At 41.6% G+C, this 72,089-nt stretch overlaps 1 protein-coding gene across 1 annotated transcript; it reads right to left on the bottom strand.

Annotated features, from left to right (window-relative positions):
- Positions 1-12,582: 12,582 nt before the first annotated feature.
- Positions 12,583-29,643, bottom strand: LOC133242057 (ARL14 effector protein-like). Its single transcript, XM_061408000.1, has 3 exons — positions 28,504-29,643; positions 19,885-19,953; positions 12,583-14,489 (listed from the first exon to the last, which is right to left on the bottom strand). The coding sequence occupies exon 3, from the start codon at positions 14,477-14,479 to the stop codon at positions 14,024-14,026; it is 456 nt and encodes a 151-aa protein (XP_061263984.1). The 5' UTR covers positions 14,480-14,489; positions 19,885-19,953; positions 28,504-29,643; the 3' UTR covers positions 12,583-14,023.
- Between the last annotated feature and the right edge of the window lie 42,446 nt (positions 29,644-72,089).

Here is a 72,089-nt window from a genome sequence, read left to right as displayed (position 1 = left end):
CACGAAAGTGGGTGAAAGGATTCAAAATACTACATTTAAAAGAAATTTACAATAAATTGAAATAGTAAATGGAAACTCTTGCGTGCAGTGCGTTCTGGTTATGCAAATGAACACCGAGTCCCCGCCCCTGAGATTCACGCTTCTCCCTGCCCCAGTTCCCATGAAGCCAGCTTCCCGTCCCTTGTTCCCAGGCCCCTGACTCCATGTTTTCTCCTCCTTGACACTCTGGGTCTGATTTCTTTTGAATAAGGCTTTTCTTGATGGCTAAAGATAATGATATATGGGTGCTGCGTTTCACACAGAGAAGGTTCACTCTACTGTCGAGTGAAATAGAGTCCCGAACCCACTCAGTCGTGCTCAGAGTATTTGCGACGCCATGGACTGTAGCCCTCCAGGCACCTCTGTCTGTGGAATTCTCCAGGCAAGAATACTGCAGTGGGTAGCCATTCCCTTCTCCGGGAGATGCTTCCCCAGGAGAGAATCTGGCTGTCTCACTTTGTAAACGGACTCTTTACTGTCTAGGCCTTGAGGGGTACTCTAATCCCTGTTTAAGAAAAAAAAAAAAAAACAAAAAAACAATGGGGATTTGCTGTATGGCTCAGGAAACTCAAACAGGGGCTCTGTATCAACCTAGAGGGTTGGGATGCAGAGAGAGATGGGAGGGAGGTTCAAAACGGAGGGGATATATGTATACCTATGGCTGATTCATGTTGAGGTTTGACAGAAAACAGCAAAATTCTGTAAAGCAGTTATCCTTCAATAAAAAATAATTTATTTTAAAGTGGGCAAAAGACAGCATGTGGGAAATATTACTTAACAGAAAATTCAAGACACACTTTCTGAAATGAATGTTTATTAAAAATTGGGATGAGGGAAGACTTTACAAGCTTAAAACAGTGAAAAACTCAAAGATATTTTCATAAGGAAAATGTTTCCTGGACTTAACTGTATAAAATGTAAATGGTTGAATGGCTAAAGTCATCATAATCAGCTGAAAAGGTAAACAATGAAACAGGAACATGTTTTCAGAAATGAAACAGGTTAATAGTTATAATAAAGAGTTCATATAAATCCTTGAGAAAAATATTAGCACAAAGATAGATAATTCAGAAGGAAGGAAACTGAATCAATCCAAATCAAAGAAAGAAGAAATGAAATAGCTGGCTTCTGTCACATTAACCATTAAAAAAAAAAAATCCCATGAAGAGCACTGGGGGAAATATAAATTTGTACCTTATTTTCTGGACATGATTCTGGCACAAGCTCTCTGGAGCTTTTAAAATGTTCATTCCTTTTGAAACAATAACTCCACTTCTGGGAATCAAGCCTGAAGACAGAATCAGAACTGCCAGGCCAAGATTTATGAAAGAAGTTGCTCCCGAAATTATTTTTTATGATAACAGTTTTGAGAGAGAGAGACAATGTTAAATGATGGTGGAAAAATTTTAGAAATGTATGTTATATCCATAAGACAACATTCTGACTCATTAAAATTGTATTTGAGAAGTTGTTATTGAAATAAAGAAATGATGTATGTTAACTTTTGAAAAAGAAATATGCCATATTCCATAAACTATATACTAAATTGCATACATGGTACCATCTCAACTAAATCAATAGTATTTGCCTTTGAGCAATGGGATTATAAGGTGTTTGTTCCCCTTCTTCAGAATACTTTCTCAACTTTCCACATTAAACACGGGTTATGAGAAAAAAAAAATCTGAGTAGTTCTTCAATAAATGTGAAAACTGGACATTGACATGCCAAAAAATGAAACTGTACCCATATTTTATACCGCTTACAAAAATTAACTTAAAATGGATTAAAAACTTAAATATAAGACTTGAAAAAAAAAAAAAAAAGACTTGCAACTGTTGCAGAAACCAGTACTCGAGAAACCAAGCACCACACTCAGAGAGTTGGAGAACTCAGGTTTGTTATGCCGGCGGGCCCAGAGGAGTTAACACCCCGAACAAAGAGGTTACAGAGTTTTTATAGACAGACTGTAGTGGGCAACACTAGCTGTTAATAGGCTGGTTTGAACTAAGGGGTTTCACTCTCAGGAATAGCAGTCACGATGGGGAGGGGGATGCCTGGCCTGGACAGGCATGATTAAGCGGGTTTCCAGGGGCTGAGCAATTGCAAAAAGCAGGACAAGGGTGAGTAGGATAAACTCTAGTTCCTAGTATTTCAAGTCCCCACTTTCTGAGACTACGTGACCTACATGATCTAGACTTTGCAAGGGGTAAGCCAAGTTACAGAAGCAGAAGCAGAAGGAGGTTATGTAAAAGTTTAACTTTTCCTCTTCAAAACCATAAAACTCCTAGAAGAAAACAGGGGAAATCTCCTTGACATGTGTCTTGGTAATAACTTTTTGGATATAACACTAAAAGCATAAGCAACAAAAGCAAAAAGAAACATCAAATTTAAAAAAAAAATACATCGAAGTACAAAGCTTCTCTATAGCAGAGGAAACAATCAACAAAAGGAAAAGGCAAACTGTGGGATGGAGAGAACATTTGCAAGCCATATATCTCATAAAAGGTTAATATGCAAAATATGTAAGGACCTCATACAATTCAATAGCATAAAACCAAAATAATCTAATTTTAAAATGGGCCAAGGTTCTGAATAGACTTTATTCCAAAGAGTATATACAAATGGCCTCTCAGGTACACGAAAAGTATGTACTAAACATCATGGAAATGCAAATCAAAACCACAATGTGGTATCATCTCACACAGGATTGTTATTATCAAAAAGACATGAGAAAACAGTGTTGGGAAGGATGTAGAGAGAACGTAACCTTTGTGCACTGTTGGTAGAGATATAAATTGGTTCAGTCACTATGGGAAACAATATGCAGGTTCCTCAAAAAAATTAAAAATAGAACTACCCTATGAGATCAAACCAGTCAATCCTAAAGGAAATCAGTCCTGAATATCATTGGAAGGACTGATGCTGAAGCTGAAACTCCAATACTTTGGCCACCTGATGCAAAGAACTAATTCATTGGAAAAGACCCTGATTCTGGGAAAGATCGAAGGCAGGAGAAGAAGGGGACGACAGAGGATGAGATGGTTGGATGGCATCACTGACTCGATGGACATGAGTTTGAGTAAACTCTGGGAGTTGGTGATGGACAGGGAAGCCTGGCATGCTGCAGTCCATGGGGTCACAAAGAGTTGGATACAACTGAGTGACTAACCTGAATGATCCAGCAATCCCACTTCTGGATTTATACATCCAAAGGAAATTAAATCACTCTCTTGAAGATATATGTTCACCCCCATGTTCACTGCAGCATTGTAATTCACAACAAACAGAGATGGAAATAACCTAAGTGTCCATCCACAGATAAGTGGAGACAGAAGATGTGGTATACACAATGCTGCTAAGTCACTTCAGTCGTGTCCAACTCTGTGTGACCCCGTAGATGGCAGCCCACTAGGCTCCTCTGTCCCTGGGAAGTGAAAGTGAAGTCGCTTAGTCGTGTCCGACTCTTAGCGACCCCATGGACTGCAGCCCACCAGGCTCCTCCATCCATGGGATTTTCCAGGCAAGAGTACTGGAGTGGGTTGCCATTGCCATCTCCAGGTATATGCAATACATAGCCATAAAAGAGTAGGAAATCCTGCCATTTGTGACAACCTTGACAGCACTACGCTAAGTGAAATAAGTCAGATAAAGACAAATACTGTGTCATCTTACATTAGAATCTAACAAAAAAGCTGACTGCAGAGAAACAGAGAGCAGAATGGTGGTTGCCAGGAGCTTTTAGGAGAGGGGTGGCAGGAGGAGAAATAGGGAGACATACAGCATGCTGACTGTAGTTAACAATACTATATTCTATACTAGAAAGTTGCTAGAAGAGTAAAGCTTAAATGTTTCTCACCACAAACAAACATACGCACACAAAAGTTAACTATGTAAGGGGATAGGTGTGTTAACTAACCTTACTGTGGTAATCATTTTACAATATCTACATGTACAAAATCACATTGTACACCTTAATCCGGGGTCCCCAATCTGCAGCATCTAATGCCTGAAGGTATGAGGTGGAACTGATGTAATAATAATAGAAATAAAGTGCACAATAAATGTATGTATTTGAATCATCCTGAAACCATCCCCCCAGCCCCACTCTGGTCCATGGAAAATTTTTTTTCCATGGAACCAGTCCCTGGTGCCAAAAAGGTTGGGGACTGCTGCCCTAAACACATACAAGGTTACAGGTCAATTATAGCTCAATAAAACTGGGGTGGGGGAGGGAAAGATGCAAAAAGTGCAATAAAACAAGCTTTAGATTATTAAAGAGATTTTTCAGAAAAGCAAAGTTTCTGAGTAGAAACAAAGCACTCTCATTCTGTGAAATCCTTTGTTCTAGCCATTTTTTATTAATCAGGATTCTTGGCACAGAAACTGCCACTGGCAACCTGGAGCAAAGGTTAATTTGTTGCAAGGTTTTTTGAAACAAAAATGTTTGGAATATTCTGTTTAGCAGCAGAGTGCTGTGATAAATGACCTTTCACCAGTCTTCATATTCTTATATCACTCAGGATTCAAACACTTGGGAGAGGGCGTCCCATGGTCTAGCCTAGGTAACCTGCCCACATCAGGTGAGGGAGCAGACCCATTAACTTCCACCAGAGGCAATACCACATTTCTCCAAGACAGGGCATCGTGGGAGAGGAATTAAATCCTATTGACCCGAAATGTGAGGTCACCATTCTGTCTCCTCAGTTGGTAACTTGGCTTTTTTTTTTAATTTTTGGCCACACTCTGCAGTATTTAGGACCTTAGTTACCCAGACAGGAATTGAACCAAAGCCTCCCTGCATTGGAAGGCAGAGTCTTAACCACTGGACCACCGGGTAAGTCCTGATAACTTTGCTTCTGAAGTATCTTCTCCATCATTCCTCTCTTACTCATTTATCTCCCTGAAATGAAGCCTCTCTCCTTCCATTCCCAACTTTCTCACTCAAGTCACCAACTGAGCTAGCTATCAGAAACCCATTCCCATGGATGTTTCCCAGGCCTTATCTTTCTAGATAATCTGAGTTCCCCTAAAAGTAGAACCTGAGGCAAGAATTCGAGTGCACGTGGTTTGTTTGCAAGGAGATCCCAGGAAATACTGGGAGTGAAGTAAAGGACTGAAGAAGTGAGAAGGCAAGGGAAGAAAGTCAACACAGAGTGTGTTATTAAACAAGTCAGTGTGGTGTGCAACCAGAACTGAATCCTGTTCCAGGGAACTCTGGGAAGTGGTGTAGAATCTGAATCTCAGAGTTACATTGCTCAAGGGGCAAGGTAGCTGCAATAGTTGTACACCAGCTTCCAGCAACCATCAGCTGATGGCTATTTGAGGGGAAGTGGTATGCCTTAATTCCCTGGTATTTCCAGCCCTCCATGTCGATGGACGGATCAGGTTCTGGAAACCAGAGGAAGTCCAGAATCAAAGAGATGCAGGTTCTGGCAGTTGGAAATCTGGCTGTATACACTGGTAAGAGCTGAGGAAATGCAGGCTCGGCACTGACAGCATTTATTAGACATTTCTCTCTGTTGTTTCACATTGCTGATGACCCCTCTTGAAACTCCTCCTTCACTTGGATACTGGAATACACCACCCCACTCCTTTTCTGCCCTCTTCTCTTGCCACTTCCTCTCATTCTTCTTCATAGGCTGCTTGGCCTTTTTTCCCTATGTTTAGATGCTGGTAAGAAGCCAACTGTTTCTTCTCATCCCACACCATTTCCTCATTGACCTCAACATATCCTTGACATGAAGCCCAACTGTAGACTGAGTGGTCCAGATGAATATTTCTAGCCCTGCTCTCCTTTGTAAAGTTGGATGTTGAGTCCACATCCAACAGCTTATAAATATCTCCACTTGGATTTCCCATGAGCACCTTAACCCCAATGGGTCCAAAACTCACCTCTCCAAATCTGATCGTCTTTCTAAATCTCTCTCTCCCCTGAGTGCCCTTGCTGAAAATGGCAGCACCATCTATCCAATTTCCCAACCCACAGACCTGGGACCATCTTTCCTTCACTCTTCCCTCTCCTTACCCCTGAGCCTAATTGATCACAAAGTCTTAGCCATCCTAACTTCTAATCTCTTTTCTGTGTTCTCTACGTTTAGGCACCACAGTCTAGGTATAAAAGGGACTTCTAGATTTCTCTCCTACATTCTGTTGGCTCCATTTGGGCTCATTGCAGGCCCTGAATCTTCGTTGACTTCATCCCTGCCTCTTTGGTTTGGAAAGACCTTAGCTTCCCAGGCTCACCTCTAAGTGTTTGCTGTAGCCATTGAGTTGAACTCATCCCCAGGATCTTGCCACTCTTGGTAGGATTCTGGATTGGTTGGGATTAAGTTTGGTTTGGGTGGACTCCGGGTGTTGGTGATGGACAGGGAGGCCTGGCGTGCTGTGGTTCATGGGGTCACAAAGAGTTGGACACGACTGAGCGACTGAACTGAACTGAACTGAAGTTTGGTTTTGAGTTATCAAAATCCAGAATAACTGGGCCTTAAATAAGCTGGAAGTATAATCATTTCTCTTTTTTTTCTAATTTTATTTTATTTTTAAACTTTACATAATTGTATTAGTGTTGCCAAATATCAAAATGAATCCGCCACAGGTATACATGTGTTCCCCATCCCGAAAAATCTCCAAAGGAAATCAGTCCAGGGCTGGTGTGATTCCCACCCCTACTCCCCCAACAACAGTGTTTCAATTTCTGCTTCTGAGGGAACCCAAATGAAAACAAAAGTATAAAAACTCACTTGGAGCATTTGACTGAGATATGCACGTGACACCAACCTTACATCAGAAAGCAAAGAAGAACTGAAGAGCCTCTTGGTGAAAGTGAAAGAGGAGAGTGAAAAAGTTGGCTTAAAACTCAACATTCAGAAAACTAAGATGATGGCATCCAGTCCCATCACTTCATGGCAAATAGATGGGGGAAACAATGGAAACTGTTGAGAGACTTTATTTTGGGGGGCTCCAAATTCACTGCAGATGGTGACTGCCACCATGAAATTAAAAGATGCTTGCTCCTTGGAAGAAAAGCCTAGACCAAAAGCTGTCTAGGTGAGAGCAACCTAAAGAGCAGAGACATTACTTTGCCGACAAAGGTCTGTCTAGTCAAAGCTATGGTTTTACCAGTAGTCATGTTCTTTTCTCCACAAAGAAAGCTGAGTGCCAAAGAATGGATGCTTTTGAACTGTGGTGTTGGAGAAGACTCTTGAGAGTCCCTAAGACAGCGAGGAGTTCCAACCAGTCCATCCTAAGGAGATCAGTCCTGAATATTTATTGGAAGGACTGATGCTGAAGCTCCAAAACTTTGGCCATGTGATGCAATGAACTGACTCATTGGAAAAGCCCCTGATGCTGGGAAAGATTGAAGGTGGGAGGAGAAGGGGACAACAGAGGGTGAGATGGTTGGATGGCATCACCGACTCGATGGACATGAGTTTGAGTGAACTCCGGGAGTTGGTGATGGACACGGAGGCCTGGCGTGCTGTGATTCATGGGGTCGTAAAGAGTCGTACATGACTGAGCAACTGAACTGAACTGACTGATAGCCAGTTAACAATGTTGTGATAGTTTCAAGTGGACAGCAAAGGGTAGTTGCTATTTTCAATGAGTAATGGAAAAGACAAAAACAGGAGCATATGTTAAAAGAAAAAAGAGACATTGTTTCTAGGAAATTCTTTGTGTTTGCTCCAGTCATCTAAGGTTGCTTATCTCAGTCATTTCAAGCAGGTTTTTAATGAGCTATTGACCAACACTCCTAAAAAGCCCCTCAAAAAGCATGTCCTGCTATCAATGACTCATCATTAAACAAACATTCACTGAGCACCTACCGTGTACCAGGTTGTGTGTTAGATGCTGGGGATACAGAGATGTGGAGTCAAAGGCTGCTTTGAAGCATGGTGTAAGTGGGAGAAGGTCAACAGGCAAGAGTTCCAAGGTCTGTCAAGAGGATTCTTGGAAGACCTCTCAGAAGGGCCAGGAGCATGCCAGTTTGCAGCTGGGGTGTTTGAAAGTACCCAATAGATAACTCTGGCCAACCTGAAATGGAATAACTTACAAAGATAAAACAAAGGAAGTTGGCAGGTAGAGAGAAAAATGTTAACTTCACCCTTGATAGAGCTGATACTGGAGAACATAGTGGCTGAGTTGGTAAAGAATCTGCCTGCAATGCAGGAGACCTGGGTTGGATCCCCGGCTTGGGAAGATCCCTGGGAGAAACAAATGGCAACCCACTCCAATACTCTTGCCTGGAGAATTTCATGGATAGACGAGGACAGGCTGCAGTCCATGGAATTGCAAAGAGTCGGGACACAACTGTGTGACTTTCATTTTTTTTCAGTTTCATATGCCAACAAGGGAGCTTCCCAATCAGAATTGGACTGATCCACCCACCCAGCATCCAGGGACAGAGCCTGCCCCTGGAGCACTGGAAGACAAGGACTGGGGCAGCTTGTACTCAGAACGTTAGGGTTTAGACAATCCATGTCCACATATTGTCTGTAAGGTATAAACAGTGTGGTGTAAACGTGTAAACATGTATGAATGAACTTTACTCCTTAAAGCTAATCCTTAGATTAATCAATCCTTAGATTAATCCTTAGAGGTGGTTAGTTAGCATTTGAACCCACATTCCAGAGAAGTTGAAGCACTACAAATGTCATTATCTAAATCTACAGCCAGAGGATGTTAATAAATATGTTAGAGATAATTTTTCATTGCTGAAATGAATGGCATTTGATATGTATATACATATATGGCATGCTAGAAAGATTATACTGGCCTAATGGTCCTCACAGAAGTAAAGGAGCTCTCTTGGGTCTCTTCTATAAGAGACTCATTCCTTAGAGCTTTACCCTAATGACCTAATCACCTCCCAAAGGTCCCACCTTCTACTACCATCACCTTGGGAGTTAGATTTCAATACACAAATTTTCAGGGGACATAGTAGGGACAGAGGTTTGTAGTGTCATCTCTAGTTTCAACATGTGAGCACAATTCACAGAGAAGTATTCAGTCTATAAATATTTGTTGGGCCATTAATATATCAATAGCAAATATACAGTAGTAACCCTAGATGGTAGATGGTATTTCCAAAGATAACCACTACAGTTTTCCAAGGGTAAAATTTTTTTCTGTATGCTATGTATATAGTGCCCAGAAACCAGGGGTCCCTTAAATATGTTTCTTATGTTCAGTAGATGATTAACCTCTGCATACACATTGCGTTTGTGAAGGGAATGGCAACCCGCTCCAAGACTCTTGTCTGGAGAATCCAATAAACACAATGCCTGGCATGTGGAAGTTTCTCAATAAATACCTGCTGAATAAATAAAGGCATAAATCTAGAAGAAGCATAAAACCCTTCTGTGCTAGCTAGCCATTGCTGCATAGCAAATTACCCCAGACGTTAGCATCTTAAAACAATGATCATTTCTTATCTCACAGTTTCTGTGAGGGAAAAGTCAGGAAGCAGCGTGGCTGGGTGGTTCTGGCTCAAGGTCTCTCACAAGGTTGCAATCGAGGTGTCAGCTAGGACTACAGTCATTCAAAGCTTGATGAGGCAAGAAGACCCCCTTCCAAAAATACTCACGAGGTTGTTGGCCAGAGTTGCCAATTCTTTCTCATGTTGGCTTCCTCATAGGGCTGCTCACACAGGGCAGCTGGCCTGCTCTAGAACAGATGATCATGATGCAAAAGAAAGGCCACATTGCCCTTTATGACCAAGTCTCCAGTCACCATCACTTGGGCCTTATTCTGTTCATTAGAACCAAGTCACTAAATTCAGCCATCACTTCAGGGAAAAGGATTACAAAATATCAGAGGATCACTGGGGACCATCCTGGAGGGCTACGTACCACACCTTGGGAATTGTCAACTGGCTGCAAATAGCAGCCTCCAAATGCTCAGACAAATGTGTTCTTTGCTGTGAAAGTGGTTATAAATTGTTTATCAACCTTTCTCTCGTAGTTTTGCGAACATGGTAACACTACTACCTCTTTGCTTTTCAAATGCAAAGGGCATTTCAGCAGGTAAATGGACAGTGATAACAACTACTTTTGCACTGCAAAGATTCCAGGTCGGTTCAGATAAATTGCTTTGAGCAAGTTTTGGTTACCATCCTTTTTTTAATTAAAAAAAAATTTTTTTTTTGGCTGCACAGCATGTGGAATTTTAGTTCCCCGACCAGGGATTGAACCCACATTCCCTGTGCTGGAAGCACAGAGTCTTAACCACTGGACTGCCAGGGAAGTTCCTGGGTTCCTATATTTGAAGTACAAGATTGTTCTTCTGACTAGAATGAAAGTTCAGTTTGTACTTCTCAAGCCCATCTTCACCAATTCAGCAAAGCTAGATACCAGTTTGAGCATTAAAAAGAAAAACTACTAATTCTGATAGCCCATTTTACTTAAACTCTTAGTCTAAGATGACCTGTAAAAGCAAGCAAAGTATTAGCTTGCTGCAAACGTAATTGTGGTTTCAGACCATAAATTTTAAATCATTATAGATTCAAGCATATCTTTATGACTCAAAACAGGAACTATTACAATCAAGAAATTTTTGCCAACAAAAAATGTTTGTTTATTCCTGTAGCATAAAAATCTGTGCTTCACAAAACCAGAAATATAGACCAATGGAACAAGACAGGAGGCAAGAATGTACAATGGGGCAAAGACAACCTCTTCAGTAACCAGTGATGGAAAAACTGGACAGCTACATGTAAAAGAATGAAAGTAGAACACTTCTTAACATCATACACAAAGAGAAACTCAAAATGGAATAAAGATCTAAATGTAAGTCCAGGAACTATAAAACTCTTAGAGGAAATCATAGGCAGAACACTTGATATCATAAATCAAAGCAAGATCCTCTATGACCCACCTCCTAGAGGAATGGAAATAAAAACAAATGTAAACAAGTGGGACCTGATTAAACTTAAAAGCTTTTGCACAGCAAAGGAAACTATAAGAAAGGTGAAAAGACAACCCTCAGAACAGGAGAAAATAATAGCAAATCAAACAACTGACAAAGGATTAGTTTCCAAAATATACAAGCAGCTCATTCATAGAACTCAATACCAGAAAAACCACCCAATTAAAAAATGGGGAAAAGATTTAAACAGACATTTCTCCAAATAAGACATACAGATGGCTAAGAAAGACATGAAAAGATGCTCAATATCACTCATTATTAGAGAAACACAAATCCAAACTACAATGAAGTATCACCTACACCACTCAGAATGGCCCTCATCAAAAAGTGTACAAACAGGAGAGGGTGTGGATAAACACTTGCACTGTTGGTGGGAATGTAAATTGATACAGTCACTACGGAAGACACATGTACCCCAGTGTTCACTACAGCACTATTTACAATAGCTAGGACATGGAAGCAACCTAGATGTCCATCGACAGATGAATGGATAAAGAAGTTGTGGTACATATACACAATGGAATATTACTAAGCCATAAAAATGAACACATCTGAGTCAGTTCCAATGAGGTGGATGAACCTAGAGCCTATTATACAGAGTGAAGTCAGAAAGACAAAGATAAATATTGTATACTAATGCATGTATACAAAATCTAGAAAGATGGTACCAAAGAATTTATTTGCAGGGCAGCAATGGAGAAACAGAGAGAACAGACTCATGGACGTGGGGAGAAGGCACGAGAGAGCGGGCTGTATGGCAAGAGTAACATGATAACTTACATTGCTGCTGCTAAGTCACTTCAGTTGTGTCCGACTCTGTGCGACCCCAGAGACAGCAGCCCACCAGGCTTCCTCATCCCTGGGATTCTCCACGCAAGAACACTGGAGTGGGTTGCCATTTCCTTCTCCAATGCATGAAAGTGAAAAGTGAAAGTGAAGTCGTTCAGTCGTGTCCAACTCCTCTCGACCCCATGGACTGCAGCCTACCAGGCTCCTCCATCCATGGGATTTTCCAGGCAAGAGTACTGGAGTGGGGTGCCATTGCCTTCTCTGGATAACTTACATTACCATATGTAAAACAGACAGCCAAAGGGAATTTGCTGTATATCTCAGGGATCTCAAACAGCATCTCTGTACCAACCTAGAGGGGTGGGATGGGGAAGGAGATGAGAGGGAGGTTCAAGAGGGAGGGGACATATGTATACTTATGGCTGATTCATGTTGAGGTTTGACAGAAAACAACAAATTCTGTAAAGCAATTATTCTTCAATTAAAAAATAAAATTTAAAAATAAATAATTAAAAAAAAAAATCTGTGCTTCAGGATTTGATTAAATTCTTGGAAAGCATTTTCTGCCTCCTGCTGGTTGTGGAAGCCTTTCCCCCACAAAAAGTTGTCAGGATGCTTGAAGAAGTGGTGGGCAGTTGGAAAGAGGTCAGGTGAATATGGCGGATGAGGCAAAATTTTGTACCAACCTAATATCACTATTATCAGGAATTTCTGATGGAAAGTGATTGGTGTTTGCCAAACAACAAAACATGGATTTGCTTCAGGGAAGCGGGGATAAGTTTCTTTTTGCTCTTGGGTCTAAAACACACACACTTTCTCACACAAAAAAATCAAAGTAAGGAAAATTAATTTTTATTAATATCAATTATTAATGAATAATTAATAATTTTTATTAAGGAATTTGCCACACAGAGATTTCGGGTGAGTTAGTCAGAGGCAAAAGTGGTCTCAGGTGAATATTTTCTAGTGGGTAAACATACATAGCCATTTGGTGGGATGGAGATAGGGGCCTTCGGTCTATTTTTAGCCCATTACGTCTGCAGCCTCAGCCAGTGCCTGCACAACTGTGTTCAGTGGAAAGTCTCTTTGTGCCGAATCCAAAGCTTCAGAAGAAGCAATTAAATGTTCATGAGAGGTAAACATGGAAAAGTGGAAAAAGCAATTTTCTCCTTACAGATCATTTGAATAAAACTCAGTATCAAAGATGACTGAAGAGAAACTTTCCCAATGACGCTATGGGTGTGAACATTTTCATAGAGATTTTCCCTAAAAACAGTTTTGCACAATAGCTGCCAAACCTGTCCCAGATGTTTCACAGCAGTCTTCTGAGATGGGATCTTCACTGAGGTCAGCAGAAACTCTAGCTGAATTTCCTTAAATCCTGTACCTCCAAGACCAAATGCAACTTAGGCCTTAGGAATTTTGTACCACCTTGGCCAGTTCTGTGTGGCTGGTAACCTTAGCCACCAAAAAAATGCTTTTAAATCATTTTTATGTGACAATTAGATTAAAATTTGTCCTTTGAAGTCTGCTTCCAGTTGGCATTTTGGATATCACTTAAACTGAATCTCTGCTTTTGTGCTCATATGTTGGGCCATGGGGCCATAGGGCCTATTAAAGGGTTTTTTTTTTTAATAAAAACAAATTTCATTTTAATATTGTTAAAACAGTAACACTAAAAAATGAGACTATGAGTATGCACTGCCAAGGCAATCCAAATAGCAATTCTGATTTAGAATTGATAAACTGTAAGATCCTAACGGTAACTAGCTATTATAAACATAAGTTCTATGTCAAGACAAGCTCTCAGCTACAGAATTCTAAAAATCCTAAAACTCCATCTCCTAAGGTACCAGCAAAGAGGAAAGGGATTTTTAATCTGAGAGCAGAGTAGCAATGGAGTTGCTGGTTACCAGAGGAGGAATTCGAGTCATCACAGCAGGAAGAGTAGAGAAAGTGAAAGTGAAGTGGCTCAGTCGTGTCCGACTCTTTGCGACCCCATGGACTGTAGGCTATCAGGCTCCTCCGTCCATGGGACTTTCCAGGCAAGAGTGCTGGAGTGGATTGCCATTTCCTTCTCCAGGGGATCTTCCCAACCCAGGAATCGAATCCAGGTCTCCTGCATTACAGGCAGACACTTTACCGGCTTCAGAGAACACTAACTAAATTATATTTTTAAAACTTTTTTCCCCCAGTCCTAAAATTCACCCAGGAGAAAGAGGCTGGTTTAACTGCAAAGCAGAGAAAATTGATCAGCCTGGAGGGCTGCACCTAGTCTGAGAGGTCGAATGGCATCTTGCTGATGACCTCCCCATTCTCATCGACTATGGTGTCGTAGGCCCAGCGGCGGTTGCAGCGGCAAGTGGGCCCGCACTTGGTGGACTTACACTTGGGGCACGGGTAGAAGCAACCCAGGCAGCCTTCATCAAGGCAGTCACACAGGTCAGCCTTATTGAAGGTGAGCCTGCCCTTTTCGTCATACTTGTTGACTTCACGTTTTTCAGGAACAAGCTCATTCTTCTTTGCCATTTGCCCTTTCTTTATCTGCTGCCTTACTTCAGGATTAAAGTTGGCTACCTGAGGCCAAGGATTTTGAAATGACAACCGTTTTAACTGCGGATCCAACCATTTCATTTGCTTCAGTTCCTTCTCACTTGGTTTCTCAGGAGAACTTTGACGTGCAGGTCTCTCTCGCACGGAACTGCTCTTTTCTGCTTGTTCACTCATTTCTGCTCACCTGGGGACACAAACAAAGTCAGCAACCATTTGTGGGAGCTCAGTCAACCATGAGGACGCTGGAGCTAGTAAAAGTCATTTCAGAATGGGCCTATTAAGTTTTTACTTCAAACCTGGCTTAAGTGGATAGGAGCAAGTTTATCAACACCAACAAATCTTTGGACAAAAGTGCTTTTATCAGATAGTATTTCCTCCTTTATTTAACCATCTCTTTTGTCTATCAAATGTTTAAATAACCATTCATGTTTGTCTAGACTAGTACTTCTCAAACATTAATGTGCATATGAATCGTTTCATGATTATGATTATGATTAACTAGATTATGATTCAGTTAGGACTGGGGTGGGGCCAGAGAGTCTACCTTTCTAATGTATGCCCAGATTGTACTGATATTGCTAATTCCAAACCTACTTTGAGTCTCAAGGGCCTAGAGCTAAACCAATAGTGATCAGGGGCAAAAATTGCTTGGTCAGGGGCAAAAATTGCTTTGCTTTAATAGAAACCCAGTTATTCTTCTTCGGTGAGTGGCCCTAGGATAGAAAAACAACAGGTTTTTATGTAAAGAATCTCTTTCTCTCCACAATGCCCTACCACCACCCCCACACAAGGCAAACTCTTGACTTTTCCTCCAGCTAAATAGGTTTGAACAAAGAAAATACTGTTTGAATCACTTCAGATCAATAAACATATTCCTTGTTTCTCATGTCTGTTGTAAGTCATGGAAATTGGATGGGCACTTTTAGCGATTGCCTTTTCTCTTTAAAACATCAACACATTAGCTGTGGTTTATTTATTTTGCTTGAAGTGACCTCCAATTCTCCTCAAGAAACACTCTACAAGCTACTTTAAGGTAATTCATCATATTGAATTAGTGATTGGTTTTTAAAAGGCTTTCTAAAGTCAGTACATTCTCAAGGACTTTCAGTGTCGTTTCACCTCTCTCCATGTCTCACTGTCTCCCTGTGTATGTCTCTTCCCTCACCACTCCCCCCATCCCTCTGTTGTTCTCCTAATTGGCCCATGTCCTGCAGACTCCACAAAGCTTCCCAAACTACTGATAATTTAAAGCAGAGAGGCAGAGGACACCCATTTCTTTAAGGATGTTGTGCCTAGCTTCAAGAAGCAAACTGGCCAGAAGGAAGAGAGACAGAGGATGGGGCATCAGCTGTGAGAGGATCACCATACTAGAGAAAAATTCCCTTTGCTTCTCACTGGAGAGTTTCAGGCAATTCCAGAGGACTGGCCACACTCTGTTTGATCCATACTACTAATTTCACACAACAGGTTCCCTTTTAGGTCTTCCTTGTCACTTGAACGATGTAGTGTCTACAGAGAGGGAAAAGCAACTGATTCCCCTGAATCTGTCTCTTGAATTGGATTTATTTGCCAGGATCTTGTTGAGTAAATACGCAGGACAGAAATAATATGGTTTCATAATTTCTATCTGCTGCTACTGCTAAGTTGCTTTAGTCGTGTCCGACTCTGTGCGACCCCATAGATGGCAGCCCACCAGGTTCCCTTGTCCCTGGGATTCTCCAGGCAAGAACACTGGAGTGGGTTGCCATTTCCTTCTCCAATGCAGGAAAGTGAAAAGTGAAAGTGAAGTCACTCAGTCGTGTCCGACTCCTAGCGACCCCATGGACTGCAGCCCACCAGGCCTCCGTCCAGGTAAGAGTACTGGAGTGGGTTGCCATTGCGTAATTTCTATCTAAGTTACTCCAGTGTCTTGGCAGGTCTAGAACATTTAGTTGTTTCGTTACTCTTATTCTTTGAGTTGTAATTTCATAGTTGACTACTTACTTTACTTTTTTGGGGGAAAAAAAGGGTAGCAGCTACCTTTCTGATACATTACCCTAGGCAGAGGAGCCTCAGGCATCACACTGCCAGGGATCAGACACTAGCACTGTCTCCACCACTAACTATCTGACTTTAACTTAAAATGACTTCAGTTGCTTAACCTCAGTTTCCTCATCTGAAAATGGGGATACTAATAGTACCTTCTCTATGGGTATGCCCTAAATTAGGTGCAGTGAGAACTTCAAAGATGATAATAAGACCAGGTTTCTGCCTGCAAAGGTTTGGCAATCTCCACTTGAGAGATCAAGTGTCTGCAGCTCACTGCAAGGACAGGGAAAGGTGCTCCAGTTCAGATTCAGAGAACCCTGTGGGGGGTGGGGGTGGGGTTCGTAATAATCAAATATCAATAGAGGCATCCCTATTTAGAACTAGGCTTTATATCTTTTTTCTGCAACCCCCCCCCCAGTTTAGTCAGGTCCTGTCACTCATTTGTGTCCAACTCTTTGCAACCCCATGGACTATAGCCCTCTAGGCTCCTCGTTCCATTTTCCAGGCAAGAATATTGGAGTGGGTTGCCATCCCCTTTTCCAGAACTAAGCTTTACATCTTAAAAAATTCCAGTTCATCCCCATAATGGTAAAAAAAATCAGTGTGTGTGTGTTTATGTGCAAATTTGCCACCATAATTCAGTCTAAAGCCACTATTTTTTTTCATTCATTCAACAAATATTGATCTGGAGTCTATCATATATGCTAGGAATTGTGCCCTATTTATTGCAGTCACAATTGCACACACAAATCCAGAGTCCTTCAAGCAGTGGCCTTTACAAAAATGAATCCTACTAGTCCTGTCCGACTCTGTGCAACCCCATAGATGGCAGCCCACCAGGCTCCACCATCCCTGGGATTCTCCAGGCAAAAACACTGGAGTGGGTTGCCATTTCCTTCTCCAGTGCAAGAAAGTGAAAAGTGAAAGTGAAGTCGCTCAGTCGTGTCCAACCCTTCGAGACACCATGGACTGCAGCCTACCAGGCTCCTCCATCCATGGGATTTTCCAGGCAAGAGTAGTGGAGTCGGGTGCCATTGCCTTCTCCGAACATGATACTAACAGGATATAAATCAAGTACAGTCCAAAACCAAGTTACTGAAGGACATAAAAGAAAATGTGAAAAAACAATGGAAAGAGCTTGATGGCCTGGTGAAAAGAACATTTTGTGATTATTTTAAGCACTTTACTCATTCACATTACATGACAAATTCCATCTTTATGTGTGTAATGATTTTTATTATTTAATTTTACTAAACAAAAGGATGATCTGAGACATTTTCTACCAAGATACTTATATGATTCACCATCTGCCCTGCTTTTTCATTCCTATGCCCCAAAATTATCCTCAGTATGAATACGTTGAAACCACTTATGCCTTTGGGCATACATACCTGGTCTTCTTACATGGAATGGTCACCCTGATTTTGACACGACTCTCTCTCATACTTCAATAAACCCTTTCCTTACATATTCTCTCATAACAAAGACCTGCTCTAACTAAGTTGTTTACAATGTAACCATGGCCATCATTTACTTTACCTTTGCAATTATTTCTATCATCATGATATAATATATGACAATGTGTTTGTGTATAGGGAGGAAGCAAAGCTTTTATCACATGTGCAACTAGAAATAGTGACTTACAAATATCATGCATCTGAAATACAAAGAATAGAGATGAACTTCATGTATTTGAGATCCTCCTTCAGAGGCCTATCTCCTCTTCTACTCAGTTAATCAAATGCAGATAACTTCATGGACCCAGATACCTAGAGCAATACAGAGGTGGGGATAAAGAAGTGAGGACATCAGAGCAGCTGAGAGTTTCTGGGAAGTCTTGAGTATGCAAATTCAGATTTCACCTTGGCCTGGAAATATGCCAAGCACATTGGCAGAAGTCTGAAGATGTGATATGCCTGAGGATTGTGTGGAGAGATATGGTGTATATTCTCATAAGATCACACGTGTCAGATACATTAAAAAATATAGAAACAAAAATGAATAAATTGGGGTAAAATTCTTTCACTCTTCAATTTAGCAAAATATCTGTGTAGGCCAATTTTAAGGCACAGTATTTGGTTTAGAAACAGGCATCAAGACTCTGGTGGAGAAACTCAAAGTTTAGTTATGAATAGCTGTGAACCAAACACAAAACTGATTCTCAATAAAAGAAAATAGAATCAGGTTACAATGAGACCTTTTACTGCAGGAGCACTATAATAGCTCAATTTGCTGGATACTGCAAGTAAAATCACCAGGCAGCTGAACAGATGTGGCCATTTTATGTTCAGCTATAGCACACTCAAGACTTCTCTGGTAACTCAGATGGTAAAGCGTCTGCCTACAATGCGGGAGACCCGGGTTCAATCCCTGGGTCAGGAAGATCTCCTGGAGAAGGGAATGGCAACCCACTCCAGTATTCTTGCCTCCCCCGCCCCCCACCCAAAAAAGGGGCTCAAAGAAATATTGGGCTTCCCTGGTGGCTCAGAGGTTAAAGCATCTGCCTGCAATGTGGGAGACCTGGGTTCGATCCCTGGGTCGGGAAGATCCCCTGGAGAAGGAAATGGCAACCCACTCCAGTATTCTTGCCTGGAGAGTCCCATGGACAGAGGAGCCTGGTGGGCTACAGTCCATGGGTTTGCAAAGAGTCAGATACAACTCAGCAACTTCACTTTCTATAGCACACTCAACCTTTGACATGAGATATGTTTGTCAACCAGAATTGTTAGCTTAAACCCCAGGGCCTCTTAAACCCTTGACCTCTCTCAAAAATGTTGGGAGGATATGTTGAGGCAAACAATTTAGGGAAATTCAAAATAGAAATAAATGCTCGGTGAATGCATTTGAACCTTTGACATTCCAATCCTGTTGGTCAGGAAAGATCTTGGTATTTTCACAGGGAAATATTTTTTCTTTTGAAATCACTTTGAAGGTAACATTATTTTCTTCTGGTCACTCAACTATTTATTTACTTGTCATAAAATAAAGTGAAAAAACTCTGAGCCCAACCACATAAAAGTCTTATCTTTCTTACCATAGTTCTGTTAGTCCTTAAATTTCATGGTGCTGAAAATATCCTTTTTGTGTTTCTTTTCTGGATTGTTCTCCCTCTGAGCAATGGTTACCAGAATCTTTTAGAATGACATGTATTTGCTAATTGAATTAAAGGTGAAATAATGGAAGACTTTTCTTTTCCCCAACTATCTGGGTGATATTCTTAATCTGGAAAACAGATGTTTCAACATCTTTTTACATCTTTGTGTTCATGATTACAGTAAGGTTTCAGAATATTCCAAATGATTCCAATTCACTTTCCACATAGTTGGAAGCAGGAATCCGTTAAGATGAACCCCTTTACACTTACATGTAATAATAGGAGGTGAAAGAAGGTAGAAAAGGGAGGGAGGAGTCCACTAGACTTGTTCTTGGTTGATGTTTTTCATACTTCTCTCAGCTCTCAAAACTGTCTTTTTGTTTAATTCACTTATTGAAGCAGTAAATGCTTTTTATTATCCCACGCACACAGATTAAAAATATTAAAATATACTTACCAAGTGGAAGATGAAAGATAATCCTTATTTAGGTGGTTACACTACTTTCACCAAAGACAGTCCTTTTACCTAAAACACCAGAAAAAGGCAGTTTATCATCTATTCATTAGGGGGAAAATGTGTTAAATGTAACACACGAATAAAATCTCCTGTCCTTCCCAATAATTGTATCTCTTAATTTGCATCTTTCATCTAAAAATGTTTATACAAATTTTTTAGGCCATTGGTATTTGAGAAAATGGGAGGAAAATGGTTATTACTGAAATAGTATTAATGAAAAATAGTTTCAAATGTTCAGATTATGTTAAAAAAAAAAAAACAAAACGAAGGGGGCAAAAGAAATCTTATTACAGTAGAACCCTGGCTGAAAGTTTCAAAAATTTAGTCTTTTAAAAATCCTTCAGTAATAGTAATAATCAAAGAGATCCTTTTCGTTTAACAGTGAGAATGATTAATTTGGCATTAGAAAAATATCACATTTTCCATAACTGATACTGGGAATCAAAGATGTATGGGAACTCTGTCTATATTTGAGGTTATACAAAAGCCTTGGTGTATACAGAAGTGGAAATTCTTAGGTCCTGCACCCAGAAATTCCAATTCAATAAGTCTGGGGGGTTGCCTGTGACTCTGCCTTTTTAACAAACAGCCCTGTGATTCTGATGTTGGTGGTCCAGGGACCACACCCGGAGAAGGCTGGTTGTGTAACCCTTCTGAGATTGTAAAAGAGCCCAGCTCTGCCTGCCATCCTCTGATCGCACAGCTGTTGCTAAATATCCTTCAACAAAGATCTTTAGGGAGATGACTTTCATACAGTTTGATATCTTGAGATATATTCTGAGTGATCCTCAGTTATGACAGTTAAACACCTTTGATTAATTCACTACACTCCTCCTGAAATTAGTGAATATATGAGGGAGTATCTGGTAACTGTCTACAACCACGCTACGTATTTGGCCAGAACCCTCTGGTTAAATAGAGGTGGGGCTGCCTATTCACCTAGATTTGAAATACAAATGAAATATTAGAATTCAAATGAAGGACTCTTAGCCTACCACCATTATATACTGAGGTGTTCCCTGGTGGCTCAGAGGTTAAAGTGTCTGCCTGCAATGCGGGAGACTCAGGTTCGATCCCTGGGCCGGGAAGATCCCCTGGAGAAGGAAATCGAAACCCACTCCAGTACTCTTGCCTGGAGAATCCCGTGGACGGAGGAGCCTGGTAGGATACAGTTCACAGGGTCCAAAGAGTTGGACGCGACTGAGCCACTTCACTTTATTATATACTGGAGAAGAGATGTCATTTGGAGCAAATCATAAGAGACAGCGCCCATACATTAAAAAGTTGTGGAAAGGGTAAAGAGAAGGGGTTGAATTTAGACAAAGATCTGGTTATTTTGACACCTGGTATATAGTATAGTCTGTTTTGCTGAATTTCACCAGCTCTTGCTTCTGTTTGTCTTCCTAAATAAAATTAGATGTGTTCCTGCAAGCAGAATATAAGAAGGCTTCTGGTGAATTCTAGACTGTCTCTGAGTAGTGTGTCCCTCATCACAAATACCTGGAGTGGGGGAGGATCCAGAAAGCTGCCACGCCCACAGAACTGCTTTTCTGTGCCTGCCAACGAGTGCTGGAGCAGTTCTACAAAGGAGGCCAGACAAGCGCTTACAAATGAGGCACAGATAGAGTTCCTACGGGATCCAACTACTTATTTCTTCCCTCCTTACACACCCTTCTTGTCTCCTCTGTTGACACTCTGCAGAAGGGAAGTGTGGAAGAATGTATTATCTCTTCATAATTTTTCCTTCTGTTTTCTGACACATATGAACAGACCTCAATCTGATTCATAGCCTTAAGCGGAGCTGCCATAAGTGACCCATAGACACATGAGTAAGAACATCAGTGGTATCTTAGTCAACCACTAAGATTTAGGGGTGGGGTGTTTGCTATGCAGAAGCATCATAGCCTTAGCCAAATAACACACGAGGGTAACTGCCATTTACTTGGGACTCACTGCTTGCCAAGCACCACTAACATTAGCTCCTTTACTCTACAAAATTTCCTTCTGAGATCTGCTATTGCTTCCATCTTTCATGAAACATCTGCTCAGAGAAGGCAAGGACTCATAGCTAACAAGTGGCTGACCCAGAAACTCAAATTCACATGTACCCACGTTCAAATATTGCATTGGCCAAAAAGTGCATTTGTGTTTCTTGTGACATTTCATGGAAAAACCAGAATGAACTTTTTGGCCGACCCAATACAATGATTGTTCCATGGCTTTTTCCTATTTTTCCTGCAGTTGAAACCACAGGTGATAGCAACACCACCACATAAAGCACATTTTCCCTCTTTTATGAAGGGCACTTTCCCGGGTCTTTTTTCAATCCAATTACTAATTGGGATACTTAAGTTCTGTTTAGCTCTGCTCTGGATTGAATCATAGCCCATGAGATTTGAAATGGTTAAGTCTTCAGTTTGGAAAGTATTGTGCTTTAGAAACCATAGGAAGGCTTAAAATAGATTGGAATATCCTGAGGTTATAGGTAGGAGAGAAAATGTACCAGATAAAAACCTGTTGAGCCAGTGTTTTGAGCTTTTCTTGACTAAACCAGACAGACTCCACAGAAACTACTCAGGATCCTCCCTGTGACCCCACTGCAAGAGACAACCATTCAGAAAGCACCACCAGGATTGTTGCAGTGATACTGAGAAGGAAATATTTCCCATTTCTGGCTGCCCATTAGAATCACTTGGAGACCTTGAGAAAAAAAAAATCTGGGCCGTGATGACAAAGAAACTCAACTGACATTTCTGGGTGAGAAGCTGAGCATTTTCTTTTTTTTTTTTTTTTTGGTGGGGGAAATGTGAAATTTTTAAAGTTCCCCAGGTAATTTTATTCTCTTTGACCACACTGAGTAGTGTGTGGGATACTAGTTCCCAGATCAGGGAACAAACACTGGTCACTCCCCCACACCTGTCTGCAGTGTGAAGCGTCGAGTCCCAACCACTGGACCACCAGGGAATTCCCCCCATGTGACTCTAATAGGCAACCAGAGTTGCCACCCGCCTAAGCTACACTGGTGGAGAAGGCAATGGCAACCTAGTCCAGTACTCTTGCCTGAAAAATCCCATGGACAGAGGAGCCTAGTAGGCTGCAGTCCATTGGGTCACGAAGGGTCGGACATGACTGAGCGACTTCACTTTCACTTTTCACTTTCATGCATTGGAGAAGGAAATGGCAAGCCACTCCAGTGTTCTTGCCTGGAGAATCCCAGGGATGGCAGAGCCTGGTGGGCTGCTGTCTATGGGGTCTCACAGCGTTGGACACAACTGAAGTGACTTAGCAGCAGCAGCAACAAGCTACACTGGTGGCTCAGATGGTAAAAATTCTCTGCCTGTGATGCCAGAGACCTGGGTTCAATCCCTAGGCTGAAAAGATCCCCTGGAGGAGAGTGTGGTAACCCACTCCAGTATTCTTGCCTGGAGAATTCCATGGACAGAGGAGCCTGGAGGGCTACAGTCCATGGGGTCGCAAAGAGCTGGACACAATTGACCAGCTAAACACAGTGCAAGCTGTAATAGAAGATGGGCTTCCCTGGTGGCTCAGTGGTAAAGAATCCACCTGCTAATGCAGGAGATGTGGGTTCCATCCCTGGGTGGGGAGGATCCCCTGGAGGAGGGCATGGCAACCCACTCTAGTACTCTTGCCTGGAGAATCCCATGGACAGAGGAGGCTGGGGTGGCAAAGAGACAAGACGGAGCGACTCAACAAGAACAACAAAAGCTAGAAGATGGACACAAAAAATGTATTTGCTGATATTTAACATTAAAAGCCAATTCTAGCCAATGACTCACTCATGGAGACTGGAGTGTCAGCTTTGCATGTCTTTGAACTTCCTACCTACTCTCCCATGATCATGCTTTACCATTTCTCTTTCTTCCATAGAATATTTACTGAATCTATAGTTATTTACTGAAATCCACATCTATGTTAATTCCTAAAGTGGTGTTTGCCAAGGGCTAGACTGTAAAACTGCAGCCATGAAATTAAAAGACGCTTACTCCTTGGAAGGAAAGTTATGACCAACCTAAATAGCATATTCAAAAGCAGAGACATTACTTTGCCAACAAAGGTTCATCTAGTCAAGGCTATGGTTTTTCCTATGGTCATGTATGGATGTGAGAGTTGGACTGTGAAGAAGGCTGAGCACCGAAGAATTGATGCTTTTGAACTGTGGTGTTGGAGAAGACCCTTGAGAGCCCCTTGGACTACAAGGAGATCCAACCAGTCCATTCTGAAGGAGATCAGCCCTGGGGTTTCTTTAGGAAGGAATGATGCTAAAGCTGAAACTCCAGTACTTTGGCCACCTCATGCGAAGAGTTGACTCATTGGAAAAGACTCTGATGCTGGGAGGGATTGGGGGCAGGAGGAGAAGGGGACGGCAGAGGATGAGATGGCTGGATGGCATCACTGACTCGATGGACATGAGTCTGAGTGAACTCTGGGAGTTGGTGATGGACAGGGAAGCCTGGCGTGCTGCGATTCATGGGGTCACAAAGAGTCGGACACCACTGAGCGACTGATCTGATCTGAGACTGTAAAAGTTTATAGAGTTTGTAAAGAATTCACTAAACTCTCATCTGCTAACTTAAAGAGGAGAGATGTCAGTGGCTTCATTGGCCAAATAAATAAAGCCCAGACTGCCATTTATACTGATTGTATACATGGTTCATACTCTCCTATGAATATTTTGGAGCACTGACATTCTAGTTTAATTTGCACATACAAGTTCCCAAGGATTAGCTGGGACTGGCATAGCCCGAGATTGAGACATGCATGCTATCTTGCTCCTGCATACAGAGACCCCTTGTGGCACTTATCTGACTGCCTCCCAGGATACGTGGGAAACTTTGTATTTCATTTACAGTAAGATACACAACTCTCTTATTGCACTGGTGCCAACTGATTTTTTTTATGCATTTGAATGAAAATAATATCTAAGATTTATGGAGTACTGTCTATATGCCAGGCACTAATCTTAGTGTTCTACATGCATTAACTCATTTAATCCTTAACTCTATGAGGTAGATGATCTAGTTATTGTCCTCATTTTACAAAAGAAAAAAACTGGGGCACAGAAAAATTAAGTAAGGTGTCTAAGGTCACACGCCTATTAAAGGATGAAGCAGGAATTTGAACCCAGAAAGTCTAGTTCCAGAATCTGGATTTTGAGCCACTAGAAATACCACATCCCTTAGTAGGTAGGGGACTGATCTGAGAACATTTTAGGAGAGGCTGTAGAGCAACCAGTAGTCTCGTCACTGCTAGTGGAAGTGCAAAGTGGTACAACCACAAAGAAATTGTTTGCTAACAGTTGATACCTACTAAAGCTGAACACCTGCTTAACCTATGACCCAGTGATTCCTGGGTACATATCCCAAAGCAGTGCATACGTATGTTGATGAAAGGACATGAATTTGGGTGTTTGCAACAGCACTGAACTGGAAACTACCCAAAGGTCCATCAACAGGAAAGCAGATAAACACATTCTAGTGTATTTATAGGGCTGTGCAGCAATGAGAAGAAACAATGTATCACTACACAGAGTAATAAGGAAGGCTCTCAAAAACAGAATGCTGACTGAGAGAAGTCAGGAAAAAAGAGCACAGGCTATATGTTTCTATTTATATAAAGTACAGAGGCAGGCAAAAGGAATCTCTACTATTAGGGGTCAGGCTATTGGTTATCCCAAGGGGGAGAAGCTGTGTCTGGAATGAGTATTTGGGGGAGGGGGCTTCTGGGGTTGTGGGTAAAGATTTATTTACTTATTTGTGCTATGTGGCTTGTGGGATCTAGTTCCCAGACCAGGAATTGAAACCAGGCCCCCTGCAGTAGAAACTTGGAGTCCTAACCACTGGACTGCTAGGGAAATCCCAAGTCCTCTTTATTGATCTGGTTATTGGCCACAGCATGTTTAAAGTTCTGAAAGTTCAGTGAGCTTTATATTTAGGTTACATGCACTCTTCTGTATGTACACTATCTATCAATAAAAACTTTGCAAGGGTACTACCTGTGATCAAATATTACCTAGGAGATTTCATTAAATATTTTCAAATAAACAATGCATATTTAAGGAAAGCAGTCATTCCAGGCAAGCGAAGAGTAAGTTTCTGCTATCTCTAGTTCTTCCCCCACTTTGCTGCTTTTTATCACAAATGCCAACCTGATGATTTACTAATAATAAGAGGAAATGACCAACTGAGTCAGGTATCTGGAACGGGTTCAGTGTGCCTGCCTCCAGACAGGAGTTCAAAGGCAGGGTAACTAATGAGAGTTGTGTGAAGCTATGGTTGGTAAGGGGGGCTTCCCTGGTGGCTCAGATGGTAAAGCATCTGCCTGCAGTGCGGGAGATCTGGGTTTGATTCATGGGTCAGGAAGATCCCCTGGAGAAGGAAATGGCAATCCACTCCAGCACTCTTGCCTGGAAAATCCCATGGACGGAGGAGCCTGATAGGCTACAGTCCATGGGGTCGCAAAGAGTCGGACACGACTGAGTGACTTCAGTTGGTAGGAGGTATCAAACAAAGGGTCCCTGGCTCACTCCCTTTGTATCTCCTGGAGCACTCACCAGGGTGTGGAAATAGCTTTCTTTTGTAGAAATCTTCAAGAATGAGGAAACTGAGGTCTCTGCTAAGAAGTGACTGACTCCACATGACACTCTGCCTAAGGGCAATCCCCTCTGAGGAGAAAGTCCTCACTGGAAGCAGGTGGACCAGCTCACAGTAGGAATTCTCACTACTCCTGCTCACGTGTGTAAGCGACTCATCAGCCCCCCCTTTATATTTGAGGGGTAGAGCCCCCAATCCACCATGGCCTGTTTATCCCACTTCTGCCTTGGAGAGAAAGACTTCATTAACTGTCACAAAGGCAATGCTTTACCAGTGAAAGCACTACCTTCTGTTTGCCTAAAAAGTATGCCTACAAAAACCTTTTATCACTATAGATGCTGTCAGCCAAGTTCTTTCTGGTAAATTCTACAGCAAAGAACTTTTGATTCTAGCTCAAAAATTATAATTAAAACAGCCACAAAATTCACCTCTATTATCAGGCAAGACATGAACCTGGCCATCTTACCAGGTTTTTTCTTCCTCTGTGCACTGCACAGAATTACGGATAATTAAATATAAGATAACTTTGGCAAATACTTTTCTTAGAATTCTGCTGATTATTCTCAGGGGGAAAGTCGTATGTAAAGAAACTAGGTTGACTTAATTACTAAGTTTATTCATCAATCATTTAGTGAATTTGCTCCAGGTCTTATTTCCAGTTGCATTTTAAATTTCAATCTATTTTCAGAATCAGATTTATTCCCCCCTACCTCTCCTCATCACCTCTCCCACCACAGAAGCCATGCTGGGATTACCCTTAGTCCCACTAAGCCCTTGTGGGAAAGAAAGACTTCCGGTGAGAAGTGATAAGGGAGGGTGGGAGGGGGAGAGGTGTTGGTCTCTTTGGGACCCCATGGACTGTAGCCGGCCAGGCTCCTCTGCCTATGGAATTTCCCAGGCAAGAATACTGGAGTGGGTTACCATTTCCTTCTCCAGGAGATCTTGCCAAGCCAGGGATCGAACCTGTGTCTCTTGCATCTCCTGCATTGGCAGGCAGATTCTTTACCACTGAGCCACAAGGGAAGCCCGTCCTGGCCTTACCTGAGTTGATTTAAGGTCCCTTTCATCTGAGAGGCAAAAGAGGAAAGATCTCTGGATAGAGGGGTGACAGAAGACAAATTTTTAACCTGGTGTCAGCCCTGTGCCTCATCTGATGAGAGTTCTGGGGCCCCCTAGAGGGAGGGGTCAGTGCCTAATGGGTGAATGTGCTCTGTTCATCAGAGGTTCTGACATGTTGGGCCCAAGAAAGGGTTATGTGATTATTGTGCAGAGGAGATAAAATATGAAAAAAAAAATTACTCAAGATAAAGTAAAAAAGGGCGAGAAGGGTTATGCTCCCCAGACCTACTCTTTCTGAGACCATCACATAACACTGGGGCTGCTGCTGCTGCTGCTAAGTCGCTTCAGTCTTGTCCGACTCTGTGCGGCCCCAGAGACGGCAGCCCACCAGGCACCCCGGTCCCTGGGATTCTCCAGGCAAGAACACTGGAGTGGGTTGCCATTTCCTTCTCCAATGCATGAAAGTGAAAAGTGAAAGAGAAGTTGCTCAGTCATGTCCGACTCTTAGCGACCCCTTGGAGTGCAGCCTACCAGGCTCCTCCTACTGGGGCTATAGGACCTTAAAGTGAGTGCTGGGAATGGCAAGTCATAGAATAGAAATAGGTGCCTACCTGGCAACCACGAAGTAGCAATAGATACGTGACAACAAACACAGCTCAGAAGAACATGCGCAAGCGTTTTCCTAACTACCTGTAAGATACTTGCCCTGTGAAGTCCTAGGAGCATCGAGGAATTTCTAGTTGCAGTTGGAAGATCGAGCCACTCAAAATGGCTGTGTTCTTGCTCTCTGTCTCTCCTCTGTCTGACTAGTGCCTACTTCACCTACACCCTACCAGCAGGACTAAGCTTCCCACCTCCTTGCCCCACGGCCCAGCTAACTATATCTTACCAAACGGCTGATGAGGAATCTGCGCCTCAACTGGTTTCCGCGATCAGCTGTTTCTGCGCAGCGGTAGACTTGGTGCCCACGAGTATGGGTTCTTATGTGCGCATGCGTGCGTGGTGAGCGCGCGCTTGTGTGCGTGTGTTGTGTGCGCATGCGTACTCTCGTGGACGTCCACGTGCATCTGTGGGTGCCCAAATGCGTGCATGGGTGCGTGTCTACGTATGTGCTTGCGTGCGTGTGTGCATGCGTGTGTGTATGCGTGCGTTCGTGGCAGCGTGCATGTGTGCATGGCTGCGTGTTTGGCCTCCTGCGTGTGTAAGCGTGTGCCTGAGTGCTTGCATGCATGGGCGCCTGGGTTCGTGGGTGCCTGCGTGCTTGCACGCGTGCATGTTAAGCCATGTCCCAGTCTTTGACTGTAGCCTGCCAGGCATTCTCCAGACGAGCATAGCCGTTTCCTTCTCCAGGGCGTCTGCCTGGCAGGGATCACCTGAGGTCAATTCCCGTACAATTGGTAATCCTGGCTTCCCCCAGCCCCCAGCAGTGAAACCTGCCAACGTGTCTGTCCTGCCTGCTTGCTCCAGCGTTGCACACGATGGGATGTTGTTCCAGGACCTTGCTGGAGACAGGCAGCGTCCTCCATCAGGTAAACCATGATGTCTTCGTCTCTGTCGCTGACTTAGGGCCCTTTCTTTGGTCGGGAAACTGGGCAAGTGAGGCCTTGCTGGCCTGTGGGATGCAGCAGAACAGTAGTCTTGGGCTAGGAATCCTTAATTTGGGCATAAATGTGTGTGTTTTTTAAATTTTATTTAGATAATATTTGGTTGTGCTGGATTTTTGCTGCTCAGGGGCTTTCTCTAGTTGGGGAGATCCGGGGCTTCTCACTGCAGTGGCTTCTCTTCCAGAGCACTGGCTCTAGGGCACGTGGGCTGAGTAGTTGTGGTGCACCGGCTTAGTTGCTCCAGGGCATACGGACCGGGAGGGATTGAACCAGTGTACCTGCATTGGCAGATGGATTCTTTTCCACTAGGTCACGCGGGAAGTCCAGTTTGAGCATAAAAATGTGACATCATTCATACCCAAACTGCTAAGATCTGGGAATATTTTAATTATTGCACAGTAGGGTGTGTTGCCCAATCTCCTTGCAGAAGATTATACAGATGGTGTTTTGTCAAACTACTTCCATTATATTAAGGTGCTCTGTGGAAAGAATATTCACTAATCAAAACAGTTTGAGAATACTGAATTAAATAACATTAAGTAGATGTCTTTACTGAAAACCTCATGTCATTAATGTGCTAATGGGGCAGTGAATCCTTGTGTCAATCAGGATATGCTAGGTTATGCTGCAACAAAAATTGACTCTAAAATTTCAGTGGCGTATATCAACAAAGGTTTATTTCACTAGTCCTGCGACACATCATCTTCTCTTTGGGACCTAGGCTGAAGCAACAGACTATTTGTCGTTTGTTAGTATTCAAGAGAAATTTACCTTTAGTTTTACACAGAATAAAGTGCACAGGTCTTATGATTTTCTGTGTAGATGTGCAGGGAAGTTAATGCCCGTGGGACAAACTCTGATCAGTGTAGAGACAGGAGACAGCAGAGAGTCAGCAGCTAAGTTCCCTATGCGTTCCCTCTCTGATGGGCTGTAATGGGGCACAGTTCTTTCTTTTCATCTTGGTACCAGGTGGACACACCTGAGAGAATCAGCGGTTTCTGTCATAGTGTTTGATGGAAAGTTTGTTGGGAAGCAGTGACCAGTATCACAGGACATCATCTTACATTTGAATATTTATTTATTTATTTATTTGGCTGCTCGGAATCTTCGTTGTGGCTCGTGGGATCTTTAGTTGTGGCGTGTGAACTCTTCTTTGCAGCATGTAGGATCTAGTTCCCAGACCAGGGACTGAACCCAGGCCCCCTGCTTTGGGAGTGTGGAGTCTTAGCCACTGGACCACCAGGGAAGTCCCTCACCTTGTATTTGAATCTCCCTCTTTTCTCCTCACTTTAGCTGCCATGGATTATACCTCCCATGAAAGCTTTAGCATTTAAACCTTTCTTCAGGCTCTGTTTTCCAGGGAACCCAGGATAACACAGTGTGGGAAAATACCAGGGCTTTCTGGTCTCATAGACCAGTGGAATTGTGCTATGTTAGGCCTCCTTGGTATTTCTCCATCTCACAAAGTACACACTCAGCTTTGCACATGCTGTTTCTCTATATGGAACATTCTTCTTTCAGACATATGCATGGTTTATTCCCTTACCTCCTTCAGGGCATTGCCCAAATATTGCCTACTTACTGAGACCATCCCTTCTCTCCTATTTAAATTTGCACACATATACTGCACTGTATTCCTTCACCCCTCATTTATTTTATTTATTGTTATCTCTAGAATAATAGCACCATATTATATCACATAATTCTTGTTAAGCTCCATGAGAGGAAGAACTTTCAGTAAGTATTTGTGGGGCAGCTGGATGGATGGATCAGATATGGATGAATGGATGGATAGAGTGGTGAATGAATAGATGAACAGATTGAGCAGTTGGTGATAAGGAGCTGTTCTTTTCCATGGTTCAGGATCTCTGTAAACATGGTATAAAAAAACTCCAAATGAACTTCAGTTTCAGGATTCATGGGCAGTTCAGAAAAGAACTGTTGAAGCAAACTGCGCTGAATGTTTTCTTCAGTTACTCCCATCAATGGTTGAGCTCATCAACTTTGGAAGGCGTCCTAGTATGCCTTCCAAACAGTCTCATTAGGTTGTTTGAAACTATGAATGTCAGGATATAACACTCTTATCCCTCCTTTTTCATCGTTAGTTAATGGATTAAATGTCCACTATAGCAGGGTTAATATCTACCCCAGGAAGAAGGTGGTCCTGGACTGTTGGCTAGCTGCATCTCATTCCATCTGATGCTGCTGAGATCTGGCCATCAGTGTGCATTTGAGGGAGACAACAAAAACCCACCGATAAGACAGCTGGAGAGCTTGCTAAGTTTAGAGGCATCCATTAATGGACTGTCATTTTAGCAAAATGGCAGTTTGTTCTTTAAAATTTTTCTTTTGAGTTATTAATTTATGTAGAGCTAAAAGAATGCTTGGATTTTTAAGCCAGATCAGCTTGTGTTCACAAAAACATCCTACCTATATTAAGATGAGAAATGGCCATCTGTTTGTCTAGAAGAGAATTGCCTAGCTTTTGAGTACCTTCTAAAGTGGCAAATGATGAAGCATTTTAATTGGGTTGCTTTAGTTATGTCTACAGTTTGTTTAGTATTTTAACTATTTATAAGGCACACTGTAATGTTGGGAAATGAGTGTAAACCCTAGTTTGGGTGGTATCTGGATGTTTGTAGCCCTTGTTTAGTACCTACAATTCTAACCATAAGAGCATCTACTTAGTGCTTATGATGATCCAGGAATCACATTCAATGCTTTCAGTATGCTGTTTTTCCTTCACAGCAATCTTAGGAGTGAAATATTATTATCCCCATTTTAAAGCGCAGGAAACTACCACTTAATGGGGTTGAGAACCTGCCCAGGGTCTTACAGCCATTAAGGATCACAGGCATGGCTTTACCATGTTTGTAGTTCAGTTGCCCAGTCATATCCCACTCTTTGTGACCCCATGGACTGCAGCATGCCAGGCCTCCATGTCCCTCACCATCTTCCAGAGTTTGCCCGAGTTCATGTTCATATGCATCAGTGATGCCGTTCAGCCATCTCATCCTCTGACACCCTCTTCTCCTGCCCTCGATCTTTCCCAGCATCAGGGACTTTTCCAATGAGTTTTCTGTTTGCATCAGATGACCAAAATACTGGAGCTTCAGCTTCAGCATCAATCCTTCCAGTGAATATTCAGGCTTAATCTCCCTTAAGATTGACTGGATAGTATACAGTATACTAACACATATATATGGGATTTAGAAAGATGGTAATGATAACTCTGTATGTGAGACAGCAAAAGAGACACAGATGTATAGAACAGTCTTTTGGACTCTGCAGGAGAGTGCGAGGGTGGGATGATTGGGAGAATGGCATTGAAACATGTATAATATCATATGCGAAATGAATTGCAAGTCCAGGTTCGATGCATGATACAGGATGCTCGGGGCTGGTGCACAGGGATGACCCAGAGGGATGGTATGGGGATGGAGATGAGAGGGGGTTCAGGATGGGAAACACGTGTACACCCGTGGCGGATACATGTTGATGTATGGCAAAACCAATACAATAGTGTAAGGTTAAAAAAAGAAAAAAAGATTGACTGGTTTGACCCCTTGTGGTCCAAGGGACATTCAGGAGTCTTCTCCAGCACCACAGTTCGAAGGCATTAATTCTTTGGCGTTCTGATCTCACAGCCATACATGATGACTGGGAAAACCATAGCCTTGACTATATGGACCTCTGTTGGCAGAGTAACGTCTCTGCTTTTAAACACACTGTCTAGGTTTGTCATTGCTTTCCTGCCAAGAAGCAATTGTCTTCTGAATTTATGGCTGCAGTTGCTATCTGCAGTGGTTTTGGAGCCCAAGAAGAGGAAATCTGTCACTACTTCCACCTTTTCCCCCTCTATTGGCCATGCAGTAATCGGGCTAGAAGGCATGCCCTTAGTGTTTTGAATATTTAGTTTTAAGCCCGCTCTTTCACTATCCTCCCTCACCCTCATCAAGAGGCCCTATAGTTCCTCTTTGCTTTCTGCCATTAGAGTGATATCATCTGCATATCTGAGGCTGTTGATGTTTCTCCTGCCTGTCTTGATTCAGACTTGCAATTCATCCAGCCTGGCATTTCTCCTGATGTGCTGTGCATATAGGTTAGACAGAGTGACAGCAGACAGCCCTGTCATACTCTTTTCTCAATCTTAAACCAATCAGTTGTTCCATACAGGGTTTTAACTGTTGCTTCTTGACCTGCATACAGGTTTCTCAAGAGACAAGTAAGAGGGTCTGGTATTCCCATCTCTCTAAGAGCTTTCCACAGTTTGTCATGATCTATACAGTCAAAGGCTTTCATGTAGTCAATGAAACCGAGATAGCTGTTTTGCTGAAATTCCCTTGCATTTTCTATACTCCAGCAACTGTTGGCAATTTGATCTCTAGTTCCTCTTCTTTTTCTAAACCCAGCGTGGACATCTGGAAGTTCTTGATTCATCTAATTCTGAAGCCTAGCATGCAAGATTTTAAGCATGACCTTACTAGCATGGGAAATGAGTGCAATTGTCTGATGGTTAGAACATTCTTTAGTACCACCTTTCTTGGGAATTGGGTTGAGGACTTTTCCAGTCCTGTGGCCACTGCTGGGTCTTCCAGATTTGTTGACATAATGAATGCAACATTTTGATGGCATCCTCCTTTAGAGATTTGGATAGTTCTTTTGGAATTCCATCGCATCCACTAGCTTTATTAACAGCAGTGCTTCTTAAGGCCCACTTGGCTTCACACTCCAGAATGTCTGGGTTTGGGTGACTAACCACACCATTGTAGTGATCTGGTTCATTAAGATCTTTTTTATACAGTTCTTCTGTGTATTCTTTCCATCTCTTCTTGATCTCTTCAGCATCTACTCGGTCTCTACCATGTTAATCCTTTATTGTGCCCATCTTTGGGTGGACTCCATGCTTGCAGACTCCTGAATCCAAGCTCTGGGGTTTGAATAAAAAAGAGAAAAGGCTATATAAAAAGTGTTGAGTTTTAAACTCGCAAGTGATAAAATTTAGATGATTCAATACTACTGACATATTTCTAACCCTGGTAGAATCCACCTTGTTCAGGAGGAGGGACACATGCATGCACATACACACACACATGCACACATACATACAAACAATAACACACAGATACACTTTTATTTGTATGCATATACACATACACACACACCAGCCCTTGGCCATTCACACCAGGGCAATTAGCAGACACTTGTATTCTGGGATCCTTCGGGCTCAGAGCCAAGTTAAAAGACAGACCAAGTGTATAATTGCTCTGAGCACCAATCTGTAAAGGTAATACCATTTCCAATGAAAATCAGAAATATGGTACCATTTAACTCAGATCTACATGTGTGACTACTTCTATAACCATCAACTTACAAATCAGTCCTACTTTAGCGAAGTAGACAGTAGAAATAACAAAAACCATCCTGATGCCAGTTCTACTCCCTCAGTAAGAAAAGGTTGCATTAATATTGGAAGGACAGCATCAGAAGCACATATCTAATTCTGAGGTTGCCTCAGCTGTAATATATCTTGGTCTAGACCTGTTTGTGCAATGGGTGTTCTACTCTATTTCTAGTGCCAAAGTACCAGAGGCTTGAGCACTGTGCCCAGTCTTCTATTCCAACAACATTGTCTTCTTGAGCTCTCATGTGTGGTCCAATGCATGCAGTCCAGTGCTTGTCTCTGCACTTGGACTTTCCTTCTGATCCAGTGTGGAATTTGTGGAACAGATCTTGATTGCCTCACTGGCCTTCAGGACTCTCCCAAATTTGACTTTACATATTAGATTTCCATTTGGGTCTGGGGTAAACTACTTTTCTCTTCTTGTTATTTGGCTGTCAGACATGCTGCTAAATCTCTCTAGCCTTGGCCTGGTCTAGCCTAGCCTTTGGCTTTCCTGGGATCAGCAGCCTTCTCTGACTTCCCAAGCATCCCAGGAATGCTTCCAGGATACCCATGCTTGTTGAATGTTCAGTATCTGTCCTCTCCTCTGAATGTAAACTCTTTATTCAGCACTCTGTCTAGCACTTCACACGGGCCCCGACATGTTTGGTTCAGTTCAGTAGCTCAGTCAAGTCCAACTCTTTGTGACCCCATGCATTGCAGCATGCCAGGCCTCCCTGTCCATCACCAACTCCCAGAATTTACTCAAACTCCTGTCCGTCGAGCCAGTGATGCAATCCAACCATCTCATCCTCTATTGTCCCTTTCTCCTCCCACCTTCAGTCTTTCCCAGCATCAGGGTCTTTTCCAGTGAGTCAGTTCTTTCCATCAGATGGCCAAGTATTGGCGTTTCAGCTTCAGCATCAGTCCTTATTCAGGACTGCATATTCAGGACTGATTTCCTTTAGGATGGACTGGTTGGATCTCCTTGCCGTTCAAGGGACTCTCAAGAGTATTCTCCAACACCACAGTTCAAAAGCACCAATTCTTCGGGGCTCACCTTTCTTTACAGTCCAATTCTCACATCCATACATGACTACTGTAAAAACTGTAGCTTGACTAGACGGACCTTTGTTAGGAAAGTAATGTCTCTGCTTTTTAATACACTGTCTAGATTGGTCATAACTTTCTTCCAAGAATCAAGCATCTTTAATTTCATGGCTGCAGTCACCATCTGCAGTGATTTTGGAGGCCCCCCAAAAAGAAGTCTGTCACTCTTTCCCCATCCATTTTCCATGAGGTGATGTGATCAGATGCCATGATCTTAGTTTTCTGAATGTTGAGTCTTCTGAATGTTGAGCACCTCACGTGGGGCCTGCCATGGAGAAGATGATAAGTAAGTATTTGTCAAATAAATAAGTGAATGTATATTTATTTACTTTGTTTGCAGGTACATGACACTTAGGACGTGCCTGGAAATATTGTAAGGATTTTATGCACATGAAACTCATTGAAATTTTTTTTAACATGCCATTTATCCGACTAGACTATTTGTTCCTTGAGGACAGATTTTGTGCTGATCTCTATTACAGTGTCTGACAATATATTTTGATTACATGAAATATCTATGGTTTTAACTGTTAAAATTACATTTCTTAATCTATATCTTTCTACTCTGAGCAACATAAAAACACAGATCTCTGAACTTGTAAATGCTCATGTTTAAATGGGGAGAAAAAAAAAAAAAACAAATGGACCATTTTGTGGCCAAATCATCTTAATTTTATTTTTTTGCTTGAAAAGTTCTGTTGCTATAAAGTTTCATATTCTGTTCTCTTTTGCTGAGCTACCTATTGCTATATAACAAATTACCCCCAAATTCAGGGTAATTTTATACATACTAAAATTTTACCTTGCTCACCACTATGTGGGTCAGACATTCAGGGAAGTTGCAGCTGAGCAGTTCTCACTGGGGTCTCTCACACAGTTGCAGTCACGTGTCCGCTGTGCCTACAGTCATCAGAATCTCAGCTGCACTGGTCATCCATGATGGCTTGTACAAGCCTGGCAGCTGATCCCGGGTGTCAGGTAGGACTGCAGTTTGGGTTGTCCACCAGAGTACCTACACCTGTCCTCTGCATTTGTCCTGGGATTCTCAGAGCATGGTGGCTGGGTCCCAAGAGAGAGCTATCCAGAGAGCAGGTATTCAGAGAGAACTAAGCAGAAGCTGCCAGGCCTTGGAAGTCACGTAGCATCACTTCTCCTAAATTCTGTTTCTTCCAAATAAGGCCAGGCCAGGTTCAAGGCAGTAGAAGGGGAGAATTAGACCCTGCCAATTTATGGGAGGAGTGTCAGAGAATTTGTGGCCATCTTTTCAAACGTCCACGACAAGGTTAGCGCTGAACTGATGAATGAAAAAGTAATGCCTATGTAAGCATATTTGGAAAACATGCTCTCCCAAATTCTCACTTCTGTGAAAACTTGGATTCTTCTTTTCTTTTTGTCTGCACTGTGTCACTTGTGGGATTTTAGTTCCCTGAGCAGGATCAAACACAGGCCGTTGGCAGTGAGAGCTTGGAATTCTAACTACTGAACCACCAGGGAACTCCCTGCATTTATTCTGAAGTGTTATTAGGTCCGAAATTAAGACACTGTTTTTATCACAATCAAAGGTCTACTTATACAAACTTCTGGGCATAAGGTGAAATGAAGGAAAACAGAAATAGAATGAAAGTCAGAGCTGGCCTCTACTTACTTGGCAGGATTCACCACTCCAGATATTTCCTCCTTCATCTGTTTCCATACTTGAAATCCCTCCAGTGAAGGCTTCTACAAAATCTTTAGACAAGACTCACTGCGATATAGATAACACTTAGAGAAGAATAGCATTTTAGTCTTTTGAAACTATTACCCCTTGGGTGTTAAAGTGTGAATGAAGAGGCCCTGTTGGTTGAACATAGATTTGTTTTTATAGGCATGATCAAAATTCTGGGAAAATTTAAAATTTTGCAAGAAAAAATGAAAAAGAACTCAGTTATTGAAGTGGAACATCCTTGTATTAGTCATCCTACAAAGGTTATATTCATGAACTGAACTTCCCATTCCCTTTAGTGATTTGGTAAATCCAAAGCAGTGTCAAGATAAAGAATAAATGGCATCTCAGAAGCGATGAGTAAACCCTAAATGGGAATGGATCCATTCCCATCATCATCTGGTATATGGAGACTGCTGCTCTACAGTGTTTATTGGTACTTATCTCTTGAGGTAACACCTTCAACTCAATAGTTCTTTTCTATTTTTAATGTCCTTCTGCCACAACCTGTTCTTACGTCCATTTTTCTTACTGAACATAGATGTGTGCAGAGGCTTGAGTGTTTTTCTAGGTTATTTTTTTTTCCTCCATAGGAACAGCTTGTATTTCATTTGAAGTGTGTTAAGTTGCATCCGGCTTTACAGATTGGCAGTGTACCTTCATTTTGGACACAAAGGAAGCCATTCTCATGTCTGCTGTGTGAAAACTGAAACTTGGGTCTTATGTATTTTTAAATTATTGTGGTAGAAAACACATAACATTCAGTCCACCATCTTAACTATTTTTAAATGTACAGCTTCAGTAGTGTTAAGCATGCTCACATTACGATATAACCTTTCGCATCTTTATGTACTTTTTTGTGTGTGTACATCTTGGTCAGAGAAGCAATTAGCCTCTCGCCCTGTGTAGACAGGCTTGATCTGTTGTCTCAGGCCTCAGACATGGTTGAATGGGGAATTTAGAATTAGGTGTTGGACCTGTAAGAAACCAGGGAGGCATTAACTCCGTTGGACCCACTGTGCATTAGAGGCAGACATGCCATTTTCTGGTTGTTACGAGGTTACAGGATGGGATATTATCTTTACTATATCACTGATTGAGTTTCAGGACACTCTGTGCAAGGGTCAAAATGGTCACCTGTGCTCCTAGTGTTACTCCTGTGAAACTTAGTCAGCTTGCACCCTTTTGCTTTTATCCATCAGTGGATTGGTAAAACTCATCTGAGGGTGACAAAGCCAGAATATACACATGTAATTTCCAAAGCTCAGACCCTTCAGTTAAACCACATCTTACTACCACCTGTTCAAAAGGACCCAATGCATGTATTTTTAGGTGCTGATGTTCAGAAATCTGCGTGTTAATAGGTTCTGAAGTTAAAGAGTGTTGGCTTGTGACTCCCCTGGAAAGTAATTTTCATTGTTAGAAACCTTACCAGCCAATGAAGTAAGAGTTGTTCCTACTTTTGACATGCCAGTGATCAAATGATAGATATGAAACTGTATGAATTTTAGATTGCAACTGGTGACCTCAATTTTGCAATATCACTAAATGATTTCTTTTTTTCCTAGAGATATTTTATTTTTATTAACCTTTTCTTTTAAAAAGATTGTATAAGAAAAATTTTAAACCTAACAGAAATGTTGCTAGCATAAGTACGATGAATTCCTGATGGCCGGTACCTAGATCCACCAGTTGTTAACATGTTGCTATGTTTGCTTTTGTTCTCATTCGACGTGTATTTTCTTTATTGAGGTGAAATGTACATAATATAAAATTAACCATTCTGAAGGGAACAATTCAGTAGCATTTGGTACATTCATAATATACTCATTTATATTTAGGTCCAAAGCATTTTATTTACCTCAAAATAAAACCCATATCCAGTAAGCAGTTACTCCTCATTTGCCTTCTGCCCAGCCCCTGGCAACCATGAGTCTGCTTTCTGTCTCTATGGATTTGCCTGTTTTGGATATTTCATATAAATGGAATCATACAATATGTGACCTTTTTGTGTTTGGCTTCTCAGTGTAATATGCTCGGGCTTCATCCACAAGGTAGTGTGTATCACTAATTTTACCACAGACACTTTTCACTCACTTAACATCCTCCTGCTCCCACTTCACCCTACAAACAGACTGGATAGGAACTTGTGGTCTTGAAACTGAGCCAGACTCTGTGGGGCCTTCCTGGCAACATACCCTCCATGTCTCCTACCTCTTGTTTGTAAAAAGGATTTAGCCTCTTAGACCTTCCCCACATTCCAAAGAGCATATTTAATCAGAGAAGTGAGAAAATACAGAAACAACAACAATATCAGTCAAGCAAGACAAAATTACAGTAGTTTAACCATAAAATAAAATCAAAGACCTTTAGTTCCTCCTTAAGGGTTATAGATAATATCCTGAGCCATTCCTTGAATTGTTTTTGAGGATACTAAAACCCTACCAAGTGTCAGAGAGAAACTGCATGCTGACCACAAGCATGTAGACCCCAGACTGGTAGGAACCAGAAGGTTGATGATGTTAACTTCCAATATACCACTCAGTGACCTCACCACAACCAATTCGAAGAATGTCCACAAGCTGATCATGCACCCTACAACCTTCAAACCTAATAATGTTGCCTCTAAAAACCCTTCCCTGAAATCCATCAGGGGGTTCAGGTCTTTTGATCATGCGCTACCCATTCTCCTTGCTTGGCCCTGCAATAAACACTGTCCTTTCCTTCACCCAACCCCATGTCAGTAGATTGATTTTGCTGCAAGTCAGGCAAGCAAACCCAAGTGTGGCTCAGTAACCATCTCTTAAGTCCTGTCCCATAGTTTTGTTCTTTTTTTTTTTTAATCAAGTGCCTCTTTGGGGGAAGGGTGGCTGTTTATTCAAGTATATGTGTGTCATATCCCATAGACTTATTTAATAGTTGAAATGGACATAAAGAAGCAAATACCCAAAGATAATCACACTAAATAGCTATATCACTCTGGATATGTCACTTAATCTCTCTTACACTTAGTTTCTTCACAACGAGACTGGATCCAAGCCCTAAGAGTCATTGTAATGAAAATTGTATGATTCTATTCCCCAGACATTCTGGCTAATTTGTTCCTTAATCTGTTATTCCAGGGAGCTACTTTTTCTCTGTGGTATAGAAAACTGATATTGATGAACCACTGGGTGTGTGATCCTGGAGGTTATAAACTATAGCTTGGATGATTTTACAATTCAATTGGAGCTAAGAAATAGGTGAGCATGTGACAACAGGGATATTTATAACCAGAGGACAAATCTTGCTAAGATGGATTAAAAATTCATTGTTGCACAACATACGTACCCTGTAGAGAAACTGGTAAAAGTGCCAACAAGAAATATCATTCTGCCCTCATCTTCACGTGTCACTGCCCTCTTTGATTTGACCAGTCATCTGTGGGTCAAATGGCTACAGGATGCTTCTGAAAAGCAAGTGGCATTTTAAAATTAAAGTTTACCTAGCTGGTACACCAGACAGAACATTCTCTCTTGAATTTTAGTGCTCAATTTGTTTTGTTTTGTTTTAATTTTTAGTTTTATTTTATTTTTAAACTTTACAATATTGTATTGGTTTTGCCAAATATTGAAATGAATCCGCAACACGTACATGTGCTCCCCATCCTGAACCCTCCTCCCTCCTCCCTCCCCATACCATCCCTCTGGGTCGTCCCAGTGCACCAGCCCTAAGCATCCAGTATCGTGCATCGAACCTGGACTGGCGACTCATTTCATACCTGATATTATACATGTTTCAATGTCATTCTCCAAAATCATCCCACCCTCTCCCTCTCCCACAGACTCCATAAGACTGTTCTACACATCAGTGTCTCTTTTGCTGTCTCGTATACAGGGTTACTGTTACCATCTTTCTAAATTCCATATATATGCATTAGTATACTGTATTGGTGTTTTTCTTTCTGGCTTACTTCACTCTGTATAATAGGCTCCAGTTTCATGGACCTCACTAGAACTGATTCAAATGTATTCTTTTTAATGGCCGAGTAATACTCCATTGTGTATATGTACCACAGCTTTCTTATCCATTCATCTGCTGATGGGCATCTAGGTTGCTTCCATGTCCTGGCTATTATAAACAGTGCCGCGATGAACATTGGGGTACACGTGTCTCTTTCCCTTCTGGTTTCCTCAGTGTATATGCCCAGCAGTGGGATTGCTGGATCATAAGGCAGTCCTATTTCCAGTTTTTTAAGGAATCTCCACACTGTTCTCCATAGTGGCTGTACTAGTTTGCATTCCCACCAACAGTGTAAGAGGGTTCCCTTTTCTCCACACCCTCTCCAGCATTTATTGCTTGTAGAGTTTTGGACCGCAGCCATTCTGACTGGCGTGAAATGGTACCTCATTGTGGTTTTGATTTGCATTTCTCTGATAATGAGTGATGTTGAACATCTTTTCATGTGTTTGTTAGCCATTTGTATGTCTTCTTTGGAGAAATGTCTATTTAGTTCCTTGGCCCATTTTTTGATTGGGTCATTTATTTTTCTGGAGTTGAGCTGTAGGAGTTGCTTGTATATTTTTGAGATTAGTTGTTTGTCAGTTGCTTCCTTTGCTATTATTTTCTCCCATTCTGAAGGCTGTCTTTTCACCTTGCTAATAGTTTCCTTTGTTGTGCAGAAGCTTTTAAGTTTAATTAGGTCCCATTTGTTTATTTTTGCTATTATTTCCAATATTCTGGGAGGTGGGTCATAGAGGATCCTGCTGTGATGTATGTCAGAGAATGTTTTGCCTATGTTCTCCTCTAGGAGTTTTATAGTTCCTGGTCTTACGTTTAGATCTTTAAGCCATTTTGAGTTTATTTTTGTGTATGGTATTAGAAAGTGGTCTAGTTTCATTCTTTTACAAGTGGTTGACCAGTTTTCAAAGCACCACTTGTTAAAGAGATTGTCTTTAATCCATTGTATATTCTTGCCTCCTTTGTCAAAGATAAGGTGTCCATATGTGCGTGGATTTATCTCTGGGCTTTCTATTTTGTTCCATTGATCTATATTTCTGTCTTTGTGCCAGTATCATACTGTCTTGATGACTGTGGCTTTGTAGTAGAGCCTGAAGTCAGGCAGGTTGATTCCTCCAGTTCCATTCTTCTTTCTCAAGATAGCTTTGGCTATTCGAGGTTTTTTATATTTCCATACAAATTGTGAAATTATTTGTTCTAGCTCTGTGAAGAATACCATTGGTAGCTTGATAAGGATTGCATTGAATCTATAAATTGCTTTGGGTAGTATACTCATTTTCACTATATTGATTCTTCCAATCCATGAACATGGTATATTTCTCCATCTATTAGTGTCCTCTTTGATTTCTTTCACCAGTGTTTTATAGTTTTCTATATATAGGTCTTTAGTTTCTTTCAGTAGATATATTCCAAAGTATTTTATTCTTTCCGTTGCAATGGTGAATGGAATTGTTTCCTTAATTTCTCTTTCTATTTTCTCATTATTAGTGTATAAGAATGCAAGGGATTTCTATGTGTTGATTTTATATCCTGCAGCTTTACTATAATCATTGATTAGTTCTAGGAATTTTCTGGTGGAGTCTTTAGGGTTTTCTATGTAGAGGATCATGACATCTGCAAACAGTGAGAGTTTTCCTTCTTCTTTTCCAATTTGGATTCCTTTTATTTCTTTTTCTGCTCTGATTGCTGTGGCCAAAACTTCCAAAACTATGTTGAATAGTAATGGTGAAAGTGGGCACCCTTGTCTTGTTCCTGACTTTAGAGGAAATGCTTTCAATTTTTCACCATTGAGGATAATGTTTGCTGTGTGTTTGTCATATATAGCTTTTATTATGTTGAGGTATGTTCCTTCTATTCCTGCTTTCTGGAGAGTTTTTATCATAAATGGATGTTGAATTTTGTCAAAGGCTTTCTCTGCATCTATTGAGATAATCATAGGGTTTTTATTTTTCAATTTGTTAATGTGGTGTATTACATTGATTGATTTGCGGATATTGAAGAATCCTTGCATCCCTGGGATAAAGCCCACTTGGTCATGGTGTATGATCTTTTTAATGTGTTGTCGGATTCTGATTGCTAGAATTTTGTTAAGGATTTTTGCATCTATGTTCATCAGTGATATTGGTCTGTAGTTTTCTTTTTTTGTGGGATCTTTGTCAGGTTTTGGTATTAGGGTGATGGTGGCCTCATAGAATGAGTTTGGAAGTTTACCTTCCTCTGCAATTTTCTGGAAGAGTTTGAGCAGGATAGGTGTTAGCTCTTCTCTCAATTTTTGGTAGAAATCAGCTGTGAAGCCGTCTGGACCTGGGCTTTTGTTTGCTGGAAGATTTTTGATTACGTTTTCAATTTATGTGCTTGTGATGGGTCTGTTAAGATTTTCTATTTCTTCCTGGTCCAGTTTTGGAAAGTTGTACTTTTCTAAGAATTTGTCCATTTCTTCCACGTTGTCCATTTTATTGGCATATAATTGTTGATAGTAGTCTCTTACGATCCTTTGTATTTCTGTGTTGTCTGTTGTGATCTCTCCATTTTCATTTCTAATTTTATTGATTTGATTTTTCTCCCTTTGTTTCTTGATGAGTCTGACTAATGGTTTGTCAATTTTATTTATCCTTTCAAAGAACCAGCTTTTGGCTTTGTTGATTTTTGCTACGGTCTCTTGTTTCTTTTGCATTTATTTCGGCCCTAATTTTTAAGATTTCTTTCCTTCTACTAACCCTGGGGTTCTTCATTTCTTCCTTTTCTAGTTGCTTTAGGTGTAGGGTTAGGTTATTTATTTGACTTTTTTCTTGTTTCTTGAGGTATGCCTGTATTGCTATGAACTTTCCCTTAGGACTGCTTTTACAGTGTCTCACACGTTTTGGGTTGTTGTGTTTTCATTTTCTTTCGTTTCTATGCAAATTTTGATTTCTTTTTTGATTTCTGCTGTGATTTGTTGGTTATTCAGCAGCGTGTTGTTCAGCCTCCATATGTTGGTATTTTTAATAGTTTTTCTTCTGTAATTGAGATCTAATCTTACTGCATTGTGGTCAGAGAAGATGCTTGGAATGATTTCTATTTTTTTGAATTTACCAAGCCTAGATTTATGGCCCAGGATGTGATCTATCCTGGAGAAGGTTCCATGTGTGCTTGAGAAAAAGGTGAAATTCATTGTTTTGGGATGGAATGTCCTATAGATATCAATTAGGTCAAACTGGTCTATTGTATCATTTAAAGTTTGTGCTTCCTTGTTAATTTTCTGTTTAGTTTATCTATCCATAGGTGTGATTGGGGTATTAAAGTCTCCCACTATTATTTTGTTATTGTTAATTTCTCCTTTCATACTTGTTAGCATTTGTCTTACATATTGCGGCACTCCCGTGTTGGGTGCATATATATTTATAATTGTTATATCTTCTTCTTGGATCGATCCTTTGATCATTATGTAGTGACCATCTTTGTCTCTTTTCACAGCCTTTGTTTTAAAGTGTATTTTATCTGATATGAGTATTGCTACTCCTGCTTTCTTTTGGTCCCTATTTGCATGAAAAATCTTTTTCCAGCCCTTCACTTTCAGTCTGTATGTGTCTCCTGTTTTGAGGTGGGTCTCTTGTAGACAACATATGTAGGGGTCTTGTTTTTGTATCCATTCAGCCAGTCTTTGTCTTTTGGTTGGGGCATTCAACCCATTTACGTTTAAGGTAATTACTGATAAGTATGATCCCGTTGTCATTTACTTTATTGTTTTGGGTTCGAATTTATACACCGTTTTTGTGTTTCCTATCTAGAGAATATCCTTTAGTATTTGTTGGAGAGCTGGTTTGGTGGTGCTGAATTCTCTCAGCTTTTGCTTGTCTGTAAAGCTTTTGATTTCTCCTTCATATTTGAATGAGATCCTTGCTGGGTACAATAATCTGGGGTGTAGGTTATTTTCTTTCATCATTTTAAGTATGTCTTCCCATTCCCTCCTGGCTTGAAGAGTTTCTATTGAAAGATCAGCTGTTACCCTTATGGGAATTCCCTTGTGTGTTAATTGTTGTTTTTCCCTTGCTGCTTTTAATATTTGTTCTTTGTGTTTGATCTTTGTTAATTTGATTAATATGTGTCTTGGGGTGTTTCGCCTTGGGTTTATCCTGTTTGGGACTCTCTGGGTTTCTTGGACTTGAGTGATTATTTCCTTCCCCATTTTAATGAAGTTTTCAACTATTATCTCCTCAAGTATTTTCTCATGGTTTTTCTTTTTGTCTTCTTCTTCTGGGACCCCTATGATTTGAATGTTGTAGTGTTTAATATTGTCCTGAAGGTCTCTGAGATTGTCCTCATTTCTTTTAATTCGTTTTTCTTTTTTCCTCTCTGATTCATTTATTTCTACCATTCTATCTTCTAATTCACTAATCCTATCTTCTGCCTCTTTTATTCTACTATTTGTTGCCTCCAGAGTGTTTTTAATTTCATTTATTGCATTATTCATTATATATTGACTCTTTTTTATTTCTTCTAGGTCCTTGTTAAACCTTTCTTGCATCTTCTCAATCCTTGTCTCCAGGCTATTTATCGGTGATTCCATTTTGATTTCAAGATTTTGGATCAATTTCACTATCATTATTTGGAATTCTTTATCAGGTAGATTCCCTATCTCTTCCTCTTTTGTTTGGTTTGGTGGGCATTTATCCTGTTCCTTTATCTGCTGGGTATTCCTCTGTCTCTTCATCTTGTTTAAATTGCTGAGATTGGGGTGTCCTTTCTGTATTCTGGCAGTTTGTGGAGTTCTCTCTATTGTGGCGTTTCCTCACTCTGTGTGGGTTTGTACAGGTGGCTTGTCAAGGTTTCTTGGTTAGGGAAGCTTGTGTCGGTGTTCTGGTGGATGGGGCTGTATTTGTCCTCTCTGGAGTGCAATGAAGTGTCCAGTAATGAGTTATGAGATGTCTATGGTTTTGGGGTGACTTTGGGCAGCCTGTATCTTGGAGCTCAGGGCTGTGTTCCTTTGTTGCTGGGAGAATTTGCTTGGTATGTCTTGCCCTGGAACTTGTTGGCCCTTGTGTGGTACTTGGTTTCAGTGTAGGTGTGGAGGCATTTGATGAGCTCCTGTCAATTAATGTTCCCTGGAGTCAGGAGTTCCCTGGAGTCAGGGTTTGGACTTAAGCCTCCTGCTTCCAGTTATCGGTCCTATTTTTCAGTCATTTCAAAACTTCTCCTTCTATACAGCACCATTGATAAAACATCTACGTTAAAGATGAAAAGTTTCTCCACCGTGAGGGTCACCCAGAGAGTTTCACAGCGTTACAAGGAGAAGAGAAGAGGGAGGAGGGAGTTAGAGGTGACCCGAATGAGATGAGGTGGAATCAATAGAGGAGAGAGTGGGCTAGCCAGTAATCACGTCCTCATGTGCACTCCACAACTGGACCGCTCAGAGATGTTCCTGGAGTTATACAGAGAAGGGAAGAAGGAGGAAGGAGACAGAGGTGGCCAGGAGGATAAAAGGGGGAATGAAAAGGAGGGAGACAGATCCAGCCAGTAATCAGTTCCCTAAGTGTTCTCCACCGTCTGGAACACACAGAAATTCACAGAGTTGGGTAGAGTAGAGAGGGGTTAGGGAGGAGACACAGGCAACCTGGTGGAGAAAAAGGAGAGTCCAAAGGCAGAGAGAGCAGTCAAGCCAGTAATCTCGCTCCCTAGTGATAAATGAGTACTGAAGATTGGGTTCTTAAAGGTACAAAATTGGTAACAAATACATAAAAGCAGAAATTAAAAATCTAGAGTTTGGAATTTCAAAAATACAATGTTAAAGAAAAGAAGAAGGAAAATAAAGAGAGAAAAAAACAAACAAACAAAAACAAACAAAGTCGCAAAAATTATAAAGAAAGTATAGGTACAAAATTGATAACAAATAGCAAATAGCATAAATTAAAAACCTAGAGTAGAGTTTCGAATTTCAGATGTACAATGTTATATAAAAGAAGAGAAAGAGAGAGAAGGAAAAAAAAGTCACAAAAATTGTATAAAAAAAATATAGGTACAAAATTGATAACAAATACCAAAAAGCTAAAATTAAAAATCTAGAGTAGAGTTTGGAATTTCAAAAATGCAATGTTAAAGAAAAGAAGCAAAAAAAAAAAAATCAAAAAAATTATTAAAAGAATATATATATATATATGAAGTTTGCTTTTAAAAAAATAGGGTCTTTTTTTGGCTAAGTAATAGTAGGTTATAAAAGTGAAAATTAAAGGAATAATAGAGGACTTAAAATTGTTTAAAAAATTTTAAAAAAAGAAAGAAAGAATGATCGTAAAAATAGTTAAAATATATCTAGGACTTTCTCTAGTTTTGTTGTGGGTATTGTGGGTTCAGTTCATTTTCAGCTAGTTCCTTGATTCGACTTATATTTCTCAAGATCTATAGGCCCCTTCCTATGTAGTCGGTATTAACCACAGGGTTTTAATCTATTGCCTGTAGCTTCCAAGGTGGTTCCCTCTGTTATAGATTCTTCTGTTTGTTGGTCTCTTCAGTGTCTGGTTTCCACCCTGACACAAAGGGGACGGTGGAGGACACTTTTTTTTTTTTTTTTTAGGCTGGCTTGTTCAGTCACGATGTGGAGAAGGAGGGACGCTGCAATCAAATAACCACTGGCGTGTGCTCGCAGTACCTCAGCCACACTGGGTCTGCCCCCGCTCACGGCACGTGTAGCTTCCCTGCCCACACTGCTCAGGCTCTAGGCTGCTCCGCCGGGAACCATCTGTGTCTGGCCCTGGGCTGCTTGCACCTCCCAGGTCCAAGCCTCTCAGGTTCAGGCACTCGGGTAGTCCTCAGAGGCGCAGACTTGGTTGGGCCTGCGTTTTGTGCCCTTCCCAGGTCCGAGCAGCTCAAGGTGATGAGGTGTTTGGCGAGCGCGATTGCTGCTACTTATCGCCTCCCCACCGCTCAGTTATCTAGGTGTACAACAGGCGCACCTTCTCAGGCGGATGTTGACCATCCAGACCCCCAAGAAGTTTTAGTTAGCAAAGAAGCCTGCTTACAGTTTTATAGATAATGTCTCTCTGGGGCTGCGAATGCCCCCTTCCGGCTCTGGCTGCCTGTCACTGGAGGGGGATGGTCTGTAGCCAGCTATCTCTGTTCAGTCCTTTGTTCCGTGCGTGGGCCTGGCGGTGTCTTAGGTTAGAGCTGGCTTTTCGCGTGGTAGATATCCCACAGTCTGGTTTGCTAACCCAAATTATTTCGCTCAGATAGTGCTCGGGGTATGCAGGCCAGATCCTTACTCTAAGCGATGCAGTGCACGCCACACCTCCCTGCCCAGCCCCCAATTGCTAGTGGTGTGTGCAGGTGTCTGCGCTGCTTCTCCACTGGGGGAGTTACCGTAGGGCTCGTAATCTGCGGGTTTTAATTGTTTATTTATTTTTCCTCCCTGTTACGTTGCCCTCTGTGCTTCCAAGGCTCGGCACAGATTCGGCAGTGAGAAGGTTTCCTGGTGTTTGGAAACTTCTCTCTTTTTAAGCCTCCCTTCCCGGGACGGAAATCCGTCCCTCCCTCTTTTGTCTCTCTTTTTTTGTCTTTTATATTTTTTCCTACCTCCTTTCGAAGACTTGGGTGCTTTTCTGGGTGCCTGATGTCCTCTGCCAGCATTCAGAAGTTGTTTTGTGGAATTTACTCGGTGTTTAAATGTTCTTTTGATGAATTTGTGAGGGAGAAAGTGTTCTCCCCGTCCTACTCCTCTGCCATCTTAGCTCCTCCCCTCAATTTGTTTTTATTTGTTCCAAACTTTTATTATAAAACTTTTCAAACACACAGCAAAATGGAAAGAATTTTACAGTAAACCTCTATATACCTACCTCTTAGGATCTACTGTCAACATTTTACTGTACTTGTTTTATTATGTATTTATCCATCCTTCTGTCCATTTATTGATCCATCTTTTTTTGGGGAAGGATTTTGAAGTAAATTACAGATGTCCTTATGCATGTCATTAGAATTTTAGGCTTTGTTTATCAGTTTTTCTTTTGATGTAAAATATATATACAATGAAATATGTAAATCTTAAAGTATGCATTCATTGAGTTTTGACAGCTGCACACAACTGATTAATCCAAAATCCTATCAAAGCAGATAATGTAGCATTTGTTTTTTTATTTAATTTTTATTATAAATGTGTTGTTCTCAAAAATGTGATAGCATGACTAGTTAAACTGAAAGACTACAGTCACCTGCCCCTTCCTCTCAATCTCCTCTTTCTGCTTCTCAAAGGCCACTACTTTCAAATCTTTTACCTACTTCTGGGAATTCTTTCTATATCCCTGTATAGAATGTTATTACATCTATTTCTTACGTTTTCAATTTTAGAATTATCTCTTGGTTAGCTACTATGGAAGAATAGGATTTAGCTACCTGAAACAATTCTTTAAACATATACTTTTTCTTCCCTCCACCCCCAATATATTTATAGCATGTATTTGGTTAAATTAATATGCAGTGTTTATATTATTTCAACTATGTAAATATTGTTCATAGTAGACAGTAGATATGATCACGTTCTATATCGAAACTTTGTTTTTTTCCTAAGTTACTAATCACCTGTTTTTTTGGTTGCTTTTAAAATATTGTTGTTGTTGTTGTTCCATCACTAAGTCATGTCTGACCCTCTGTGACCCCATGGACTGCAGCACTCCAGGCTTCCCCATCCTTCGTTATCTCCCAGAGTTTGTTCAATTCATGAACATTGAGTCGGTGATACCATCCAACCATCTTATCCTCTGTCGTCCCCTTCTCCTCTGTCTTCCAATCTTTCCCAGCATCAGGGTCTTTTTCAGTGAGTTGGCTCTTCGCATGGAGTGGCGAAAGTATTGGAGATTCAGCATCAGTCCTTCCAATGCATATTCAGAGTTGATTTCCTTTAGGATTGACTTGTTTGGTCTTGCAGTCCAAGGGACTCTCAAGAGTCTTCTCCAGCACCACAGTTCAAAATAATCAATTCTTATGCACTCAGCCCTCTTTATGGTTCAACTCTCACATCTGTACATGACTCCTGGAAAAACCATAGCTTTGACTGTATGGACCTTTGTTGCCAAAGTGATGCCTTTGCTTTTTAATACTGTCTGGGTGTCTAGGTTTGTCATAGCTTTCGTTCCAAGGGGCAAGCCTCTTTTAATTTCATGGCTGTGGTCATCATCCGTAGTGACTTTTTGGGAGCCCAAGAAATAAAAAATCTGTCACTGTTCCACTTTTCCCCCATTTATTTGCCACGAAGTGATGGGACCAGATGCCATGATCTTTGTTTTTTTAAGGTTGAGTTTGAAGCCAACTTTTTCAGTCTCCTCTTTCACCTTCATCAAGAGGCTCTTTAGTTCCTCTTCACTTTCTGCCATTAGAGCGGTATTATCTCCATATCTGAGGTTGCTCATATTTCTCCTGGCAATCTTGAATCCAGCTTGTGAATCATCTAGCCTGGCATTTCGCATGATGTATTCTGTATAGAAGTTAAATAAGCAGAGTGACAATATACAGCATTGTTGTACTCCTTTCCCAATTTTGAACCAGTCTGTTGTTCCATGTCCAGTTCTAACTATTGCTTCTTGGCCTGCATACAGGTTTCTCAGGAAGCAGGTAAGGTGGTCTGTTATATTCATCTCTTGAAGAATTTTCCATAGTTTGTTGTGATCCACACAGTCAAAAGCTTTTTTGTTGTCAATGAAGCAGAAGTAGACGTTTCTCTGCAATTCCCTTGCTTTTTCTGTGATGTTAGCAATGTGATCTCTCGTTCCTCTCTGCCTTTTCTAAATCCAGCTTGTACATCTGGAATGTGTCTCTCATCAGTTCATCTCTAAGCTCTCCAAGAAAACTTTCAAAATCTTTTCAATGTGGTTTGACATGTTAAATAGTGCACCAGTTCCATTTTCTCTCGGAGGCATCCTTCCAATCTTTACTATTTGTTCCCTGGGCCCTGAGGGCTGCCCTCAGGACCCTTCTTCACCTCCTCTGGCCTGTGTTGGATTTCTTATTTCTGGATCCTACATCTTCTTCATGGTTTCATCCCTCCTTTTGATGAAACACATCCTGGAGTAGTTTCTTGAACAGGTAAACTCTGAAAGTCAAGTCTTTTTATAGCTCGCCTATTTAAAAGTGGGGTTTTTCTGCTAGCTCAGTTGGTAAAGAATCCGCCTGCAATGCTGGAGACCCCAGTTCAACTCCTGGGTCAGAAATATCCCCTGCGGATGGGAAAGGCTACCCACTCCAGTATTCTGGCCTGGAGAATTCCATGGAGTGTATAGTCCACGGGGTCACAAAAAGTTGAACATGACTGAGCAACTTTCACTTTAACGGATCTAAAAGTATTTTTATTCTAGCATCATATTCAAGTGATCATTTGTCTATCAGTTCAGTTCAGTTCAGTCACTCAGTCGTGTCTGACTCTTTGTGACCCCATGAATCGCAGCACGCCAGGCCTCCCTGTCCATCACCAACTCCCTGAGTTCACTCAAACTCATGTCCATCGAGTCGGTGATGCCATCTAGCCATCTCATCCTCTGTCGTCCCCTTCTTCTGCCTTCAGTCTTTCCCAGCATAAGGGTCTTTTCCAGTGAGTCGGCTCTTCACATCAGGTGGCCAAAGTATTGGAACTTCAGCTTCAGCATTAGTCCTTCCAGTCAATATTCAGGGTTGATTTTCTTGCAGTCCAAGAGACTCTCAAGAGTCTTCTTGAACACCACAGTTCAAAAGATTTTAAAAATACTTATTTATTTGGCTGTGCTGGGCCTTAGTTGCAGCATGTGGGATCTAGTTCCCTGACCAGGGATGGAACCTAAGCCCCCTGCATTGGGAGCACAGAGTCTTAGCTACTGGACCACCAGGGAAGTCCCAGAGTTTTGGTGTTTAGAAATATCTTTATTTGGCCTCCAGTCATTTTTTTTAGGCAGAGCCAGGGCAGGGTAGGGGAGGAGTTCAGTTATTCACAGTGTTAAAAGTTCACATTGCAATCAAATGAAACAAAATCAGGATAAAGTGAGACCTTGATTAATACATCCTCCAGCAACAAAGCAGCTGAAAGCAGAGTGAAGTGGAGACTTGTCAGAGTGCTCTTTTGACTCTGCCTATGGCAGGCAGCAGGAGAAATGTGACAGCACCCCTCAGATTCCTCCACGACAAGCTGGGAACCTGGTGTAGTTGGGAACAAGACTGTACTGTGCTGAACCAGGTGACCCAGTCATCTGGGAGTAGGAAAGAACCGTATTTTGCTTCATGTGGAAAGGAAGAAATAGCAGTTTCCTGCCAAGCTCTAGTGGGACTTCAGTACTGCATGACTTTTGTGTCTCTACTTTATCTGCTCAGTGGCCAGACTTCTAGGCACTGAGCCATGGCTGACAAGAGGTCATGGTCAAAGTTTGGAGATTTGAGACTTCTTTTTTTTTATACTGTCCTAGATGGGCTTCTCATCTTGCCATCTTATGGTACTGCTGCCACCTAGCGTTAACCAGAAGAAAGCTCCTTACAACAGCCAGGGGCAGTAAGACCATTTCCCCTTGAGCTACAGTCGTTCAGTCGTGTCCGACTCTTTGCGACCCCATGGACTCTAGCCTATCAGGCTCCTCCGTCCATGGGATTTTCCAGGCAAGAGTGCTGGAGTGGATTCCCAGTAAGACCATAGAGTAAAGCAAAAGCTACTACCTTTTTCTAACCCCTTCAGCCTGACTCTCCTCCATTCTTAGGAACCTATAAATAGGAATTTCTGTGTGAAATCAGGGCACTAGCAGAGTTCTTAAAGTCATAGGGGGAAAAGGTGAGGTTTAGCCAGATTGATCCTGTTCCAAAATAATTTCTTCAGCCATCTAAGGCCTATGAGTTCCTAATGAAAGCTGTGAGGTTTGTTTTGGTTCGCTGAGTGTTTTCCTAGTAGTGACCTGGGGCAAGTGTTAAAACTAAAGATTATGTCAACTTGAGTATACATTCTTAATTCTTATCTCTAGGGCAGTGCTATCCAGCAGAAATATTATGCAAGCCACATACATGATTTTAAATTTTCTAGTTACCACATATTAAAAAATAAATAGAAAAATGAAATTAATTTTAATAATACATTTGTATTATTTAAATAACATATTTAATTTTAATGTATTTAAAATAGACTATTTTACTTCAGTTCAGTTCAGTAACTCAGTCATGTCCGACTCTTTGCGACCCCATGGACTACAGCACACCAGGCCTCCCTGTCCATCACCAACTCCCAGAGCTTGCTCAAACTCATGTCCGTTGAGTTGGTGATGCCATCCAACCACCTCATCCTCTGCCATCCCCTTCTCCTCCTGTCTTTGATATTTCCTAGCATCAGAGTCTTTTCCAATGAGTCAGTTTTTTGCATCAGGTGCCAAAGCATTGGAGTTTCAGCTTCAGCATCAGTCCTTCCAATGAATATTCAGGACTGATTTCCTTTAGGATGGACTGGTTGGATCTCCTTGCTGTCCAAGGCACTCTCCAGAGTCTTCTCCAACACCACAGTTCAAAAGCATCACTTCTTTGGCGCTCAGCTTTCTTTATACTCCAACTCTCACATCTGTACATGACTACTGGAAATAATGGCATTAACTGGTTCTTATTTGGAAGACCTAACAGGTTCACCTGTAATGGCACTCAGCATAACATGGGGGTGCAGACCTGTGCTATGACAGCTGAGACTAAGCCAGTGAAGTGTTTCTCTTAGATCCAGGGCCAGCTCCTCCCAGGGTTGTGACTCTGGGTTTGTAACCAGCAGGGGTGGCCTGTCTGTATTGTATTTGTGGTATCTGGTGGAAGTGTCCCCTGTACAAACCTGACCCCAGCAATATCACAGAAGAGGGGCTGGCCAAGATTGTCTAGGTCATACGGGGTGTGTTGGAGAGGAAGGTATGGTCAGGCCCCCCCAAGATGCCTGTTGTCTTGCTGTCTGTCCCTGCCCTGCCCGAGCAGTGCCTGTTGCACCTGCACCCTACTCACACGACTCACCTTCCTAGTACTTTCCCCAGACCCCAGCTGGTGATTATTCTTATCAAAAGGGTTATGAGGAGAGGGCCCCCCTACTGGTTTCCCGATAACTAATGAGCCCACCTGATGTCAATTTTGGCTACAACAGGCACCCTCCCCCTCTCCTGAGGAGTGAAGCCTGCCACCATGCCCTGCCTCCCATCAGCCCACATGGTGGGGTGTTCCCCCAGGGCCTTACTTCGGACAGGTAGGTTCCCGCATCCATTAAACCATGATGTCTCCTGCAATATGCAATATGCACTCAATATGCAATATCGAGGGTAGTCTCCATCTGCACTCTGGGCTCTTTTGTTTGGTCTTGACGCTGGGTACATTTAGGGTATAGGCCTGCGAGGTGCAGCCCAACACCACCGAAAAGCCCTCCCATTCCATCCCCACACCTAGCTTGTAAAACATCCTTTGGTTCATACTTCCCCTCTTTGTGAAATCAGTATGTTTAGGTGCTTCCTTTTTTTTTTTTTTTCAGAAGAGCTGCAACAAGTCCCTGTGAGGGTTCAGAAGGCAGCTCCTCAGCAGCCACACCCCTTCGAACATGTACATTGTTCCATGTACAGTTCTCATTGTTGCTTCTTGACCTGGTTCCTCAGGAGACAGGTAAGGTGGTCTTGGTATTCCCACGTCTTCAAGAATTTTCCAGGTTCTTATGATCCACACAGTTAAAGGCTTTAGCATAGTCAATGAAGCAGATGTTTTTCTAGAATTCCCTTGCTTTCTCTATGATCCAACGGATGTTGGCAATTTGATCTCTGGTTCTTCTGCCTTTTCTGAATCCAGCTTGTACATCTGGAATTCTCAGTTCAAATACTGCTGAAGCCTAGCTTGAAGGATCTTGAGCATAACCTTACTAGCATGTGAAATAAGCAGAATTATACAGGAGTTTGAACATTCTTTGGCATTGCCCTTCTTTGCAATTGGAATGAAAACTGACCTTTTCTGGTCCTGTGGCCACTGCTGAGCTTTCCAAATTTGCTGACATATTGAGTGCAGAACTTTAACAGCATCACCTTTTAGGATTTTCACTAGCTCAGCTAGAATTCCATCACCTCCACTAGCTTTATTCATAGTGATGCTTCCTTCCTAGGGCATATGTAATTTCACACTCCAAGATATCTGGCTCTTAGGTGAGTGACCATACCATTGTGGTTATCTGGCCGGTTAAGACCCTTTTTGTACAATTCTTCTGTGTATTCTTGCCAGCTCTTGTTAATCTCTTCTGCTTCTGTTAGTTCCTTACCGTTTTTTTCCTTTATAGTGCCCATTCTTGCGTGAAATATTCCCTTGATATCTCCAATTTTCTTGAAGAGATGTCTAGGCTTTAAATTCTCTTGTTTTCCTCTACTACTTTGCATTGTTCATTTAAGAAGACCTTCTTATCTATTCTTGTTCTTCTCTGTGATACAGTTAAATTAAGCATGGTCTTTGACCTCTTCATAGGCACAGGGCACCATGGGACCTCTAAGGAGGAGTGTCCATCTCAACCAGCAAGCATGGGCAGGGAAGGAGGAAGACTTTCTAAAAGAAGGGACATGAGCCTCAGCTGTATCCTAAAGGGAGAGGAGGCCAAGAGGTGGAGGAATGGTATTCCAGGTCCAGGAAACAGGAGGAGGAAGGCCTGAAGGCTCCAGTATGCAAGAATTTAAGAAGCGCTATATTTCAGAGCATCAACAGACATAAAGGTTAGAGGAAAAGTTGGAGAAGGAAATGGCAACCCACTCCAGTATTCTTGCCTAGAGAATCCCACGGATAGAGGAGCCTGGTAGGCTGCTGTCCATAGGGTCGCACAGAGTTGGCCACGACTAAAACGACTTAGAATGCATGCATGCATTGGAGAAGGACCTGGCAACCCATTCCAGTATTCTTGCCTGGAGAATCCCAGGGACAGAGGAGCCTGGTGGGCTGCCGTCTATGGGGCCTCACAGAGTTGGACACAACTGCAGTGACTTAGCAGCAGAAGCAGAGGAAACGTTTGAGACTCAGAGTCTGTGTCACCAAGGGTGTGATATGCTCTCTTCTCAAGCTTGGGCTTTATCCTTAAGGCAACTGGAAGCCATGGAAAGACTTTCAGACAATGTGACAGGAGCAGATATATCACATGGACCATCAGTTACTGCAGAGGGGAGAAGTGGCTTTGCCAGTAGTCCAGGTAGAGGGGGTGGTGAGCTCCGGAAATGGGGGCCATTGGAGGACAGATAGAAATGGAGAAACAGTCACATGATAAAATCTACGGGACTCCAGGGCTAAATGGAGCGGGGCCTGAGAGATGGTGCTGTGGAGGCTGGTTCTCTAAGGGATTGTGTGCTTGGTGGCATCTCCATCTGGGACACAGGAGGATTTAAGTGGAGCTGCCCCAAATGGAAGGAGATGTGCTCAAGCTGAGTCTTAGTAGTGAGAGGCTGGAGATGATGTCCCCCTTGATGAAATAAATTTCCATATTCTTTTAAAGAAAGCAGCCAGTGTAGATCACACTTCAGAAACATTTCTTTGTTTTTTAAATAAAAGGGTTAAAATGAAAGATTTGGGCACCCAAAGGATCTAGCTCCAATTTTTCAGAAATTATGGAATGTAAGTTTCCTCATTGCCTAAGAAGTCAGGTGAGGTATTGTTGTGCTGTAAATATGCCTGCATATGGAGTGAATTCCATTAGATGGGCAGCATGTCCATCGATTGTTTCTAAGACTCTTCGGTACTTTCTGAGTCTTTTATGCATCTGAATCTCTATAAAACTGTTTTGGAGACGCTTTGGCCTTAGCTCAGCTTTTCAATGACTTGCTTGAGGGCAGAGGTGAATGCAGTCATCTTCTTAGAACACAAGTGGATTTCCTAGAAAAAGAGCAGCAGGGAACACCATGAACAGAATTGCCTCATGCTCTTGGAACAATCTGTTCACCACCCAGGTCACTTGAGAAAAGAAACCCAAATCCACATCCAGAAAGTGAAGAGAGAGGGAATGTTAGAATTCTCAGAGCCTCTTAGTGCTTTTGCTACTTGAGTCCACTTCAATCTTCACCACAAACCACTGGGTAATGAAAATGGAGTTTACACACGTCTTTTCACAATATTGTGGGATGTAGAAAGTCGAAGTGAATTTGTTAGCATCCTTATCGGTGTTTTTTTACATTTGGTGACCTTCAGTGAGATGTTTGAAAAGTCTGTCAACCTCTTGGACTTACTACCAGCATGAACCCCCAAATCGACCCAGCAGGACGTGTACCACATGTGGAACACATGCAGACTCCCTCCTTGTGCTTTTCTTTTGTTAGGTTACTTGAAGTGGAATTAGAATTCAAAGAGTAAGGTCCCGTGTAACTGTCACTCAGGTGTACTGAGGACTTACTAAGTGCTAGTCACTATTGTAAGTCCTTTGCAATCTCATTTACACTCCCGCACAATCCCATTTCACAGATGAGAGTGTGGGGGCATACAGAGGGTCAGTGAGTTGTCCAGAGCCACAGCCGAGAGGTGGAAGAACTGAGATTCAAACACAGAACTCTGGAGCCTACATTTTTTAAATAACTTTTTTAATATTTATTTATTTGGCTGTGCCAGGACTTAGTTGTGGCACTTGAAATCTTGGATCTTAATTTCCTCATGTGAGGTCTAGTTCCCCCACTGGGGATTGGCCCCCTGCATTGAGAGTGTGGAGTCTTAGCCCCTGGACCACCAGGGAAGTCCAGCCCCCATTTGTTTTGGACACATGCCCTAGGCATTGGGCTGCTCACCCAGAGTGAAGCCTACACCAGGCCAAATAAAGACAGACCCTGAGAATGGGGCTTTGAAGGGAGCTGTCAGCTCAAATAGTAACACTTGAGAATATGGCATTTGTAGAACTCCAAACCTATTCTGCCCATCCTGTGGTGGTTTGTTTGCTGGTTTTCACAGCTGCAGTAGGTCAAGGCTGTTGGTTTTCAAGGTTATCAAAGAACAGGGAAGAAAGGGATGGACAAGTTAAAATACCACTAAGCTTGCTGATCTTAAGGAGATTGAGCCACTTTTCTTGGAAAAAACATTTTTCATGATTGTTCTAAAACTTTGGTTAATTTCCAGAGTTCAGAAAAACTTGACATTTTTTTTTAATCAGTGTATGTGTTGGTCCTCCACATTTTCTTAGGCATTCTCTTCACCCTTTCAGAAGTGCTTCCCTCTTACTCAGTTTTTTAGTTAATATTTTTTAAAGTTCTTTGCCTAAATTTCTTGTCTCATTCTTAAACTACATGAAAAGAGTAATCATAGTTATTTTAAAGCTTGTATCTTATAACTTTAGCTATATTGACTATCATCTGTTAATTACCATTAATATACCATTACTAGATGCAGAAGCCAAGAATTTCTTTACTTTTATTAAAATATAGTGTTGTCAAAATGTTGAGTTGCATCATTCCTAGTAATCTGAATGGTGTAGTAGAAAGTTCACCTCCTCAAATGTCTTTTCCTTGTGTGATGGATGACTGTTTAAGGTTAAATAATCTCCAGAATGCTTACCTGATTCAACGTCTTACTCTCTGCATCAGTTATGTTCAGTTGCTCAGCCGTGTCTGACTCTTTGCGACCCCATGGACTGCAACACAGTAGGCCTCCTTGCCCATCACCAACTCCCAGAGTTTACTCAAACTCATCCATTGAGTTGGTGATGCCATCCAACCATCTCATCCTCTGTTGTCCCCTTCTCCTCCTGCCTTCATTCTTTCCCAGGATCAGGGTCTTTTCCAATGAGTCGGTTCTTTGCATCAGGTGGCCAAAATATTGGAGTTTCAGCTTCAGCATCAGTCCTTCCAATAAATATTCAGGACTGATTTCCTTTAGGATTGATTGGTTGGATCTCCTTGCTGTCCAAGGAACATTCCAGAGTCTTCTCCAACACCACGGTTCAAAAGCATCAGTTCTTTGGCACTCAGCTTTCTTTATAGTCCAACTCTCACATCCATACATGACCACTGGAAAAACCATAGCACTGACTAGATGGACCTTTGTTGGCTAAGTAATGTCTCTGCTTTTTAATATGCTGTGCAGGTTGGTCACAGCTTTTAAGTTTAATCAGGTCCCACTTGTTTACTTTCTTTTGCCCACTTTTGAATTAATGTCTTTATTAACCCTTTTAATTTTAACCGTGTGTAATTACATTTCAGGTTGTCTTTTATAAGCAGCACATAATCATTTTGTTTTTAGCCTAGTCTGAGCAAGACTTTATTACAGAGTGTAAAGCATTTACAATTAGCATAAGAATTGATGCATTTGTTCCTATTTCTGGAATCTATGTCATACTCTCTTTTTGGCTCATTTGCTATATTTTCTACATTTTCTTCTCACTTGCATTGTTTTCTTTTCTTTGGTGATAATTTGAAAGGTGGTTCTTAATTCTAGTAGTGACTGCCTTTAAGTTCATTACATGTAACCCTTAAACTATGCTTCTTCAGTTGTCAAAATGAAGAGCAAATGAGTAATTTTTTTTATATCACCCATTCAAGAATTAATAGGCTTTATTTTTGGCTGTCTTGTTTTGCTTTTACATCCAAAAATTCTCATATTTACTAATGTAGCCTAGGGTCATAAAACTTCTCCATCCATGGGATTCCAGGCAAGAATACTGGAGTCAGTTGCCATTTCCTTCTCCAGGAGATCTTCCCAAACCAGGGATCAAACCCAGGTCTCCTGCATTGCAGGCAGACTCCTTACCCTCTGAGCCACCAGGGAAGTCAATTTATTATATAAATGTTCTTTTTTAAGATTTGGCTTTGGATTTTGCATTCAATTTAGTAATCATATTTCCAATAATTATTTTCATTAAACTAAATATTTAATTGACTTTCTACTTTGCTGCCAACTTTTTATGATGTGGTACAATGTCTTCCACTATAGCTTGCAAATAAGAATTACCTGGAGATTTTTTTTATACATTCACATTCCCTGACTCTGCCTCCCATGTAGATATTCTAATTGTATGCATCTAGCACAGCCTTTGCATGACCCTTCTTGGGCTTCAGCCTCATTGTACTCTGACAATTGTAGCCTGAATTGCTGCAGGGGAAGTTGTGGGAGAAAGGGTGGGGGAGGAGGGAAAGGGAGGACTTTAAGAAAGGGTTTCCTGGGAGGAGGAAGAATTCCTAGTTTTCCAATAAGTCCAGAAGATGCTGAAAGCTTCTCTTTACGGTCACCCCCACCACCTTATCTCCAATCCCCAGGTAAGAACTGAAGATTGAGAAAAAGGTTTGAGAACTGATTTTGAAACAGGAGGGTAGGGGGCAGGGCACAACCTTTAAAAGAATGACAGAGCCCGAGAACATGACATAAACTGATTAAAAACCAACTAGGTGCAAGATGGTGGATAAGTTGACTTCCAGTCGACTTTGAGCCTCAGTATAAGCTTGTTGTAACACATCATCATGGTCAATTACATACCCACAGGCACCATGAGAGTTCCAAGGCCCACCAGAAAGACAAAAAGTGAGAGCAGTGGCCCAATTTCTGGAAATCCCCACTCTTCCCCAAAATAGCTGGAATATTCCTCGTACTCATTCAGTTCCGTTCACTTCAGTGACTCTTTGCGACCCCATGGACTGCAGCACACCAGCCTTCCCTGTCCATCACATTAGACTATGAAATTCAATTCAGTTCAGTCACTCAGACGTGTCCAACTCGTTGTGACCCAATGGACTACAGAACGGCAGGCCTTCCTGTCCATCACCAACTCCTGGAGTTGACTCAAACTCATGCCCATCGAGTTTGGTGATGCCATCCAACCATCTCATCCTATGTTGTCCCCTCTCCTCCCACCTTCAGTTTTTCCCAGCATCAGGGTCTTTTCCAATGAGTCGGTTCTTTGCATCTAGTGGCCAAAGTATTGGAGCTTCAGCATCAGTCCTTCCAATGAATATTCAGGACTGATTTCCTTTAGGATGGACTGGTTGGCTCTCCTTGCTGTCCAAGGGACTCTCAAGAGTCTTCTCCAACACAACAGTTCAAAAACCTCAGCTTTGGCACTCAGCTTTCTTTATAGTCCAACTCTCACATCCATACATGATTACTAGAAAAACCATAGCTTTGACTAGATGGACGTGTGTTGGCAAAGTAATCTCTCTGCTTTTTAATATGCTATCTAGTTTGGTCATAGCTTTTCTTCCAAAGAGCAAGCATTTTTTAATTTCATGGCTGCAGTCACCATCTGCAGTGATTTTGGAGCCCAGGAAAATAAAATCTCTCAACTGTTTCCATTGTTTCCGCATCTATTTGCCATGAAGTGATGGCACTGGATGTCATGATCTGAGTTTTCTGAATGTTGAGCTTTAAGCCAACATTTTCTACTACTATATAGCTTTAAGCCAACTTTTTCTACTACTACTTTTTCTACCATTATATCTACTACTGCAGGCAGGAATCCCTCAGAAGAAATGGAGTAGCCAACATGGTCAACAAAAGAGTCCAAAATGCAGTACTTGGATGCAGTCTCAAAAACGACAGAATGATCTCTGTTCATTTCCAAGGCAAACCATTCAGTATCACAGTACTCCAAGTCTATGCCCCAACCAGTAACACTGAAGAAGCTGAAGTTGAGCGGTTCTATGAAGACCTACAAGAGCTTTAAGAACTAACACCAAAAAAAAGATGTCCTTTTCATTATTCAGGACTGGAATGCCAAAGTAGGAAGTCAAGAAACACCTGGAGTAACAGGCAGATTTGGCCTTGGAATACAGAATGAAGCAGGGCAAAGTCTAATAGAGTTTTGCCAAGAAAATGCACTGGTCATTACAAACACCCTCTTCCAACAACACAAGAGAAGACTCTATACATGGACATCACCAGATGGTCAACAGCAAAATCAGATTGATTATATTCTTTGCAGCCAAAGATGGAGAAGCTCTATACAGTCAGCAAAAACAAGACCAGGAGCTGACTGTGGCTCAGACCATGAACTCCTTATTGCCAAATTCAGACTTATGTTGAAGAAAGTAGGGAAAACCACTAGACCATTCAGGTATGACCTAAATCAAATCCCTTATGATTATACAGTGGAAGTGAGAAATAGATTTAAGGGCCTAGATCTGATAGATAGAGTGCCTAATGAACTGTGGAATGAGGTTCGTGACATTGTACAGGAGACAGGGATCAAGACCATCCCCATGGAAAAGAAATGCAAAAAAGCAAAATGGCTGTCTGGGGAGGCCTTACAAATAGCTGTGAAAAGAAGAGAAGGTAAAAGCAAAGGAGAAAACGAAAGATATAAACATCTGAATGCAGAGTTCCAAAGAATAGCAAGAAGAGATAAGAAAGCCTTCTTCAGCATTCAATGCAAAGAAATAGAGGAAAACAACAGAATGGGAAAGACTAGGGATCTCTTCAAGAAAATCAGAGATACCAAAGGAACATTTCATGCAAAGATGGGCTCGATAAAGGACATAAATGGATGGACGTAACAGAAGCAGAAGATATTAAGAAAAGATGGCAAGAATACACAGAAGAACTATACAAAAAGATCTTCACGACCCAGATAATCACGATGGTGTGATCACTGACCTAGAGCCAGTCATCCTGGAATGTGAAGTCAAGTGGGCCTTAGAAAGCATCACTATGAACAAAGCTAGTGGAGGTGATAGAATTCCAGTTGAGCTATTCCAAATCCTGAAAGATGATGCTGTGAAAGTGCTGCACTCAATATGCCAGCAAATTTGGAAAACTCAGCAGTAGCCACAGGATTGGAAAAGGTCAGTTTTCATTCCAATCCCAAAGAAAGGCAATGCCAAAGAATGCTCAAACTACCACACAATTGCACTCATCTCACATGCTAGTAAAGTAATGCTCAAAATTCACCAAGCCAGGCTTCAGCAATATGTGAACTGTGAACTTCCTGATGTTCAAGCTGGCTTTAGAAAAGGCAGAGGAACCAGAGATCAAATTTCCAACATCTGCTGGATCATGGAAAAAGGAAGAGAGTTCCAGAAAAGCATCTATTTCTGCTTTATTGACTATGCCAAAGCCTTTGACTGTGTGGATCACAATAAACTGTGGAACATTCTTCAAGAGATGGGAATACCAGACCACCTGAACTGCCTCTTGAGAAATTTGTATGCAGGTCAGGAAGCAACAGTTAGAACTGAACATGGAACAACAGACTGGTTCCAAATAGGAAAAGGAGTACGTCAAGGCTGTATATTGTCACCCTGTTTGTTTAACTTATATGCAGAGTATATCATGAGAAACGCTGAACTAGAAGAAGCCCAAGCTGTAATCAAGATTGCCGGGAGAGATATCGATAACCTCAGATATGCAGGTGACACCACCCTTATGGCAGAAAGGGAATAGGAACTAAAAAGACTCTTGATGAAAGTGAAAGTGGAGAGTGAAAAAGTTGGCTTAAAACTCAACAATCAGAAAACGAAAATCATGGCATCCGGTCCCATCACTTCATGGGAAATAGATGTGGAAACAGTGTCAGACTTCATTTTTCTGGGCTCCAAAATCACTACAGATGGTGACTGCAGCCATGAAATTAAAAGACGCTTACTCCTTGGAAGGAAAGTTATGATCAACCTAGATAGCATATTCAAAAGCAGAGACATTACTTCGCCAACAAAGTTCGTCTAGTCAAGGCTATGGTTTTTCCTGTGGTCATGTATGGATGTGAGAGTTGGACTGTGAAGAAGGCTGAGCGCTGAAGAATTGATACCTTTGAACTGTGGTGTTGGAGAAGACTCTTGAGAGTCCCTTGGACTGCAAGGAGATCCAACCAGTCCATTCTGAAGGATATCAGCCCTGGGATTTCTTTGGAAGGAATGATGCTAAAGCTGAAACTCCAGTACTTTGGCCACCTCATGCAAAGAGTTGACTCATTGGAAAAGACTCTAATGCTGGGAGGGATTGGGGGTAGGAGTAGAAGGGGATGCCAGAGGATGAGATGCCCGGATGGCATCACTGATTCGATGGACATGAGTCTGGGTGAACTCCGGGAGTTGGTGATGGACAGGGAGGCCTGGCATGCTGCAGTCCATGGGGTCGCAAAGAGTCGGACATGACTGAGCGACTGAACTGAACTGAACATTTACCATACAATATAACCCGAAACTTATTACTCACTTGACAATACTTGCCATCTAATTCCGGATACAAAATGAACCTAATTAGTGTAATATATCTCTTTGGGATGTTTCAGGGGCCCTATAAAGCATCCCAATGTTAGGTAGAAATCTTCATTAGAACGATTTAGGAAGTTTTGTCAACAAATATCAAAAAGGTTTAGAACACTTAATCAGATAGGCTCATAGGTCATTGTGAAACAATGGCTATTTACTTAGCCAAAATAAAAATAAAGGATTTCAGAGCAGACCTTTTAAGAGATAAAGAGACTTAAATCTTTTATCAAAGGCAGTTCTGTATCTGAAGAAAAGGTGTCCTCTTAACAGAGACAGAAGCTAAATTCAAGTTTTTGCTCCAGCTTACTTTACTTAAAAGAGGGAAATGGCAACCTACTCCAGTACTCTTGCCTGGAAAATCCCATGGACAGAGGAGCCTGGTAGGCTACAGTCCATGGGGTTGCAAAGAGTCGGACACGACTGAGCTACTTTACTTTACTTAAAAGGTAAACTTAATTAACTTTATTTTAGACTTAGTCGTAACCATATACAAAACTCTCTCCTCATGGTTCACTTTTCACAAACCTCATCACTTTCTGTACCCATTACTGTGTTCTTCCATCCTAAAAAGCCACCTATAAGTCAGGTGGCTTACTTCCTTTTCCCTTCACAAAATGCAATTCCATTCCTCATACCTTCTTTACCAAAAACACACTCCCTACTCCCCTTAAGCTACCAAGAACTGACTTTTCTATTAGCATTTTATGGATTGGTGAGCATGAATACCAGTGATAATTTCTAAAACCTGTTTTCTTAGAACATTTAGGATGGCACAAAACATCATTCATTTTTAATTTCAAATCTCTATACTTTCTCTGTAAGAGGAAATTAGTGTTCAGTAGTAAATGTTTCAAAATCTTATGTTATTTGCAAAATGACTTATCTAGTTAATAGACTTCCAACACTTAGTTTAGCACAAACAACACTTAGAAGTTCAGATCAGTCGCTCAGTTGTGTCCGACTCTTTGGGACCCAATGAATCGCAGCACGCCAGGCCTCCCTGTCCATCAAAAACTCCTGGAGTTCACCCAGACTCATGTCCATGGAGTCAGTGATGCCATCCAGCCATCTCACACTCTGTCATCCCCTTCTCCTCCTGCCCACAATCCCTCCCAGTATCAGAGTCTTTTCCAGTGAGTCAGCTCTTCGCATGAGGTGGCCAAAGTACTGGAGTTTCAGCTTTAGCATCTTTCCTTCCAAAGAAATCCCAGGGCTGATCTCCTTCAGAATGGACTGGTTGGATCTCCTTGCAGTCCAAGGGACTCTCAAGAGTCTTCTCCAACACCATAGTTCAAAAGCATCAATTCTTTGGTGCTCAGCCTTCACAGTCCAACTCTCACATCCATACATGACCACAGGAAAAACCATAGCATTGACTAGACAAAACCTTGTTGGCAAAGTAATGTCTCTGCTTTTGAATATGCTATCTAGGTTGGTCATAACTTTCCTTCCAAGGAGTAAACGTCTTTTAATTTCATGGCTACAATCACCATCTGCAGTGATTTTGGAGCCCAGAAAAATAAAGTCTGACACTGTTTCCACTGTTTCCCCATCTATTTCCCATGAAGTGATGGGCCCTGATGCCATGATCTTCATTTTCTGAATGTTCAGCTTTAAGCCAACTTTTTCACTCTCCACTTTCACTTTCATCAAGAGGCTTTTTAGTTCCTCTTCCATTTCTGCCATAAGGGTGGTGTCACCTGCATATCTGAGGTTATCGATATCTCTCTCGGCAACCTTGATTCCAGCTTGTGCTTCTTCCAGTCCAGGGTTTCTCATGATATACTCTGCATAGAAGTTAAATAAGCAGGGTGACAATATACAACCTTGACGCACTCCTTTTCCTATTTGGAACCAGTCTGTTGTTCCATGACTAGTTCTAACTGTTGCTTCCTGACCTGCATACAAATTTCTCAAGCAGCAGGTTAGGTGGTCTGGTATTCCCATCTCTTGAAGAATGTTCCACAGTTTATTGTGATCCACACAGTCAAAGGCTTTGGCATGGTCAATAAAGCAGAAATAGATGCTTTTCTGGAACTCTCTTCCTTTTTCCATGATCCAGTGGATGTCGGCAGTTTGAGCTCTGGTTCCTCTGCCTTTTCTAAAGCCAGCTTGAACATCAGGAAGTTCACAGTTCACATATTGCTGAAGCCTGGCTTGGAGAATTTTGAGCATTATTTACTAGCATGTGAGGTGAGTGCAATTGTGCGGTAGTTTGAGCATTCTTTGGCATTGCCTTTCTTTGGGATTGGAATGAAAACTGACCTTTTCCAATCCTGTGGCCACTGCTGAGTTTTCCAGATTTGCTGGCATATTGAGTGCAGCACTTTCACAGCATCATCTTTCAGGATTTGGAATAGCTCACCTGGAATTCTATCACCTCCACTAGCTTTGTTCGTAGTGATGCTTTCTAAGGCCCACTTGACTTCACATTCCAGGATGTCTGGCTCTAGGTCATTGATCACACCATCGTGATTATCTGGGTCGTGAAGATCTTTTATGTACAGTTCTTCTGTGTATTCTTGCCATCTCTTCTTAATATCTTCTGCTTCTGTTACGTCCATCCATTTATGTCCTTTATCGAGCCCATCTTTGCATGAAATGTTCCTTTGGTATCTCTGATTTTCTTGAAGAGATCCCTAGTCTTTCCCATTCTGTTGTTTTCCTCTATTTCTTTGCATTGAATGCTGAAGAAGGCTTTCTTATCTCTTCTTGCTATTCTTTGGAACTCTGCATTCAGATGTTTATATCTTTCGTTTTCTCCTTTGCTTTTACCTTCTCTTCTTTTCACAGCTATTTGTAAGGCCTCCCCAGACAGCCATTTTGCTTTTTTGCATTTCTTTTCCATGGGGATGGTCTTGATCCCTGTCTCCTGTAGAATGTCATGAACCTCATTCCATAGTTCATCAGGCACTCTATCTATCAGATCTAGGCCCTTAAATCTATTTCTCACTTCCACTGTATAATCATAAGGGATTTGATTTAGGTCATACCTGAATGGTCTAGTGGTTTTCCCTACTTTCTTCAACATAAGTCTGAATTTGGCAATAAGGAGTTCATGGTCTGAGCCACAGTCAGCTCCTGGTCTTGTTTTTGCTGACTGTATAGAGCTTCTCCATCTTTGGCTGCAAAGAATATAATCAATCTGATTTTGCTGTTGACCATCTGGTGATGTCCATGTATAGAGTCTTCTCTTGTGTTGTTGGAAGAGGGTGTTTGTAATGACCAGTGCATTTTCTTGGCAAAACTCTATTAGACTTTGCCCTGCTTCATTCCGTATTCCAAGGCCAAATCTGCCTGTTACTCCAGGTGTTTCTTGACTTCCTACTTTGGCATTCCAGTCCTGAATAATGAAAAGGACATCTTTTTTTGGTGTTAGTTCTTAAAGGTCTTGTAGGTCTTCATAGAACCGCTCAACCTCAGCTTCTTCAGTGTTACTGGTTGGGGCATAGGCTTGGATTACTGTGATATTGAATGGTTTGCCTTGGAAACGAACAGAGATCATTCTGTCGTTTTTGAGATTTCATCCGAGTACTGCATTTTGGACTCTTTTGTTGACCATGATGGCTACTCCATTTCTTCTGAGGGATTCCTGCCCGCAGCAGTAGATATAATAGTTATCTGAGTTAAATTCACCCATTCCAGTCCATTTCAGTTCGCTGATTGCTAGAATGTCAACATTCACTCTTGCCACCTCTTGTTTGACCACTTCCAATTTGCCTTGATTCATGGACCTGACATTCCAGGTTCCTATGCAATATTGCTCTTTACAGCATTGGACCTTGCTTCTATCACCAGTCACATCCACAGCTGGGTATTCTTTTTGCTTTGGCTCCATCCCTTCATTCTTTCTGGAGTTACTTCTCCACTGATCTCCAGTAGCATATTGGGCTCCTACTGACCTGGGAAGTTTCTCTTTCAGTATCCTATCATTTTGCCTTTTCATACTGTTCATGGGGTTCTCAAGGCAAGAATACTGAAGTGGTTTTCCATTCCCTTCTCCAGTGGACCACATTCTGTGAGATCTCTCCACCATGACCTGCCCATCTTGGGTTGCCCCACGGGCATGGCTTAGTTTTATTGAGTTAGACAAGGCTGTGGTCCTAGTGTGATTAGATTGACTAGTTTTCTGTGAGTATGGTTTCAGTGTGTCTGCCCTTTGATGCCCTCTTGCAACACCTACCGTCTTACTTGGGTTTGTCTTACCTTGGGCGGGGGGGTATCTCTTCACGGCTGCTCCAGCAAAGCACAGCCATTGCTCCTTACCTTGGATGAGGGGTAGCTCCTCACCGCCACCCTTCCTGACCTTCAACATGGCATAGCTCCTCTAGGCCCTCCTGCGCCCATGCAGCCACAGCTCCTTGGACATTGGGTTGGCTACACCAATCTGGAGAGACTATTTTAGACAGACATTCCTAAAGCGTCATTATTCTTAACAGAGTTTATGTAAAGGCTCATATCTCATTTACGTTTGTTTAGAAGTTTCTTCACTCGAGGTAATTTCCTTGCTGACAAACTTGTAACAGATATAATATTAAACTTATATTAAAACTAAGTACAATGATCACAGAGGACAGTGACCTCAGCCATGAAATTAAAAGAGGCTTGCTACTTGGCAGAAAATCTAGGACCAACCAAGACAGCATATTAAAAAGGAGAGATATTCCTTTGCCACCAAAGGTCCATCCAGTCATAGCTATGGTTTTTCCAGTAGTCATGTACCGATGTGAGAGTTGGACTATAAAGAAAGCTGAAGGCCGAATCATTGAAAAAATCACAGTCCAAAGTCACAGGGTTTGGACTATGGTCTTGGAGAAGACTCTTGAGAGTCCCTTGGATGGCAAAGGGATCCAACCAGTGCACCCTAAAGGATATCAGTCCTGAATATTAATTGGAGGAAGTGATGCTGACACTGACACTCCAATACTTTGGCCACCTGATGCAAAGAATGGACTAACTGGAAAAGACTGTGATGCTGGGAAGGACTAAAGTTTGGAGGAGGAAAGAGACGACAGAAAATGAGATGGTTAGATTGCACCATTGATTCGAAGGGCATGAGTATGAGTAAGCTCTGAGAGTGGATGATAGACGGAGAAACCTGAAGTGCTGCAGTCCACGGGGTTACAAAATAGTTGGACATGGCTGAGAGTGTCCCCTGAGAAGACGGAAACCTAACCTCATGATTTCAAACGATAAACACACAGAAAACTGTTAAGTATAGAAACCCCAGGAATAAACCCTGCCTCAGAACATTCACTCCTCAAGGTCTGTTTTTGCATACAACAATGTTGGCCTTGTTTCTCTCACAAGACCTCCAAAAATTAGGGTGTTGGCTTTCTATATCCCCACTGTGCCTGTACACATATGGACGAGGGAATGCTCACTCCTACTTAGTGAGGGTGAGGCATGGCAAGGGCAAGTCTGGGTCAAGTGTCTGCAGATCTTTTCACGAAAGTGGATGAAGGGTCATTCTTCGAAATACTACATTTAAAAGAAATCTACAATAAATTGAAATAGTAAATGGAAACTGTATTGCATGCAGTGCCTTCTGGTTATGCAAATGAATGCTGAGTCCCTGCCACAGCTCCCATGAAGCCAGCTTCCCGTCCCTTGTTCCCAGGCCCCTGACTCCATGTTTTCTCCTCCTCGACACTTTGCGTCTGATTTCTTTTGAATAAGGCTTTTCTTGACGGCTAAAGATAATGATATATGGGTGCTGCATTTGACACAGAGAACGTTCACTCTACTGTCGAGTGAAATAAGAGTCCCGAACCCACTCAGTCGTGCTTAGACTATTTGCGACCCCCGTGGACTGTAGCCCTCCAGGCACCTCTGTCCGTGGAATTCTCCAGGCAAAAATACTGCAGTGGGTGGCGATTCCCTTCTCCGGGAGATGCTTCCCCAGGAGCGAACCTGGCTCTCCCACTTTGTAAACGGACTCTTTACTGTCTAGGCCTTGAGGGGACTCTAATCCCTGTTTAAGGGAAAAAACCAACAACTAACGGGGATTTGCTGTATGGCTCAGGAAACTCAAACAGGGGCTCTGTATCAGCCTAGAGGGGTGGGATGGGGAGGGAGATGGGAGGGAGGTTCAAAACGGAGGGGATGTATGTATACCTATGGCTGATTCATGTTGAGGTTTGACAGAAAACAGCAAAATTCTGTAAAGCAATTATCCTTCAATAAAAAATGAACTAATTTTTTTAAGTGGGCAAAAGACAGCATGTGGGAAATATTACTTAACAGAAAATTCAAGACATACTATCTAAAATGAATGTTTATTAAAAATTGGGATGAGGGAAGGCTTTACAAGCTTAAAACAGTGAAAAACTCAAAGATATTTTCATAAGGAAAATGTTTCCTGAGGTTAACTGTATAAAATGTAAATGGTTGAATAGCTAAAAGTATCATAATCAGCTGAAAAGGTAAACAATGAAACAGGAACATGTTTTCAGAAATGAAACAGGTTAATAGTTTTAATAAAGAGTTCATATAAATCCCTGAGAAAAATATTAGTACAAAGATAATTCAGAAGGAAGGAACCTGAATCAATCCAAATCAAAGAAAGAAGAAATGAAATAGCTGGCCTCTGTCACATTAACCATTAAAAAAAATATCCCATGAAGATCAGTGGTGGAAATATAAATTGGTATTTATTATCTGGACATTCTGACACAATCTCTCCGGAGCTTTTAAAATGTTCATTCCTTTTGAAACAATAACTCCACTTCTGGGAATCAAGCCTGAAGACAGAATCAGAACTGCCAGGCCAAGATTTATGAAAGGAGTTGCTCCGGAAATTATTTTTTATGATAAGAGTTTTGAGAGAGACAGAATATTAAATGATGGTGGAAAATTTTTAGAAATGTATGTTATATCCATAAGACAACATTCTGACTCATTAAAATTGTATTTTAGAAGTTGTTATTGAAATAAAGAAATGATGTATGTTATGTTAACCTTTAAAAAAGAAGTATGCCATATTCCATAAACTGTATACTAAATTGCATACATGGTACCATCGCAACTAAATCAATAGTATTTGCCTTTGAGCAATGGGATTATAAGGTGTTTTTCCACCCTTCTTCAGAATACTTTCCTGTACTTTCTTAACTTTCCACATTGAACACAGGTTATCAGGAAAAAAAAAAAATCTGAGTAGTTCTTCAATAAATGTTGTGAAAACTGAACATTGACATGCCAAAGAATGAAACTGTACCCATATCTTATACCACTTACAAACATTAACTTGAAATGGATTAAAGACTTAAATATAAGACTTGAAACTGTTGCAGAAACCAGTACTCGAGAAACCAAGCACCACGCTCGGAGAGTTGGAGAACTCAGGTTTGTTATGCCGGCGGGCCCAGAGGAGTTAACACCTGAAACAAAGGGATTACAGAGTTTTTATAGACAGACTGTAGTGGGCAACACTAGCTGTTAATAGGCTGGTTTAAACTAAGGGGTTTCACTCTCAGGAATAGCAGTCAAGATGGGGAGAGGGATGCCTGGCCTGGACAGGCATGATTAAGCAGGTTTGCAGGGGCTGGGCGATTGCAAAGAGCAAGACAAAGGTGAGTA

The sequence above is a fragment of the Bos javanicus genome, chromosome X (assembly GCF_032452875.1).
Source record: "Bos javanicus breed banteng chromosome X, ARS-OSU_banteng_1.0, whole genome shotgun sequence".
Taxonomy (NCBI): Eukaryota; Metazoa; Chordata; class Mammalia; order Artiodactyla; family Bovidae; genus Bos; species Bos javanicus.
This window is presented reverse-complemented; position numbering and strand designations above follow the sequence as displayed.

What these genes read in the sequence shown, in the direction of transcription:
- LOC133242057 (XM_061408000.1), bottom strand. Translation starts at nt 14,479, where the DNA reads ATGAGTGAACAAGCAGAAAAGAGCAGTTCCGTGCGAGAGAGACCTGCA.